We start from the raw sequence: 72089 nt of genomic DNA on the forward strand, positions 1-72089 counted from the left end.
GAAGGGAGGCCGTGAGTACTGAGCCCTGACCCACGGCCCGCCCACCCCATCCTCCCCCATGGGTGTCTGGTCCCTATCCCCCATCCCCCGTTGGTGTGAGCAGTGGCCCTGTGGGTGGCCCCTTCCAGTAGTTTGCCCCCTCCTGCCTCCCACCATGGGCGAGGCACAGCACTGTCCATGGGTGAGGGTGCTGATGGACACTGGTGGCCATGGCACCATCTGTGGGGCGCGGTCTGCCTGGGCCCTGGCAGGCTGGGGTCTCCTAGGGATGTGGGGGTGCCCTGGTCACATGATGCCCCCGCCCCATACCCTGGGAATGTGTGCCCTGTGGGATATGTACCCGACAGTCCACTTCCATGGTCAGGGGAGGCCCATCTGGTGGATGCCCAGATGGAGCTGGAGGAGGTGATGTCCAGCACGAGCTCCCTCTCTTTGCTGGACCACTCCATGGCCAGGGTGGATGGTCCTGGATCTGGCCATGGGTGTGCAGGGCTGGGCTGCGGACCCGATTCTGGCTCCGAGGGCTGCTGGGGCTCCTTGGCCATGGTGTCAAAGGTGGCCAGGGGAGACGAGGTGTCCCGGGGGCCCAAGAGAGCCCTGAGCTCCTGGTAATAGGGGTAAGCAGAGGGGGCAGCCCCAGACTGTCTGGCTGAATCCCGGGCCCGGGTGTAACCCTGCTGCAACTCCCTGACCTTACTCCTGACACAGTGAGGAGTGCAGCAGGGGGATCGTAGACGGCCAGGCCCTCGGCCAGCCAGGTGAAGGCCTCCGTGTTCCACCACTTGCTCCCCATTACATGGAGAACCTCCTCCTCACCCCAGAGCCCCAGCAGGTCACAAAGCTCAGAGTCAGTCCAGGAGAGGCCCCGCTTCCTGCCCCACTGGCTGGAGGCCTGGGAGCCCTGGGATGGCCCCGGGGGGGAGCCCCAGGGGAACCTGGGGGGCTGGCTTTCTGCCATCTGTGCTCTCTAGGCCATGCAGGGGTGCCTTGCAGCACGGCTGATGCCTGCACAGTGTCAGCTTCCTACTACGGGGTTTCCAGGTCCGTGAGGCTTTAAGAACCGCTGGGCGCAGGGATTTGTAGAGCCCCTCGGGGGCTGGACAGCACATCTCTGCCTAACAAAAGACTGCTGCCATGGCGGACCTTGCTATTTTGAAGTAGCAGGACGCAGAACGTCTACATGCATCATATGTCAGTGTTAGATATCGATGTAGGATGCTATTCCCATCTTCTGGCAGGCACAGCAATTTCCATGTCTCGCCGTCTCACTTTGATTTCAACTTTGAAGCAACATGTGCTGTGTGTAGACACAGCGCATGCTATTCCGAAGCAGTGCTTGCTACTTCAATGTTGCACTCTAGTGTAGACACACCTATTGAGTGGATGTTTTACATGAACTATTTATAATAACTCAAGATCTCTTTCTTGGATGACAACAGCTTATTTAGATCCCATAATTCCATACCTAAGGTTTGGATTATGTTTTCCTATTTTCATTACTGTGCATTTATCAACTTTGTTGATCAAACTTGTTTTGGTTTATGGTGTTTTTCCTATTTTCTCCATTATTTTGCAAGTTTACTTTTCAAGTTTGCAGTTGTAATGTATATATCAACATGATTGTTTGAAAGAGAAAGCTCAGCTCCACAAACATTTTGTATTAACCATTCCTAACATTCAATGTTTATTAGGGTGATCACAAATATAAGCATTATTCCAGGGAACAAACTACCAAAATTTAGTGTGTGTTGGGGAAGAAAGTGAGAGCAGGAAATTACAAGGAAACAATCAAGAAAGGAAAAAAATATTAAGAAAGCTATTTCTGAACAGTAATAAAATATCTGTGGGAGCTAGTGGAATAGTAAAATGCTAATTTGTGAATATTTTCATTAAAAGTGCTGAGTTTCATTCTATATTGAAGAGTATTTAGCCAATGACTAGTTGTTTATAAAGCTGGTTTCCAATCATGAAAATAATCATGCATTTCATTGACAATGAGTACTTGTTTGAGGGGGAAAGTACTGGAATAAAGACTTTGTGGTTTGTTATTTCCCTTGTAGCATGTTTCCAGTCAAGGAGCAGTGTCACATGAATCAGAGGACACACACCACAAGAACAGTGAATAACTAACAATGAACAGATGGCTGGTTTAATCTACCCTACATCAAACACGACAGTGTCTATCATGATCACACTACTCAGAGCTCCCTTCTTGACTGAAATGTTTGAGCAGGGGAGGGGAGATAATGTCCACTGTGTCTCTATGCATAGCCACTCTTTCCCTAGGATCAGGGTGGAAAAGGTGTGTGTGTGTATGTGTGTTTGTTTTTAACAGTCTTTTGACTGGTTGTGACTTAGAGAGCCCAAAGACTGGTGAAACGTGGCTTCAGCATACACAAGGCCAGCGTGGGAATGAGGACTAGTGAATTGTGATGGGGTAGGAGCTGACTACTATGAGTTGCTTTTTCATCCTGCTTCTTCATCAAAGTAGATAGAACCTCGCTAGTCTCTATTTTTAAAAGTGCTTTACTGAATAGGGTTGCACTTAGGCACATAAGTGGTTTGCTGAACTTGGACTTCATATCTCATTTTGGTTTATGCTGTTTCTCTGTTATTTTTCATTATTTTGCAGGTTTGCTTTTCATTTTGGTAGCTGGAATGCACATAACAACATGATTTTGTGAAATAGAATGCTCGGCTCCACAAATGTTTTTCATTAATCATGACAACCGTTTGGTCTTTATTGGGGTGACCACAAAAATGGCAACATCAGGCTTCTGCTAGTTTGCTCAGTACTCCTAATAGTAAGTGCTTACTGTGCCATACCAGTGCTTGGAGGAATTCTCAGTTCACTTTTGCCAATGCTTACCACAGAAAAGCTTCTAGATTAAACAAATTCAGTCTGGATGAGCTAAAGAACATGCAGCTGCCTTTGGGATTAGCCTCACAGTAGTTCTGAAAAAGCCTTTTGGAAAAATATACCTTGCACTATTCAGTTCATTTCATATAATGTCATAAGAAGGGCCATACTGGGTCAGGCCAAAGGTCCATCTAGCCCAGTATCCTGTCTTCCAATAGCGGTCAATGCCACGTACTTCAGGAAGAATGAACAGAACTGGCAAACATCAACTGATCCATTCCCTGGTGCACTTTCCCAGCTTCTGGCAAATATAAACTGTACAAAACAAAGGAGCAGAAATGTTCTTCCTATTGGTCTCAGTACAATAATCTTTAAGATAAATGTAAATATTACACAGTGCAAAATTTTTGTTTTCCTATTTTATCACTTCACTTCCTAATAATTCTGAAGATAAGTACTGTCATACCATCAACCAGTATTTTCTTTACTACCTTGTTGCTTCCAGTATCTTTTGTTTATAATCTAATTTACTGAGCTCAGGGGAGAGACAAACATTTGTGCTAAGAATGCCTTTAATAGTTGCTGTATTTTTTTTTCCCTGAACATATTTATACATGAGGAATTTACTAGATGTTTTATGTAACTACAAAAGTATTTTTGTAAGTAAGGATGTTGGCATATATATATATTAGCTATGGGCCTGGGTCTTTTTTATTACACTTTACTATCAAATAGTTTCTGTAATTATACTTGCAGAAATACTGGTATTTTTAAAAATATTTTAAGCCATTTTGACAACAAAGGAAATGGTTATGCAAAGAAGCAACGGGATACATACAAGGCAGAAAAAATGGAATATGTTTTGTAGAGGCTTTATTTATTTATTTACTTATGTTAACAGACAGGAAAGGAGAATGGAGGAAACACAAAACATTGTCAGCAAGCTTGTTATTAGAACCCTGCGAATCCACAAATACCCACTTTATAGCCACATGTATCTCCACCCGTGGATGCAGTTATCTGTGGCTTATTTTTGCAGATGCAGATACCAATTTTGTATCCATGCAGGGCTCTACTTCTTATCTTCCTCTGTATTTGTCACAGGGTACCTGTCACTGCCTGGCTAAATCAGAAGGTCTTGCAGTGACAGACACACAACTGATCGTCTGTCCTCTGACAACATGACCATTTATTTAATTCTTATCTAACAATAATATGCAACACAGTCTTATAGCAAAGGCAGCTTTCACTGGAGCCCTCATGCTCCAGCCTATGCTCAACTTCAGAGGTTTCTTCTGTGCTCCTCTTGAGCTCCCTCATCAGCCCCTTTCGCTTCCTATTTTCCTGTTCCCAATAAACTTGTTAACTCAGTAATTATCCGCTAGGGGCTCACTGTTCCCCACCAGGAAGTGTGTAATTGCCCTAAGATGAGCAGTCATGGGGGTGCTACAGAGAACACTTGTCACAGTGCTTAAAAAAAATAAACAAGTCAAACTTGCACATGGCAGGTGCAAACAACCAATCTGGTCATAGAGTTAGAATCACAGAATCATAGAACACTAGGATGGGAAGGGACCTTGAGAGATCGTAGAGTCCCATCCCCTGCCTCAGAGCAGGAACTATGACTGTTTAGACCCGTGGTTTTTAACCTGAAGGGGAGCTTCAGGCTGTATGATGCCCTTTCTGGGAGTGCGACACGTGCCAGAATTTTTTGGAAGGTAAATTAGCAAAAACACAAATTAAGCACAGTCAAGTTAAGTACAACTACTTTGTTCATCAAACCAATGTATTTATTAACATTATACATTTTAATAACATAAAGCTATTTTGCATGTATTTAGTATGCATTTAAAATTTTATAGGCCACCCGTCTCCATTTCTGATTTTTGATAAGGGCTACGAGAACATATTTTGAGAAACAAGGGGGTGCAGGCTGCAGTAAAGGTTAAGAACCACTGGTCTAGCCCATTTCTGATAGTTCAGAACATCCCTGATAGATGAGTTGCATATAACTATTCCATAGGAAGCCTATTGTGGCCATGAGCTAGCTTTCAATCTCCAAGACTCTCATGCATATGCCCTAACCCAGCAATCTCAGTTTTTGAGTCTATTCATACAATGAGCTCTGCAAACACATGGATATTCACTCTATATGCACATGCATCTGCACCTACAGCTAATCGTTGCAGTTATGAATGTGGATGCAAATACAACATTTGTATGTAGAACCCAGGAAATTTGTGGATATTAGCGGGTATCCCCACCCATGGACGCCAGGGTAGATACCCACTGCTCATTTTTGTGGACAAAGATGAGGACGCAGATTCAAATTTAGTGTCTATGCAGGGCTATATATACAACCCCTGAAGTCCTTTATACTAACAGGAGATTTATAGTACTGCATAAAATATATTAATAACTTTTTCAAGTACAACTGATTTCTTTGATGAAACAAAAAAGCAAACTCATTCAGTTATTTAATTGGAATATGGTGGACTGCATTCATACCTAATACAACTTCATTGGTTTCAGTAAAATAAATGTAGCTCAATCTGTTTTCTCAGGAATGATGGTTTTATTTTTCAGAGTCAAAAATACATATGCAACTCATGCATTTGAAGAAACCAAAAATGCTGGACAGACACAAATCTAACTTTCAGGGACACATAAAATATGGTTAATTGGTTTCTTGGAAAAGATATTGGTGATTTTTTGCAAAAGATATCCTTAAACTGTGAAAATATATAATCACGAAATGGCAGTGCCCCCTCCTATCTTCCATCTCATCCACAAGAAAGATAAAGGAAATATAAGAAATACGACAAACTAAAACAGTGATAAGTAAATAGAATGGCATACGCTGTATATTTAAAAGTGCCTGGCAGATTTAAGTATATAAGGCCCCCTGAAAACAAGTCAGTAGAACTTGTACTCCTAAATCTAGACATTTTTGAAAATCTCACCCACAAACTTAGATCAGAAAGGGAAAAGACAAGCCACAAATTTTAAAGATTGAAACATAAACAACACACAGTCTATAGTGGTCAGGTAATAAAGTGGGAATCAAAGGCAAGCAACCTTTCCCAAATCATCTGAATAGATAAATTACTAATGTGTACTAAAGAACAGGTCAGCATCACTTTTCGGGAAGTTAAAGCCAGACACAGTCAAAATAGAAATCAGACACACATTTTTATCATGGCATGTGATGAGCCATCAAAAATTACCAAGGGACATGATGTATTCTTCATCTCTTTAAGTCTTCACATTAAGACAGTAAACCTTGCTGGAAGATATGCTTTAGTAAATGCAAGTTATTGAACTCAGCATGGGAGTAACTGAATGAAATGTTATGGCCTGCCCTGTGCGAAAGGTCAGATTAGATGATCTAATGATCCCCTCTGGGCTTACACTCTATAAATGCATTAACCATTCTCTGGAAGTTTATATAACAACTATATTCCCTCCCCTCCTTTTTTATGTTACAGGTGGGGAGAAGAATATTTTAGTCAAGGAGTATTTTAAGGATCTGCAATTGGACTCTCACATCTAGGTCACTAATTTAAAATTAAATCATCATTTGTAGCTTTCCAGTTGCAGGATGACCAAATACTTGACCCAACATGAGAAGTACTACTGGCGTGGCATCTCTCTTCAGGCACCCTAGTGATGTGACCAGTGCCAGACGAGAGAATTTACTGGATTACAAGAGGGTTTTCTAGCACATTACCAAGACTTCCACTTCTTACTGTGCTCTTAGAAAACATTTAGGGGTAAATTACAGATAAAGAACAGCACGGGACACTTAGAGCCAGGATTGTTGGATGTATACAAACTTTATGGGACCACGGGAAACTTGGCCACAGCCAAGACAAGTGTTCGACTGGCTAAGAAAAATCATGCTGGATTACAAATGTTGCCAGACAAAAAAGTTCCAGATTAGAGAGGTTCAACCTGTATGACAAAATATGAAATAATGAACCCCTACTTGATTTCTGCTACACATATAAGCTCAGGTTTACACTATAACTGTTACATGCTGATCATGTGTAAAAATAAAAAGAATACAGTTCTATGAATGGCAAAAATAAATATGAGTCCAAAGAGACTGATGACCATTCTAATCAAGTACAATTCTATGCATTGATCAACCTCAATTTTTGTGTCTTCTAATGTTAAGTAATATAATTGGAGCCCATTGAAACATATCTAAATTGATAAGTTTCAACATTTGTTACTAGCTTATTGTTGTTTGATAGCCTATGTGTAATATACCACATACCTGTATTTGAAGGACTGAAGGTTTCACCTTGCATACCGTGAGCATTTCCATTAATGTCAATGGGAGTGGAAGAGGGCAAAAATTCAGTCAAGTAGTACATTCACAAACATGTAATGTAAGGTTTGACAAAAGTGTTTGGATTACATATGACAAAGAGTTTCAGCAAAATCAGTGAGAGAAAAATGTTTCCAAAAAGTCAGAATTAATTGCTTTCGCATTTTGTCAACAAAACATCTTAACTTTTTGTTTCGAAACAAAAAAGCAGCCCAGTAGCACTTTAAAGACCAACAGAATAATTTATTAGTTGTTGAGCTTTTGTGGGGCAGACCCACTTGATCTGACGCAGTGGGTCTGTCCCACGAGAGCTCATCACCTAAGAATTATTCTGTTAGTCTTTAAAGTGCTACTGGACTGCTTTTTTGTTTTGATAAGATATAGGCTAGCATGGCTTTCTCTCTGTTACTATTCAAAATGCTTTTGTTTCAAAGTTAAGTTTGTTTTAAACCATAGCTACTTTTAAAAAAAATTAACCCCCCCGAAAAACCCACAATGAAACAAAAACTATAACAAATTATTTTTGTTTAAATAAAATGTTAGACCAGAAATTATTTCTTCTTTCAGTTTTTTATTTAGTTGAGAAAACAAAAATCAGTTCCAAGTAGCTGAGTACTAGTTCAGAATATATGGTTCAACCACCGAAATGAAAAATGAATTATTTGCTCTGCTCTAGATGGGAGTAGTCAATGTGTTAAATTAAGCCCATGTATAAACCTTTGCAGAAAGAGGGCCCAAGGAATGAGGGGGAAGCTGCATCACAGCAGAACTGGCAGGGATAATGAAAAAAACAAACCAAACAATGCCACAAAGCTTGAGAGGCATTATTTTTGGCACCCTATTTTTTCTAACCAGTTGTATTATTTATTTATTTATTTATTTATTTATTTGGTAAGGATTTGTAACAGTCTTAGTTCCGTAGGGCATACTATTCCTCTGAACTTCACACATCTCTGACAGAATATCATTCTTAGTTCTAGGCCCTTAGCCCACTGTTTACAAGGATGAGCCTTGCTACCCTACAATTGGGGCTTGGTCTACACGAGGCAGTTCAGTGGATTGAAGATTTGAAATTCTAGCTATGGAAATTGCATAGCTAAACTCTACTTATCTACAGTCAACTTACCTGGCCATCTTCACAGAGGGAGGTTGATGGGAGAAACTTTCCTGTTGACCTCCCTTACTCCTCATGATATTGAGGAATACAAGGGTTCACTGCCAACCCAGACTGATTTTGCCTATATCTACTAGGTGCCTGAAATTAAATTTTGGAAGATCCATCCTCATGGGATCAATCTTCTGCATAGTCTAGACATACCCTGGGTCTCCGGTTTCACCGTTTCTGTTTCTTAGCTACTCCAAAGTAATGCAAATCTCTGTCCAAAAACTAATTCTCTTAGAAGGCATTCAAAGAACAGACATTTGCAGTATTACAGGGACAGACTTCTCAAGCCAGCAGCTATGTCTGCACTAGCACAAATCTTCGAAATGGCCATTTGCATGAAAATGGCCATTTTGAAGATTACTAATGAGGCACTGAAATGCATATTCAGCACCTCATTATCATGCCGCTAGCCGTGGCTCTTTGAAACTGCCGCGTTTTGCTGGAGCGCGACTTGTCCAGACAAAGGGGCCTTTTCAAAAGGACCCCAGGAACTTCAAAATCTCCTTATGCCTTTCTGCTGATGCATTTCAGCGCCTCATTAGTAATCTTTGAAATGGCCATTTGCATGGCCATTTTGAAGACTTGTGCTAGTGTAGGCATGGCCAGCATGTATTAGTCAGATGGAACACAGTACACTAGGGTCCTTAGATTAAGACTGGAAATACAAAGGTTACCTGCATGCTTGTCCTGCCAGTCCCATCTCCCCCTCCTACACAAATGTCCTGAGATCTAATTTCTCACAATACCGGGAAGCAGAAATCTTTTTGCTGTCTGCTAACTCACAGACTCATGGACTTTTGTTTCAAGCTTCAGTCACACTGAATTCATCTGAGCTGCCTTCCAGCTCTGGGCTCAGGCAGATGGGAGGCGGAGGAACTCCTCCTGGCCTAAAAGTCATTAAAAGTTTATGCTCTGGTTATTACTTTCCATTGTGTCTGGAAGGCAGCTCCATTCCCTTGCCGCCAATACATTCATACCAACCCAGACATGCCTACTGCATGGAAAACCCATTTCTAATTCCCCTGTCCTAGGAAAGAAACTAACCCTTTGAAACTCAATAGGTAGCAACAGAGGCAGTAGAGAAAACTGAGTCAAATATTTTTCATAAAATTACATAGATTTTCCATGTTCCCCACACAAATTATCCAGACTGTACTCTAAACAATCAAATTAGCATTGTGTCACATACATACATACACACATACACACATACTTAAGTTCTAGAACTATCTAGCAATCATCCAGTGTCAATCACACCACCTCAGGTTCAGTTAATTTCCTAGCAGACATGGACCAAATCCCAAAAGACGCCCCACTTTGTTTGGAGGCACAAGTATCTTCTAACCAAAAGTCCACCTAACAATGAAAACATATTGGCAGGACAAATGCCAGGCTGTTGTCCAAGTTATATCTGTTCTATTCCTTTTATTCATAGAAAATTGTTGTCTCATCCACCAGTAAAGACAACAAGCCAACTAGATATGCAGGGGAATGACAAATAACTGATCATAAAAGCCATAGTTAGCCCAAACAATGACATTTCCAAAATGACCAGTGTAAAGACTCAATAGTAAAATTGCTTTAATCTTTTCTGTCTATACGCACCTGCATGCTGTAGTTTGCTTCTGATGCTGATCTCTTTGTTATGCTTTGTGAAGTGGAACTAATGCATTTGAGCCTTACACACACACACTTTTTTTCCCCTTTAGCCCATTAAAATTATTGTAATGGCTGTAGCCACAGTGTAATGAGCAAAACTCCTCTGCTTTTTATATCTGCCTCCTTCTCAAGAGGTGACATTGGAAGATGATTCTGTTTTACGGGTAACCATTTACACTGAAAGAGCTACCATAAGAGATACAAAGAGGTCAACACAAAGTCTGATTCCGCCTGTAGGTGCAGCAATCTGTGTTGTAAAATAGATATGAGAATGCTGAGTTGAGGAGTGGAGAATAGAAGATAAAGCAAATATCAGTGTTAAAGAGTTTGTTGCCTCCTCCCTTTTTTCTCATTAATAATGCAAGAACACCAAGGTTATGACTACACAGCAAAAGTATTCTGAAATAAAAGCAGTGATTTCAAAAATAGTTTGCTGTCATCTACACTAAAAACACGCTATTTCAAAATAATTTCAGAATAGTGGGAGCATTATGTTGAAATCTGTAAACCTCATTGCAGGAGGAATAGCACCTATTTTGAAATAGTTATTTCAAAATATTTGCTGTTAAGACATGGGATAGCTAATTCACATAAAATATTTCAAAATAAGCGCTATTCTCTGTAGCTATGTTTACACTATAGCACCCCTGCGAAATAAGACATTCTGGAAGATATCCTCTGGAAGACCATCTTTCCAAAGAGCACATTCATACACAACAAGCGGATTGCAAAACAAATCTGCTTTTCCAAAAGATCAATTTTCTCCTTCAAGAGAGAGTGGCCATACAGCCCCAGATGCTCTTTCAAAAGAACAGAGCAGGAAACACTGCAGACAGGGTTGCATAGCCACCAAGTCCTTCCGGGGCATTGGCCAGCCACTCCTTTAAATGGCCCCTCCCACACCCCCGTTCCCTGCACATGTTGCTGAGGCCTACCAAGCTGTTCGCAAGAGACCTGAGCTAGTGCAAGAACCAGAAGGCCATTCCACAAAGACATGGATCCCCAGCTGCTCCCTAACCCCGACATCACCGACGCTGTAGTTGGCCTGCTGGCCCGGGTGGTCATGGCTGCCTCCACCTCCTCCACTTGGTAAGCCCTTCCCCCCCCCCCGATCAAGGTCGTGGAAACCTTCTCCCTGGATCCCCAACAACATCACCCCCAGCTGCCACTTCCAGCCTCTGGAGTCATCCCAGAAGCTAGTACTGCTAGAACCAGCTTGTGATGGGTGAATGGAATGACACCCATGGGCCTCAGAACTTTTGTATGACCAAGCAGACCTTCCTGGAGCTCTGTAACTCGCTCTCCCTCCAACCTCAAGCATCAGGACACTTGCATGCTTCCTGCTCTCCCCATTAAGAAGCAGGTCACCATCATGGTGTGGAAGCTGGCAACCCCAGACAGCTACCAGTCCGTGGGCACCTGTTTGGTGTGAGCTAGGTGACCATCGTTGCCATCCTCATGGAGGTAAGGCAAGTTTAGGTCAGACACCCACCACAGGCAGGAGAGAGGGGCTCCCAGGCAAGGTAGAACTTAGCAGCCAGGGCAGAGGTGTGAGGGAGAAGGGTGGGGGGCAGGAAGGTCCATTTCTGGGGAACTGTGCAGCCCCACTACCACCATGGCCTAGTAGAGGGGCAGAGGGCTCTGGACATGTGGGGTGGGGATCAGGCATATCCCATCATGCACTCTCTAGTGCATGCGCTCTCCATCCCATGCAGATTGTCAGGGCCATCAAAGCCATGCTGCTCCAGAGGGTCATCTGCATGGGGGATCTAGATGTGGCCATCGCAGGATTCACCAAAGTCAGACTTCCAAGCTGCTTCAGTGCCCTGGGTGGGACCCATATCCCCATCCTTTGCTCTGGGCAACAGCATGGGTCACTACATAAACTGCAAGGGCTACCACTTGGTTGTGCTAGTTCTTCAGGCCCTGGTGGATGCTAAAGGATGGTTAATGGACATCTACAATACATGTGTGTTCTGGAACTCTGGCCTCTGCTGGCACATGGAGGAGGGGACCTACATCCCCTAGTGGGAGCTTCCAGTCAGAGATGTCACCATACCTGTGTGCATGGTGACAGACACTGCCTACCCCCTGCAGCCTTGGCTCATGTAACCTTACACTAGCCACTTGGACCCCTCCCAGTAGCTATTTAACACCCAGCTCAACCACGCACACAATGTGCTGGAGCATACATATGGGCACCTGAAGGGCTAGTTTAGGTGCCTCTTAACAGGCCTGGAGGTTGGACTGCATAAAGTCCCCCAGGCGGTGAGGACCTGCTGCACCTTCCACAACCTGGTGGAGAGCCAGGGTGAGACATTCATTCAGGGGTGGGTGGCCGAGTTCAGCCCTGGCTATGAACAGCTGGACGTTGCCCCGAGTCATCAGACCCACTGGGATGGGATACACATCAGGGAGGCCTTCCATGAGACCTTCATTCACAGGCCCCAGTGACTCTGCCCCAGGCACCCCCATGAAGGCCCCCCTGCACATCCACCTCTCACCATCCCTGCACCATAAACATGGGACAGAGGATGGTAAAAAAATCATCTGGTTAACATAATGAAGGAACATGTTGAATACCACAATATGTGCAACCAACTATGTACAGTGGGGAACAGTGAGTACCTATATACATTGTAGGACTTGAGAAGCGGGGACACCTCAGCCTGGAGGGGAGCTTGACATGGGAGGCATTAGTCCAGGGTTGGAGTGGAGGGCCACAAGCCCTATCAGCCACATGATCCCCTCCCACCTCAACTGCGGGCTCCCCAAAGGGGCTGGGATGGGATGGGGAGCACGAGGAGGTAGGGTCATGGCAGGGATTTGATGGGCTGAGGGTCAGTGGATAGAAAAAAGGGCAGCAGCAAGGGTTTCAGGGGGAGAGAAGCAGGGCCAAGTGCTCCCACAGGATGGATGTGATGTCCTATAGATTCCCCATCAGTTTGGCCTATGCCTCCCACTACCAGGCCAGGTCTGCCTCCTTCACCCTGAGCCTCCACTTTGCTGCATCCATCTAGTGGTAGATGGTGACAGTGTAGATGGCATCATCTGTCATGCACCTCTGGGTCCTCTTGACACAGGCCCACCATGTCACTGATGGGAGAGTGCCCTGTCCCTCTCTGCTACCTCAGGTGGAGTGTCCAGCCACAGGGATGGGACAGGGCTCTCTCAGTCCTTGGACAGTGCAGCTGTATGTATGGAACAGAAGGGACATGTCCCCTACTCCCCCATGGGCAGGAGCCCCCTGTTCCCTGTCCAATGGCCCATCAGCCATTGGGGATCCTGGGCACTGAATGGGTCCCTGCATGTGTGGGGCATACACTGGGTACATTCTGGCTCCACTCAGCCCCCTCCCACAGTGCTTTCCATGGGAGTGGGTGCAGAGTGTTACTAGTGGCTGTTACAGTGTACCAGCAGGCACAGCCCTCCCGGGTGTGTCTGAGTTGCGGCTGACAGCCCTGTGGTTGGTCCACTGCCATCTGTGGCAGATGCAGGCACCACCTCCCCATACCCCAGTGTGTGCACCCCACCAAGTACTTACCGAAGGGTCCTTCACCAAGGTCCAGTGATGCCCTGCTGGCTGTTGCCCAGCTGGATGGCCACAATACCTTCAGCTCCTCATTGCTGGAGTACTCTGAGAGTGACTCTGACTTGATGTTGGGTGCAGTGGTTCAGCTGTGGGCTCCTGGCTATGCTTCTGCTTCCGCCTCCACCTCAGGGTACAACTTGTCTGCTACGGTGTCAAGGACCATGGGTTGTGGGGAGGTGTCCCAGGGCCCAAGGAGGCTCTGTAACTCTCGGTGAAAGTGGCAAGTGATGGGTTGTGTCCCTGACTGGCCAGCTGCATCCCAGGCCCAGGGGGACCCCTGTATGAGCTTCTTAACTTTGGAGTGCACTTGTGCTTGGCTCCAGGCAGGGTGTCCCCAGGTAGCCAAGCTGGGGCCTCCTAAACAGTACTCATGGTCTGATTTGGCACTTAAATTTGTTTACTACCTTTGCTGATATCCTTTTGGCTCCTCAGAATGTTGATATCTAATTGTTTAGCAGCCTATGTTAGACTAGCTGCTATGACCTGTTCTTGAATGCTTTAAGGCTTCCCTAAGGGATATGTGATTCATCTGACTCTAGGTACACAGCTCATTTTGTCTCTGATTCAGCAACATCACTTTCATGCATGAATGAGTTCCAAGGATGGGAGTGGACAGTCAGCTCATTGGAGAGCTCCAAGTTAAACATCTGCTTTGCCAAAGCAGGGTGTTTGATACAGCCTTTGTTCCAGAAGCTCTAGAGTCTACAACTATCAAGACAGTGTTTGACCCAACAGAATGGTAGACCTGCTCATCACTGTATCAGAGAATGTATGGAACTTCAGCAAGTAGGTGGTTCTGCTGAATCCAGTAATTAAAGATTTGAGGTGGAAAACACGAATTAATTAATTTATTCTTATCCAGTGTAGGATTATCACGTCTTCCAGTGAATGATCCCGTCTACGTTATCACTGTCATGAGCAGCCAGTCTGGCTTTTTTTTTTTCAAATTGTCTCATTATGCCTACCTCCTTGGACCAAATAAATTCTTCCACTCACTTTCTGGCTGATTATGCCCCTCAAACTTTGGTAGCTTGGCATACCCTCTTTTAGTTTCATAACTGAGCTCCTATATAAAAATTATAAATTGGTAAAGCAATATAGTTTCCTGCAGTAGTGAACTGAGTCAAGTTTGGAAAGAAGTAGAGAGCATAATGTGTAGAATCAGAGGGGAGAAAAACAATGAACTAAAGTCAGTTGATCAAGCCATGTTCACAGAGAAAGGTTGAGGGAGCTAGAAACCTTACAACACCTTATTCTTTATTTTAGGTTCAAATGGTTTGTTGAATAAACGACATATATGAAAAATATTCTAGATTCAATATTTTAGCCATTTGTGCTAAAACAAATATTAATGAACCTTGAAAATCAAGTGACCTTAATTATCATTAGATTTGACAGAATCCTCAAAGTAGGACAAATATCTCCCAAAAGAACAGATTTCAAAAAGTCAGAATTTCCTGGGATGTGGAATGAATTGACTATTGGTGATGAGGCACAGTTGCTGTAGTTAGTCACTATAGTTAGAATGCGTACAATCAAAAAGTATGAGAAAATACTCAGAAGTAGTGGCAAACGGCTGTGAGTGACAGGGCTGAGTTTTATGGAGGAGCAGTAATGGGTGACTCTTTATAAAAACACAAGGGCAAAACTCAAATAGTTTAGAATTTCATTGAGAACATGAGACAGAATTACAGCTCCATAATTCAAAAAGGTTCTAGTTTTGTTTGACCCAGCTTTAAAAATAATCTTTCCTTCACAGTTCTTTCCTGTCTCTCCTCCCTTATTGGTCCTTTATTCTTTCCATGTATTATCTCATCTCTTCTTGCTTCTACTCTGAAGCAGCAAGCAAAGAAGGGGTGACTTCTTTTGGAAACATCGTCTGGCAAAACATGCATTTGAAGAGCCACTCAAGACAATTAGCAGCAAGGAAAGGAGGCAAGAGAAATTATTTGATGCATTTCAATAATTCTCAGGCCTGAATGATCCCTTCTTCCATTACTATACTAAAGTGGGGTCAAATCCTCAGTTGAAGTAGATCCATGTTGCTGCATTTAGATTTTAGCCCTAGATATTCAAATGTAAAATTGACATGGGATTCACCGGGTAAACTATTATAAATGTTTTAAACAATCCTTTCACGCCTCAAGTCAAATTATTTTATTAAAAATGTAGTTTAGCCCAGTTAAACAACCCACTTGTTAATAGCTTACTTGCCCAAAGCAACCAAGGGACTTGGCAGCAGTGGTGGGATGCAAATGCAAGACTTCCTGGCATGCAGCTTTGCTTTATTACCCACCCTTTCAGGGAAAGCATGAAATGAGAGACAGATATTTGCAAGCCAATTCACGTTGCTGCTTCTTGTAGCCTCTTCTTCTGACAAGACCTGGTGTCGTGGTGTTCTGCTTCAGTTTCCCTCAACTCAGGCTCTTGACCAGAGACTTTTCAAGCTCCTCATTTCAGTAACACCATCCATGAGGGCTTACTGATTGAAATAAAAATGTCTTCCATCTCAAAGACAAGCACTACGTCTACACTTACGAAAAACTTTGAAAGGGCCATGCTAATGGCCAAATTGAAGAATACTAATGAGCCTCATTAGCATGTCGCTGGCCACAGAACTTTGAAAGTGCCACTGTTCGTTTGCCCACGGCTCATCTGCGCAGCTGTCCTTTTTGAAAGGACCACCGTGTAGATGAGCCATGGGCAAGTGAACCTCTGCACTTTTGAAGTGCTGTGGCCAGCAGCATGCTAATGAGGCACTGAATATTCCTTTCAGAACCTCATTAGTATTCTTTGATTTGGTCATTAGCATAGCCATTTCGAAGTTTTTTTGTAGGGGTAAACACAGCCAAGAGGCATGGCTATATTTACTGGAAGATCAACGTGCTGATGGTTGATCTTCCAGCATTCAATTTAGGAAGCCCGGTAGGGCAGTACTAAATTGAATGATCAGAGCATCACTCTTGTCCCTGGTACTCCTTGCAGTTGTGAGGAGAAAGGGGAGACTATGGCAGAGCTTCTTCCATGGACTTCGTGCTGTAGGGACAGTGGCAAATAGCAACAACAGGGCAAAACATACCAACACCATCCCTGCCCGGTATTTGCCCTCCCTATTTTTAACAACATCCTTTGATGGGGATTTCATGATTTCCCTTGAAAGCTTGTTCCAGAGCTTTACTACCCTGAAAGTCAAGGAGTTTTTTCTTTAATATCTAACCTTTAATATCTAACCAGTCCAGTTATGTCCATTAGGAAACATGAAGACCTCTAATCTGCAACTCTTTCTTCCAGCAACATCTGTAATCCAGCATGATTTTAGTTAGTCATATGACCACTTATAATTGTTGTGGCCAAGTCTCCTGTGGGCCATAAATTTATTTATAGTCACCAGCCCTGGCTCTCAGTGTTCTGTGCTGTTATTTAGCTGTAATTTACCCATAAAAGTCTTCTCAGAGCCCAATAAGCAGTGGAAGTGTTGGTAATGAGACTAGACAATATTGACCTCCCATAGTCTGGCAATTTCTCTCATTTGGCACCAGTCAGGTCCTGAGGATGCCACCAGTGACAGAACACAGTGGTGTGCAACAGTCAGGAATACCTGCATTGCCTTTGAGGAAGACTGCTGCTGGCATCTACAAGAGGCATGTGAATGACGTCACAGAGCATCAGCAATGCGCAACCCACAGATTGCAAACTTCCCATGCACCATCTGCGGCAAAATGTGCACCTCTAGAATTGGCTTATACAGTCACCAGAGGGCACACCATGAGACCAATAACAGATGATCTGCATGGATATGTCATCATCGGATTGATGGACTACCATTAGTCTGGCAATTTCTCTCATTTGGCACCAGTCAGGTCCTGAGGGTGCTGGATTAGAACTGTTCAACCTGCAGTCTGATTACAGGTGTATCACAAAATCCTTGAAGGTGTTTAGCAACCCAATTTCCATGGCCATCAATTACACTTAGGTGTCAACATACCCATTAAAAATGGGTCTGGGAACCAAGAACTCAATATTCTAAGCCTGGCCACCACTGCTTTGCACCTTGACTTCCGCAAACAACTACTCTTCCTGTTTCAGCTTGATGTGTGTGAAACTGAGATAATACTTCTGGAAATCACAGGGCCATTGAGAATATTAAGCTGTCAGTAACTATGTAGCATTACATGGGCCTGGTGCTGCAAGGTGCTGAGTGTCTCTCTGCAAGGTGCTGCACACTTTCCACTCCCATTATCATTAAGGATGCTCAGCATATCAGAGTAAATGCTCAGTGCCTTGCAAAGGGGGGCAGCTATTAGGGCTAGGCATTATTATTATTATTATTATTATTATTATTATTATTATTTCCAGAATGTAAAGCTTTTGAGGCCTTCATTTCTTTGCAGTGCTTATCTATTTACTGATAGTCATCATCCTGATTTTCTTGCAGAGCACTAAATCAACAGCTCAAAATGCTCTCTGGAGCCTTTGTTGCCAGAGGTGCTTACTGAATGCTGTAGGAGAGACAGACTGATGTCTCAGCAGAGGTAGGTAGGATTAACACAGACATCTGTTTCCCCATCAGTGCTGCATTCATGAATGCCAGCCACACAAATATGTCAGGAGTGCTATGGGGGACAAAGAACATTCACATCCCTGAAGAAGAAGGGATGCATAAGTTATAGGCTGAATAAACTCAGATGAGTGACAGAATAACTCTGAAAGTGTCAGCAATAAAAGGATGCACAGATGCAGTAGACAACTGTTTCGTGAAAACACTCTGCCAACTAAGACACACATTTGTGCACAAAATACATGCATTTCTTTATTAGAGAAATGTGAGACTGGAATTCAAGATTTATGATGAAAGAGGATGGCAAATATACAGGCGTTCTCAATTATTTTCAAAATGGCTTTTTGAGAGAAAAGATATTATTAAAAATCTGCATCACAGTGTCCTATAGAAAGTGTACATAATGCAAAAAGCTCCTGGTTATATTTGTACCTACCCAAATCACAGCTGAAAACTAGCTGCTATGGAGACAAGACTAGTAAGCCATAAACCAATTACTTTTTTTTTTGTTATGGTATAAGTTTGTGAAACTAGTTGAAGTGATGGAATATAGAAGTATTTGGATACTGTTGCTGGAGTTCCAAAAAATAATTGTCTCATTTTATTTAATTTATTCAAAATCTTTCAGCTTATCATTGAAGCAGATTTCCCGTGTTAAGAAAGATGCCTTACTAAAGAGCTATATATTAATACCTAACAGAGTCAGGCAATATTTTACTGTAGATTTCAAAGAAAAGGGCAGAATGTGAGCAGGGTTGAAATGAAACCTACCTACAGTGTTCACAGGGGGATCGCTATTTGGGTCACTGTATAGTCCTCTCTTCTAGGGTATCACTTTTTTCTGGTTAGATGTCCCGATGGACTTCAGCATTCCTATACCACTTCCTTTTGGTTGGTAAGAAAATGGAAGCCCCAATCCACTGAGTTTCAGCCCAGAGACACTATAAACAGCATTCAAGGTCTACAGAATCCCCATTCTTGCTGCAATTTCCCTTGGGTTTCTTGGGTTTTCCTTGAGCTGTCTTCTGGGTTTCACTTTCTCTGCCTAGGACCTCAGTATTTATTCTTCTCTCCCTACTAGGTTCCCTCCTTCTCACCATGACATTTCAAGAGAGTGATTGCAGACACACACATTCTCTCTCTCTGGCTACATCTACACTAGAGAGTTTTGCTGACAAAACTTTTAGAGCATCCACACTAAAAATGCGTTCTGTCAACATACTGTCAACACAAAAAGCAGTCAAGTAGCATGTTAAAGACTAGCAAAATAGTTTGAACTATTTTGCTAGTCTTTAACGTGCTACTTGACTGCTTTTTGTTTTGATGGTGTATAGACTAGCACGGCTTACTCTCTGTTACTATACTGTCAACAGAACTTGGCCCTTTTGTTTACTGCCTTCTCCTTCTCCCCCATGAGGCAAAACACCTTTCTCTCCAGATTCTGTCAACAAAAAAGCCTACGTTGATGCTCCAGTGGGGCTCTCTGTCAACAGACAGGGCTTCCAGGTCTCCAGGCAGCCCCTTCTGCTGCATTTCTGGTTGGCCGTTCTGTCAAGAGAGAAATCAGGCACTCTGGCCACTCTCTGTTGACAGAACAGATTGACAGAGCAATCCACTTTTTTGTGTGAGCAGGATATGTTGACAGAAGTTTTGTTGAAAGATTTCTTCTTACAGTCGCTTCTGTCAACAGTTCACTGTAGTGTAGATGTAGCCTCTGTGTGCAGTCCCTGCTACTAAAAGTTTCCCTTCTTTTACAGCTTTCCCAGCTTGGTCTGCCCTTCTGTCAGATGTATTAAGGAGATTAAGTTCTTTTTTGAGGTCACCTCAGTGCTTTCAGGGCTGGTGTGGGAAGAAAACCCCACCACATTCTCCAGTGTCACAGGAAAAAGCAGTTAGTTGTTAATGCTTCAAATAACAAAATGGAATGGTTTAATACTTATTGCTACAAATATGACATAATGCATTGTTTCACGGTTATCACTAATTACCACTTAAACCTATGTAACAACTAAGTTCATGCTTAATTTTAAGCATGAATATAGTTCCATGGTGTAGTGGTCAACTGCAAAAGAACTTTGTATGTGAAAGTTTAGGGGTGATGAGGCACACAATCTCCCTGCCCACCTGCCCCCATGTCTAATGAGCCAGGAAGAAGCCTTAGGGAAAAAAAATACCAAACAAGATAAGCGGTAACATTGTAGCAGAACAATTTATAGATAGATATAAGAGGAAGGGCACAGACATGCAACAATCTTGTATGATGAGGTGTGGTAAACATGTAAGCAGGGCTAAAGAACAAGAAGTAACAGAACCAATAACAGATCAATAACTGACCGCTAAGGAAATACTGTAAATGGTAATGAGTGAACTAATGGAACTGTATAATGAGGCAGAAAAACTGTATATAACCAACACAGAAACCAATGCAATGTGGACCTCACTGATGGATCATGGTGCTGGTGCCTCGGAAGACGACAGAACTCACACTCATCTGCGGCCTATCCGGGTCCCCAGCTTGCTGAAGGGATGTGAGATGCAGCCTTACTATCAAGCTTTTGCTTTTTAAAGCTGGTCAGAGCAGTAAACTGCTTGTGGTTAACGGATATCTTGTCAGCGTGTTTTGTACTCAGAGAACCCAGTGTCAAACCTGAGATAACTTTTGACTGCAACACATGGGATTCACAATGTGCTTAAAATTGTCTGTTTCTTTGTGGCTTTGAAATCTATAAATCATGGTGGGCCAGGATTTTCAAAAGGGATTAGGGACTTGGGATAGCCCAGTTTTTGATCTCTGAAATTAGACTCTTCAAAGAAATCTGATTTTCAGAAGATGGGTGGATGGAACTTTCTGAAAATCAGGACCATTTAAACTGTTTCAGCTTGAGTGACACAAAATTCAGGAATTCCATATCAGTAGTGACTTTTGAAAGTGTTTAACATTAAGTGTGTGATTAAATTCAATTTTAAGCAGCAAAGCACTTTGGGCATCATTTTAATGGCATTTATCTTTCTAAAGACATATACAGGTATGTAATGCCCATTGATTTGGGAAGAATGTATCTAGGTGTTTTTGAAAATACCACTATTAAACATTTGCTTAAATGTGTTCTTGAATCAAGGCCTAAGGTATGAATCTGTTCCAGTTGAAGTTAATTTGCATTTTGTCCCACATGCTCAAAGATATTTAGGCACTTAACTATCTTGTTCCATTGATTTCAAGAGGAGCAGGAGCATGTTCTGTTGTTAAACCTGTGTTTTAGATACCCTGATGGTTTAATTGGAAAGAACCTGGATGATGTTTTCAAATATTTGGTGAACCCAAACCCTACATATGCATGGCGCCCTAAACTTGAAATAAAGTACTCAATTTGCACTATGCAAATTGCATAGCTTATTTCAAGTTTATTTCAAAATAAGCTATTTCCCCATTTGGCACAGTCTAAATAGCACCAAATATTGAAATAATGCACCATGTCAAACCCTCCCTTACTCCTTCTGCAATGAGGACAACAGAAATGCCAAAATAGCATGTCCGTTATTTAAAAAAATAAATAGTGAGGTATACTGAAATAGCTTTGCCATGTTAATATATCCAAATAGTCCCCAATCCAAAGCCACACACATACGTAACCACACGTGCTAGCTGAACGATTCATTTTGTAACTATTTTTCCTATTAAGTGAAATAGTTTGGATCATTTGGCACAGCCCATCATATATAGATTTAATTGTCTATATTTCTATCTCTAACTCCGCCATCAAGCCTCCACAAGCTCCATGCCAGTCCCAAGCCTGGATGAAGGAGGAGGATTGGTCAGATGAGTGTTGATGCATTGGCCATCAAACAACAATATGGATGAAATCTGTTGCCAGTACGACTAAATGATAAAAGATGCCAACACCAATCAAGCAATCGGTATTGGGTCATTGATTTGGGTACTGAAAGAAAATTACAATGAACACATATGCTATCAATTGGAATATGGAACGTCTGAACACTGTGGGCAACTTGAAAATTAGAGCTGCTTCAGAAGGAAATGGAGAGATACCAATGCAATATACTTGGACTGGCAGAGATGCATTGGATGACACTGGGAGAGATGTGCAGTTGTGAAGTCATCTGATGAGGAAACAAAATGAAGCTTGAAGCAGGAGTCAGATTCCTTCTTAGCAAAACAGCTAGAGGAGCATTATTAGGATACAAACTGTTGAGTGCAAGAATGAGGGAAACAAGATTTGAAGCAAAACTGTTCAACATCTCAGTCATTCAGGTGTATGCACCCATGAGGGACAGTACGGAGAAAGAGATTGGGCTATTCTATAACGACTTGACAAAGACTGTAGAGGAGATACTGAAGAAATATGTATTGATCATCAGAGGAAATTAGAATGCGAAGGTTGGAACACATAGCAAAATTTGGGAAAGAGTCATGGGAAGGTTTGGATATGGAGAAAAACGAATGAGGTGAGAAACTACTAGAGTTTGACACAGAGCACAAGATGGTGATCTGCAACGTGAGATTGCAACAAAAGGACTCTAAGAAGTGGGCATGGCTATCAAATGATGGGAAGTCCAAGAACATGATAGACATGATTTTGATAAGAAGAAGATGGGTAACATCAGTACAGCAGTGCCAAAATTTCCAAGGAGTAGATATAGACTCGGACCACAGTCTAGTGATAGCAAACATCAAGATAAAACTCAATAGAAAGTGTAGGACACAGTATAAGAAAAGAAGAGTCGTGGTGAGGATAGGTGAGGAACAAACAAGTAATGCATGCACAGCAGCGCTCAAAGAGAAGATTAAGAATGTCACCACAGAGAAAGACGCAGATAAGAGAGTAGCAGGGTAGCCACCATGATAGAAGAAGCAAATGAGCAGATTGTTCCAGAACAGAAAATCAATAAGAAGTGGATTACTCAGGGGACACTGAAGTTGTTTCAAGAGAACAGAGCGTTAAAGATCAGAAGAGATGTTTCTGAGATGGCAGAACACCAATACAGGGTGAAATGCACTGACGTAAGGAAAGCAGCCGGAAAGGAAAAGGGAAAATAGTTAGAGGAGCAATGTGAAGATATAGAGAGGTATTATGGTGAATATAAGACCAGGGAGGTGTATAAGAGGATTAGGAAAATTAATAGGAAATGGCAACCGAAAAAGATGGGGATCAAAGATGAGAACAAAGAAGTGCTCATGAACATGGAGAAGAAGAGATGGAAGAAACAGGGGTGATGTTCTAGTTGGTGTCTGTTATAGACGGCCAGATCAGGGAGATGAGATAGATGAGGCTTTCTTCAGGCAGCTAAGTGAAGCTTCCAAAGCACAGGCCCTGGTTCTCATGGGAGACTTTAATCATCCGGGCATTTGGTGGAAGACCAATACATCAGCACACAGATAATCCAGGAAGTTTTTGGAGAATGTTGGGGATAACTTCTTGGTACAAGTGCTGAAGGAACCGAACAGGGGCCATGCACAACTTGACCTGCTGCTCACAAACAGGGAAGAACTAGTAGAAGAAATAGAAGTGGGAGGGAACCTGGGCTGCAGCAACCATGAGATTGTAGATTTCATGATCCGGACAAAAGGAAGAAAGGTGAGCAGTAACATACAGACCTTTGATTTCAGAAGATCAGACTTTGACTCCATGAGAGAACAGATGAGCAGGATCCCTTGGGAAATGAAGATGAAGGGGAAAAGAATTGAAGAGAACTGAAAGTATTTTAAAGAAGTCTTTCTGAAGGCACAGGAACAAACAATCCCGCTGAATAGTAAGAAATGCAAACATGGTAGGCAAACACCTTGGCTTAACAGGGAAATCCCTAGACAGCTTAAATTCAAAAAGGATGCATACAAGAAATGGAAACATGGACAGCTGACTAAGGAGGAGTATAAACATATGGCTGGAGAATGCTGGGCAGTAATCAGGAAAGCAAAAGCCCTATCGGAACTGCAGCTGGCAAGGGATGTGAAGAGTAACAAGAAGGGTTTCTACAGGCATGTTAACAATAAGAGGGTTGTCAGAGAAGGTGTGGGGCTGTTACTGGATGAGAGAGGTAACCTAGTGACAGATGATGTAGGAAAAACTGAAGTACTCAATGCTTTTTTTTCCTCAGTCTTCACGGACAAAGTCAACTTCCACATGATGGTCCTAGCCAGTGCCGTATGGGAAGGTGGAGGGCAGTCATCTGTGGGGAAGTAACAAGATTTGAGCTATCTAGAAAAACTAGATGTGCACAAGTCCATGGGTCCAGATTTAATGCACCCAAGGGGTACTGAGAGAATTGGCAGAGGTCATTGCTGAGCCTTTGGCCATTATCCTTGAAGACTCTTAGAGATCAGGGGAGATACCGGATGGCTGGAAGAAGGCAAACGTAGTGCCCATCTTTAAAAAAGGAAATAAGGACAATCCAGGGAACTATAGACCCGTCAGCCTTACCTCAGTCCTTGAGAAAATAATGGAGGGAATTGTCAAGGAATACATTTTGGAGCACTTGGAAGAGGGGAAAGTGATCAAAAGTAGCCAACATGGATTCACCAGGGGCAAGTCCTGCCTGACCAATCTGATGAGCTTCTATGATGAGGTAACAAGCTCTGTGGACATGCGGAAGTCAGTGGATGTGATATACCTTGACTTCAGCAAGGCTTTTGATACGGTCTCCCACAACATTCTTATCCATAAGTTAAGGAAATACGGATTGGATCCTTGGACTATAAGATGGATAGAAAGCTGGCTTGATGGTCGGGCTCAACGGGTAGTGGTCAATGGCTCAATATCTGGATGATGGTCTGCTTCAAGTGGAGTGCTGTAAGGCTCGGTTCTGGGGCCTGTGTTATTCAACATCTTTATTAATGACCTGGATGAGGGACTAGATTGCACCCTCAGCAAGTTTGCGGATGACACAAAACTAGGGGGAGAGGTAGATTCGTTGGAGGGTGGAGAGAGAATCCAGAGTGACCTGGATAAATTGTAGGACTGGGCCAAAAGAAATCTGATGCGGGTCAATAAGGAGAAGTGTAGAGTCCTGCACCTGGGGCAGAAGAATCTCAAACATTGTTACAGGCTGGGGACCGACTGACTCAGCAGCAGTACGATGGAAAGGGACCTAGGGGTGATGGTGGATGAAAGGCTGGATACGAGTAAACAGTGTGCCTATGTAACCAAGAAGGCTAATGGCATACTAGGGTGCATTAGCAGGCGCATTTTGAGATCTAGCAAAGTAGTTATTCCCCTCTGTTAGGCACTGGTGAGGCCACATCTGGAATATTGTGTCCAGTTTTGGGCCCCCCAGTATAAAAAGAATGTGGATTTGCTGGAGCAGGTTCAGCAGAGGGCAACAAAAATGATTAAGGGGCTGGAGCACAAGATCTATGAGGATGGGCTGAGGGATTTGGGCTTGTTTAGTTTACAGAAGAGAAGACTTAGAGGTGATTTAATAGCAGCCTTCAACTTCCTGAAGGGGAGCTCTAAAGAGGAGGGTGAGAAACTGTTCTCAGTGGTGTCAGATGGCAGAACAAAGAGTAATGGTCTGAAGTTGAAGAGGGAGAGGTGTAGGTTAGATATTAGGAAAAACTACTTCACCAGGTGGGTGGTGAAGCAGTGGAATGCGTTGCCTAGAGAGGTGGTGGATTCTCCATCCCTTGAGGTTTTTAAGTCCTGGCTGGACAAGGTCCTGGCTGGGATGACTTAGTGGGCGTTGATCCTGCTTGAAGCAGGGGGCTAGAGTAGATGACCTCCTGAGGTCCCTTCCAGCCCTGTGATTCTGTGATTCTGTGATTGTGCAGCGATGGACAAGATATTGCACAGATCTGTATAAAGCATAGTTGGACCCGAATGTCTCAGAGAGACTGACTGAACATCTGAAAGAGATATCTCCCCTGAGCATCGAGGGCAAAACCAATATTTCTAAGGAGGAAGTAGAAAAAGCAGTGAAACAACTAAAGATCAACAAGAACCCTGGAAATGATAAGATCCTGGGAGAGATGATCAAATATGGTGGAGAAAGCATGGTTCAGGAACTACGCTGAATATGTAATATATCATGGAAAGAAGAGACGGCACCTAAGGAATGGAGAAGATCCGTGCTAGTGACAATACACAAGAAAGAAAGTACATTGGCATTCAAGAACTACAGAATGATTGCCCTACTGAATCATCCAGGCGAGGTGCTGATGATGATACTAATGGAGAGACTAAGATCATAGATTGAAGAACATATAGCAGATGAGTAAGCGGGATTCAGAAAAGATAAAAGTACCATATAGCAGATATTGATGCTAAGACTGATAGTGGAGAAAGCTCAACGAAAGAACAAGAACATGTACACTTGTTTTGTCGGTTTTCAAAAGTCATTTGACAATATTGATCAGAAAGTGACTTTGGTGGTGTTGGAGTCATATGTAGTGGAGAGCAGACTGATACGGTTGTTGAAGGATATCAGTGACAATGAGGAGGCAGGGGTGAGAACATGTGGAGAGATGGGAAGTTGGTTTAAAAAGAGGTAGAGTTATGAGACAAGGAGATCAGATATCACCAAACATCTTCATCACACTTCTACAGAGAGCAATGGACAAGATCAAGGAAGAGGTAGAAGAGACATCTGTGCATGGGAAAAGAATTAGCAACTTGAGGTTCGTGGATGATATAGTTATCACTGAGGAAGATGAGGAGAAGCTAGCAATAATGGTGCAGGAAGGAAGTGGTATGGACTGGTTATGAACATTGATAAAACAAAAGCAATGGTGTTTGGAGATAAGGAAATTGGAAGGAAGATCAGTGTAGATGGTATTGAACTAGAAAATGTAGAGAAGTTCACATATCTGGGGAGCAACATAAGGTATGATCTAGACTGCAAGAAGGAAATAGTGACTAGAATAGCGAAAGCAAGAGTGAGTTTGAAGGTGATGGATAAGATCTGGAAAAGCAAAGTGATTAGCTTGGGAATGAAGCTGAGCATCTTGAAAACACAAGTATTCAGCAGCATGTTGTACAGATGAGAGACATGGGTGATAATGAAAGATTCTAAAAGAAGAGTATTGGCATTCAAAAGGAGTTATAGAAAGATTCTGAGAATAGGATGGATGGAGAAGGTCACCAATGAGGAATTATATAGAAAGATACAGATGAAAGAGTACCTGCTGCAGAAGATTATAAAATGGAAGCTACAACTATTTGGGCATATTTGCAAAATGAAAGACAAACGAAAATTCAAGACCCTAGTATTCAGCATAATGGACAGTTCAAATAGGAGATGTAGACCCCACAGAGAATGGACAGAGGATACAGTAGATTGGTGCAGAGCTAGTCTACAGGAAATAAGCCACTCTGCACTCGACAGTGAAAGATGGAAAGGAATAGTGAGGGGGCATCAGCCATCAACGGGCAGGGAGCCCATGGTTATTGATAAGGATGCGGATGATGATGATTTCTATCTCTATATATTTAAATAGAGTTATCTCAACAAGTGAATGATATTGAATGAATTATTCTTTATGGGAAAAGCGGTGACCACCTTAATACAAGTAAAAAGTTTACAAAATTTTAAATCAATTCCTTTGAAATATGAAACACAAACTTTATCATTTAGATAACACTGACTTAATTTAATATCTCTGGGACTTTTGTGGTATTGTGCTATGGCCATTTGAGGGAACCTACTCTGTTAAGACAACAGAAATACTTTGAGGCTACGTCTACACGTGCACACTGCATCGAAATAGGCTATTTTGATGAATAACGACATGTCCTCCAGGGCTAGCAACGTCGACGTTCAGCTTCGACGTTGGGCAGCACCACATCGAAATAGGCGCTGTGAGGGAACGTCTACACGCCAAAGTAGCACACATCGAAATAAAGGTGGCAGGAACAGCTGCAGACAGGGTCACAGGGCGGACTCAACAGCAAGCCACTCCCTTAAAGGGCACCTCCCAGACACAGTTGCACTAAACAACACAAGATCCACAGAGCTGACAACTAGTTGCAGACCCTGTGCATGCAGCATGGATCCCCAGCTGCTGCAGCAGCAACCAGAAGCCCTGGGGTAAGGGCTGCTGCCCATGGTGACCATAGAGCCCCGCAGGGGCTGGAGAGAGCGTCTCTCAACCCCTCAGCTGATGGCCGCCATGGCGGACCCCGCTATTTCGATGTTGCAGGACGCGGATCATCTACACGTGCCCTACTTTGACGTTCAACTTCGAAGTAGGGCGCTATTCCCATCCCCTCATGGGGTTAGTGACTTCGACGTCTCGCCGCCTAACATCGATTTCAACTTTGAAATAGTGCCCAACACATGTAGCCACGATGGGCGCTCTTTCGAAGTTGGCGCTGCTACTTCGAAGTAGCGTGCACGTTTAGATGCGGCCTCATGAGAGTGATTACAAATGTCATTTAAAAGATGAAGAGCTGAACTCTATGATTCAAAATGTGTTTCATAGCTCTTACGAAGATCTGCACACCTGGGCTACGTCTACACGTGCAGCCAACATCGAAATAGTTTATTTCGATGTTGCAACATCGAAATAGTCTATTTCGATGAATAACGTCTACACGTCCTCCAGGGCCAGCAACGTCGATGTTCAACTTCGACGTTGCTCAGCCCAACATCGAAATAGGCGCAGCAAGGGAACGTCTACACTTCAAAGTAGCACACATCGAAATAGGGATGCCAGGCACAGCTGCAGACAGGGTCACAGGGCGGACTCAACAGCAAGCCGCTCCCTTAAAGGGCCCCTCCCAGACACAGCTGCACTAAACAACACAAGATACACAGAGCTGACAACTGGTTGCAGACCCTGTGCCTGCAGCATAGATCCCCAGCTGCCGCAGAAGCAGCCAGAAGCCCTGGGCTAAGGGCTGCTGCCCACAGTGACCATAGAGCCCCGCAGGGGCTGGAGAGAGAGCTTCTCTCAACCCCCCAGCTGATGGCCGCCATGGAGGACCCAGCAATTTCGACGTTGCGGGACGCGGATCGTCTACACGGTCCCTACTTCGACGTTCAACGTTGAAGTAGGGCGCTATTCCTATCTCCTCGGCTGCGTCTACACGTGCACGCTACTTCGAAGTAGCGGCAGTAACTTCGAAATAGCGCCCGTCACGTCTACACGTGTTGGGCGCTATTTCGAAGTTGAAATCGACGTTAGGCGGCGAGACGTCGAAGTCGCTAACCCCATGAGCGGATGGGAATAGCGCCCTACTTCGACGTTCAACATCGAAGTAGGGACGTGTAGACGATCCGCGTCCCGCAACATCGAAATAGCGGGGTCCTCCATGGCGGCCATCAGCTGGGGGGTTGAGAGATACTCTCTCTCCAGCCCTTGCGGGGCTCTGTGGTCACCGTGGGCAGCAGCCCTTAGCCCAGGGCTTCTGGCTGCTGCTGCTGCAGCTGGGGGTCCGTGCTGCATATACAGGGTCTGCAACTAGTTGTTGGCTCTGTGTATCTTGCACTGTTTAATGAAAGTGTGTCTGGGAGGGGCCCTTTAAGGGAGCGACTTGCTGTTGAGTCCGCCCCGTGACCCTGTCTGCAGCTGTGCCTGGCTCCCTTATTTCGATGTGTGCTACTTTGACGTGTAGACGTTCCCTCGCTGCGCCTATTTCGATGTCGGGCTGCGCAACGTCGAAGTTGAACATCGACGTTGCCAGCCCTGGAGGACGTGTAGACGTTATTCGTCGAAATAGACTATTTCGATGTCGCAACATCGAAATAAGCTATTTCGATGTTGGGTGCACGTGTAGACGTAGCCCTCATGAGGTTAGCGACTTCGACGTCTCGCCGCCTAACTTCGAAGTTAACTTCGAAATAGCGCCCGACGCGTGTAGACGCGACGGGCGCTATTTTGAAGTTGGTGCCGCTACTTCGAAGTAGCGTGCACGTGTAGACGCAGCTCTGAAGTTTAACGTGTATATGAAAATATCATCTCCACTAAAATTGGTAATATATTTGTCCTGACAGAACCTGCACATGTTGATGTCTGTAAATGATAAAGGGAGTACAGTCTGAACAAAGCAACAAAAAGAATAAAGCTGCACATATTCTTATATATGTGTAGCGAGTTCAGTGGCCTGCCCTTGACTCAGAGGCAGAGAAAGCCTCCCAGAAGCCTTGGTGGGTGAGCCCAGAGCACCTGTGCCCCACCCAACAGTGAGTGGCACCTGCGACAGGCAGTGCTAGAGACAGAGCCTGGACCTCATTAAAAGGACATCCTCTGAGCCAAGCAGAGGCTGTTGGCCATGCTACTGAAAGTAGGAGCTAAAGAGCCCATGCCAGACTGCCAGATGGGCCAAATGCTCTTACCAGCCTCTAGAGGTGCATCTGGGCTTTCCTCCAGCCCACTACTCAGAGTTCCCAGATCTATTGGGGCCCTGTGTCCCACTGTAAGCCCCAGACTCAGGATCAGGACCTGCTTGAGTCTGCAAGCCTACCAGTTGCCAGCTATCCCAACAGCTAGGACCTGCCAGAGCCTGTGGTCCTGCCAGCTGCTGGCTACCCAGAGGCCCAAGACTCTGCCTGAGCCTACAGCCCTGCTTCCAGTCCACTATCCCAATGATGTGGACATACCTGAGTAACCAGCCCTGCCCACAGCTCCATACCTAAAGGACATCAACCTACCCAATCTCTCAGACGATTTGGAGTGGGACCCTGTACCAATAGAAGCAGCCTGGGGAATGCTCTGCCTGAGCCCATGTAGGTGTGGTTTGGCCTGGATGCCCACTGACCAGCTTCTTGCATGCGATGCTGTTAGGGCCCTGGGCTGAGGTGCAAAGGAGTGGGTGGGACTGTGTCCCCCTGTCCCTGGAGAGGTATCCCCTTTTCATTCCCAACCAACAGTGCCTCGATGGTGTGCCTGTCACTCCACCCTGCCTCAGGGAAACCACTGGTGTACTGTTTGTTTGCTCAGCTCTGATAAAAAGGAGTTGAGCCTTCCACAGACTACTGGGATGCCCTACTCCAGGCAAACAACTCATATACCGGTTGTGTGTGCTCATCACTCTCATCCAGCAATGAGCTTTGTTAAATGCTGACCCATCTTGCCTCAGGCTTATATACTGAGTTTCTCAACCCTGATGCAAGGTGATGAGCTTTATTGACTGTTGCCCCACTCTATCCAGTGCCAGGGGTTATATACCATGTTGCTCAGCCCTGACCTAATACACTGGGCCTATTAACTGCTGTTCCACTCTGCCCCAGGGCTTATAAACTATGGTGCTTAGCCATGATGCAAGGCACTGAACTTATGGACTGCTGCCCGTCCCTGCCCCAGGGCCAGGCTTATACACTGTTCTCAGCCCTTCCGAAAGGTACTGAACTTACTGACCACTGAGATTTTAGAGGGGTGACATGACCTTTCCATCCCCTTAGGGAGAAAACCCCAGGGCACCAACCACTCCAATATGTCTTAGATTCACTTCCAATTTTAGAACAAAAAAGCAGTCAAGTAGCACTTTAAAGACTAACAAAATAATTTATTAGATGTGCTTTTGTGGGACAGACCCACTTCTTTAGACCATAGCCATACCAGAACAGACTCAATATTTAAGACAGAGAAAACCAAAACAGTAATCAAAGTTGACAAATCAGAAAAAAAATTATCAAGGTGAGCAAATCAGAGAGCAGAGGGGCGGGGGGGGGGGAGTCAAGAATTAGATTAAGCCAAGTATGCCAAAGAGCCCCTATAACGTCCCAGAAAGTTTGCATCCCACTTCAAACCACATTTTAATGTGTTGAATTTGAATATGAGAGAGAGTCTGCAAACTTTCTGGAACATTATAGGAGCTCTTTGGCATACTTGGCTTAATCTAATGCTTGACTTCCGCCTCCCCGCTCCCCACCCCTCTGCTCTCTGATTTGCTCACCTTGATAATTTTTTTTCTGATTTGTCAACTTTGATTACTGTTTTGTTTCTCTGTGTCTTAAATATTGAGTCTGTTCTGGTCTGGCTATGGTCTGAAGAAGTGGGTCTGTCCCATGGAAGCTCAGCTAATAAATTATTTTGTTAGTCTTTAAAGTGCTACTTGACTGCTTTTTTGTTTTGATAGTATATAGACTAACACAGCTCTTTCTCTGTTACTTTTCAATTTTAGGGTTGGTTAACTATCTTGCTTCCTTCACAAATGTGTCTCTTCATTTAGTATGCCCCCTCGTGGCTGAATGCAACATTAGAAAGCTCTTCCATCGTTCTCCCAGGTGACCACTGCTACTTCTTGTGACTCTGCTCAGTCACTTATATCTCCATCCAGAACTGTTGAATAACCTCTCAACACCTGACTACATAAACCCTCTTCTGGACCACTACCTACCTTGCTCTGTCTGAGGCCTTTCCCTTGTATGTCACAGATGGGGATACAGCCTTGTTATGCTTTAAACGAAGTACATGTGATGTTTTCTAGGGGAAAAGGGAGTACACCGCATTTACTGAGAACAGTAGCATATGCTTTTCACTCTCTGAGTCCCATGGCAAAGCACCCTGCTTTTATAATCCTTTCCTCTGTTGAGGTTTGCTGTGCCAGTCTGTGACTGCTATGCTGTCTTTTGATACGAATCACTCCCAGAACATCTCTGAAAGGCTCATCCTGTAATTAATTGTCTTTAGGGGTGCCTGCTCCATGCTTTAGAGTCATCAATCTGCCAATCCAATCACTTCTTGACCGGGGCTATGCACTGATGGTCCTTTTCTGACACCGTGAAGTCTGTCTTCACCCATGCTTCGTCCCTCCTTCCTTGGCCATCTGGCTCTGGGTATAACCTTCACACCTTTATCTCAACACAGACATACCACTTTCAAACGTAAACAATTCTTACAAGGACTCTCAGAGAAAAGCAGAGCAAAAGGCGTTGTAAATCAAACACTTAGCGCTTCAGCCTTCAATATCATCCTCTAATCTTATTAATATAGACATAATACACAAACTGTCTCTTACTTACTTACTAAATTCACTACACTCTAAAACAGGAGATATAATTAAAGAACTTAATCAATAAAATCAATTAATGTTACATGTGTTAATACGTTACCTTACACTGCTACCTTGTTAAGCTTAAAATTCAAAGTTTGAAAGAGAATAAAAGAAAATAAAACTTTCAGCTCCAACAGCCTTGCATATGCCAGAGATGTGGAAGGAACTCTGTGTCCACCAGACCTTGGGGTTGATCCTCGAGTATGTCAGAGAAGTGGATGGGTATGTCACACATGCATAGATCCTTGTGTGTACAAGATAGAAGGGTAGAGTCTTGCATATGTCAGCAATGGGGTAAAAAGCATTGACCATGCCAGAGACATAAAAACATCAATGTGTAAGTCACAGATCAGAATGGACTCTGTGTAGGCAATACAGGGATGGCATCCTGTGTAAGTTACATAGGGGGTGGATCACTGAATATTCCATAGATGGGGATAGAGTGCTGCATGTGTCAGAATTTGAGCCTTCTGGGGCTCGCAGTTCCTGTTTCTCTCTGTATGGCTCCCTGCAAGGAAAACCACTAAGCTACACTTCTATAGGACGCTTGTTTTGATCACTTCATGGTACATAGTATTTGCTTTGACATTAAGCAGCTTTTTTTAAAAATAGAGTTAGCACGGGACACAACATGGAAGGGCCTTTGGTTTGCATAGAGATGTATAGGGAAGCAAAGATTACAATTATTTGCTATACACTGGTGACTTACAAATGAGGAGTAAGACCTGAGTGTATTGGTTCACCACTGGATGACTATGAGTCAGGAATATAACGAGGCAGTCCTAGGATACTTTAGCTAAGGCATTTCCACTGGAGATTGGGAACTAGGGATCATCAAATAACAGAGATAAATACATGGTTGTGTAGGTGGTGTAGCAGGGAAGGAATTGGTTTCTTTGACGATGGGTTTCTGTTCAGTGAACAGGGATTGCTGGGAAGATATGGGATCCACCACACAAACAGAGTAAACAGCATCTTTGCAGGCAGGCTTGCAAACCTAGTGAGGAGCGTTTTAAACTAGGTTCATCAGAGGAAGGTGAAACAAACCCTGAGGTAAGTGGGGAAGGAGGAGGGAACAATCAAGTGGGTTTCCTGGGTGCACAGCAGAAAGTGGGCCAATTGCCCCCTTCTCTAAGATGCTTGTACACTAATGCCAGAAGCCTAGCGAACAAACAGGAGGAATTAGAGGCCCTGGCACAGTCCAAGTATGAGGTGGTTGGAATGACAGACTTTTTGGTACTATTCGCATAACTAGAGCATGGTCATGGAAGGGTATAGACTGTTCAGGAAGGACAGACAGGGGAGAAAAGGAGGAGGTGTTGCACCCTACATGAGGGAGCAGTATGATTGCTCAGAGCTCCAGTATGAAGAAAGAGAAAATCCAGTTGAGTGTCTTTGGGTTAAGCTTAGAGGAAGAAGTAACAGAGGTGATGTTGTAGCTGGTGTCTGCTATAGACCGCCAGATCAGGGAGAATGGGATAGATGAGGCTTTTTTCAGGCAGCTAAATGAAGCTTCCAAATCACAGGCCCTGGTTCTCATGGGAGATTTAATCATCCGGACATTTGTTGGGAGACCAATACATCAGCATACAGACAATCCAGGAAGTTTTTGGAGAATGTTGGGGAAAACTTCGTGGTGCAAGTGCTGAAGGAACCAAGCAGGGGCTGTGCACAACTTGACCTGCTGCTCACAAACAGGGAAGAACTTGTAGGAGAAATAGAACTGGGAGGAAACCTTGGCTGCAGCGACCATGAGATTGTAGATTTCAGGATCCGAACAAAAGGAAGAAAGGTGAGCAGTGACATACTCCCCCTTGTTTTCAGAACAGCAGACTCTGAGTCCCTGAGAGAAAAGATGAGCAGGATCCCTTGGGAAACGAAGAGGAAGGGGAAAAGAGTTGAAGAGAACTGGCAGTATTTTAAACAAGTCTTACTGAAGGCACAGGAACAAGCCATCCAGCTGCATAGTAAGAAATGCAAACATGGTACCAACCAGCTTGGCTTAATGTGGAAATCCTTAGTCAGCGTAAACTCAAAAAAGATGCATACAAGAAATGGAAACGTGGACATTTGACTAAGGAGTAGTATAAACATACTGCTGGAGAATGCTGGACAGTAATCAGGAAAGCAAAAGCACTATCAGAACTGCAGCTGGCAAGGGATGTGAAGAGTAACAAGAAGGGTTTTTACAGGCGTGTTAACAATAAGAGGGTTATCAGAGGTGTGGGGCTGTTACTGGATGAGAGAGGTAACCTAGTGACAGATGATGTAGGAAAAGCTGAAGTACTCAATGCTTTTTCTGCCTCAGTCTTCACGGACAAAGTCAACTTCCATATGATGGTCCTAGACAATGCAGTATGGGAAGGTGGAGGGCAGCCATATGTGGGGAAGGAACAAGTTCTGAGTGATCTAGAAAACTAGATGTACACTAATCCTTGGGTCTAGATTTAATGCATCCAAGGGTACTGAGGGAATTGGCAGAGGTCATTGCTAAAATTTTGGCCATTATCTTTGAAGACTCTTGGAGATCAGGGGAGATACTGGATGACTGGAAAAAGGCAAAAGTAGTGCCCATCTTTAAAAAAGGAAAGAGGGACAATCCAGGGAACTATAGACCCATCAGCCTTACCTCAATACCTGTGAACATAATGGAGGGAATTGTCAAGGAATCCATTTTGGAGCACTTGGAAGAGGAGAAACTGATCAAAAGTAGCCAGCATGGATTCACCAGGGGCAAGTCCTGCCTGACCGAGATGATTAACTTCTATGACGAGGTAACAAACTCTGTGTACATGGGGAAATCAGTGGATGTGATATACCTTGTACTTCAGCAAAACTTTAAATATGGTCTCCCACAACATTCTTGTTCGTAAGTTAAGGAAATATGGATTGGATGCCTGGACAACAAGATGGACAGAGAGCTGGCTTGATGGTCGGTCCCAAAGGGTAGTGGTCAATGGTTCAATATTTGGATGGCAGTCAGTTTCAAGTGGAGTGCTGAAAGGCTCAGTCCTGGGGCCAGTGTTATTTAACATCTTTATTAATGACCTGGATGAGGGACTGGATTGCACTCTCAGAAAGTTTTTGGATGACACAAGGCTAGGGGTAGAGGTAGATACATAGGAGGGTAGAGGGAGAATCCAGAGTGACCTGGATAAATTGGAGGACTGCGCAAAAAGAAATCTGATGTGGTTCAAGGAGAAGTGTAGAGTCCTGCACGTGGGGAACCAACTGGCTGAGCAGCAGTATGATGGAAAGGGACCTAGGGATTATGGTGGATGAAAGGCTGGATATGAGTAAACAATGTGCCCTTGTAGCCAAGAAGGCTAATGGCATACTAGGGAGCATTAGGAGGAGCATTTTGAGCAGATCTAGAGAAGTAATTTTTCCCCTCTATTCGGCACTGGTGAGGACACATCTGGAATATTGTGTCCAGTTTTGGGCCCCCCAGTATAAAAAGGATGTGGATTTGCTGGAGCAGGTTCAGTGGAGGGCAACAGAAATGATTAAGGGTCTGGAGCACAAGACCTATGAGGATAAGCTGAAGGATTTGGGCTTGTTTAGTTTACAGAAGAGAAGACTTAGGGGTGATTTAATAGCAGCCTTCAACTTCCTGAAGGGGAGCTCTAAAGAGGAGGGTGAGAAACTGTTCTCAGTGGTGTCAGATGACAGATCAAGGAATAATGATCTGAAGTTAAAGAGGGAGAGGTGTAGGTTTGATATTAAGAAAAACTACTTCACCAGGAGTATGGTGAAGCATTGGAATGTGTTGCCTAGAGAGGTGGTGGATTCTCCATCCCTCGAGGTTTTTAAGTCCTGGCTTGATAAGGTCCTGGCTGGGATGACTTGGTGGGGGTTGATCCTGCTTGAAGGAGGGGACTGGATTAGATGACTTCCTGAGGTCCCCTCCAGCCCTGTGATTCTGTGAACTACCAGTACATTATACAAGTACTGGTCAAACTTGATCTGGAACACTATGTGCAGTTATGGTCTCCTATGTTTCAGTTAAAGCGATTCAAAGTGGAAAAGGTGCTCTGAAGGATGAATAGAATGATCTGAGGAATAGAAAAATGATGTTATGGGAGGAGACTCCAAGAGTGTGGCTTATTTAGCCTATTCAAAAGAAGGCTTAGGAAATACATGATTCTTCAGCATCCCCATCAACAGCAACCATAGGCTCAGCACCCATTGGTGCCTGATTCGTCTCTCACTATTTCCTTCCATCTTTTCCTGTCCAGTGGCGAGTGGCTTAGTTTCTGTACACTAGCTCCATACCAATTTACTCTCTGTAGGGTCTACTTTTCCTATTCGAACCACCCATTATGCCGAATACCAGGGTCTTGATTTTTTGTTCATTGTTCAGTCTGCAAATATGCCCAAACAGCTGGAACTTACATTGTATAACCTTCTGCATTATGTTCTCTTCATATATAATTCCTTTCTGGTGAGCTTCTGTATCCATCCTATTCTCAGGATCTTTCTATAACAACTCCTCTCAAATGCTAATATTCTTCTCTTTGAATCTTTTGTTACCACCCATGTCTCACATCCCTAAAACATGCTGCTGAATACACATATTTTCAAGACACTCAGATTCATTCCTAAGCTAATCTTTTTGTTTTTCCAGATCTTATCCATCACCTTCAAACTCGCTTTTGCTTTCTCTTTTCTTATCTCTATTTCTTTCTTACAGTCTAGATCATACCCTATGTTGCTCCCCAGATACGTAAACTTCTCTAAGTTCTCTTTTTCATTCCCATGTACACTGATCTTTCTTCCTATTTCCTTATTTCCAAACACCATTGTTTTTGTTTTATCACTGTGCATAATCAGTCCATACCGCTTCCCTTCCTTGTTTAGACCTGCACCTTTTTCTCTAGCTTTTCCTCATCTTCCTGAATCATAACTATATTATCTGTGAACCTCAAGATGTTAATTCTTATCCTGTACACAGATATCCCTTCTACCTCTTCCTTGACCTTGTCCATTGCTCTCTCTAGATGTGTGATGAAGATGTTTGGCAATATCGGATCTCCTTGTCTCGTACCTCTACTCGTTCTAAATCAACGTCCCATCTCTCCACATGTTCTCACCGGTGCCTTCTCTTCTTTCCATACTATATTACATAGTTGGTGTATTTCCGGAATCATACTTCCTCTGCCATATTTAATCATCTCTCCTGTGATCTTATTATTTCCAGGGCTCTTTTTGTTCTTTAGTTGTTTCACTGCTCTTTCTACTTCCTTCTTCAAAATATTGGTCTCACTCTCAATGCTCGGTGGAGATATCTCATTCAGTTCTTTAATCAGTCTCTCTGAGACTCTTGGATCCAACTGTGTTTTGTACAGGTAGGTGCATTATCTTGTCCATTGCTGCACAATCTTCTCCTTGTTCATGAGTACCTCTTCATTCTTGTCTTTGATCACCATGTGCTTTAGCTGCCCCTTCCTATTAATATTCTTGATCATCTTATAAACCTCCCTGAGCTTACATTTGCTGTAATACCTCTCTATAGCTAACCATTTCACCTTATCCTTTCTGGCCTGTTTCCTGACCTCATTGCATTTCACTCTATATTGCTGTTACACCCTCTCAGAAACATGCCTTCAGATCTTCAATACTCTCTTCTCTTGGACCAACTTCAGGGTCTCCTGTGTAATCCACTTATTATTGATCTCTTCTTCTGGAACAGTCTGCTCAATTGTCTCTTCTGTCATGGTGGCTATCCCTTCAGCTCTCCAGGTGTGAATTAAGCTTGTGCATATGTGGCAGGGGTTGGCTGTCAGAACTGCAAACACAGCTCAGAGGTAAGGATTGTTCCCTGTGTATTTCAGAAATTAGGATTCGGTTTTTATTCAGATAGAGGTAGCGTTCCACAGTTGTGCATGTTTCAAAATAAGGCTGTGACTCTGTTCATCTCACAGTAGGGTTGGCTTTCTACTCATATAAATGATTCCCATAAAACTTGCAGATTCATATTGCTAACCCTGAAAGTGGCTCTGTTAACTTAAAAGCAAAAACCCTTCCAGCTTATCGGACCTATTAGCATAACATAGAGCCTGTGAAAGAGACATTAAGTGGTAATTAAATGAATTTAACAGGCATATGCCAACCACAAATTTACTGACAAAAACAGTTGTGTATTATGTCTAGAGGACCTTAAAATTTGCTTTAAATATTTTATTAGTTTGAGGCTGAAGTTTCTAAAATCACATCTCTAAAAAATCCTTTCACAGATATTTAGGTGCACAGTCTAAATATTCAGCTTGAGCCTTAAATGCTTGGATCTTCAGACAGTTTTTTTAATTAATTCTTCAAAAGACCACCCTGATCTAAAATCAGTGGAAAGTAAGATAAGCCAGTCCCAGGGCCACCCCCTCCTCCCCTGCACACTGTACCCTAACCCCCACTCCCTTTCCCCTGCCCTGCCTCCTATACCTCCCACCCCAACACCCTGCTTCCTGGAGCCCCTCATCAAACCTGATGCCTTGTTCTGAGCCCCTCACATGTCTCAACCCTCTCTCCTGAACCCCTGACATCCCCAACACCCTACCCTAACTTTTGTACCCCACCACATTGTAACACCCTGCCCTGAGCTCCTCATTTCATCCCAACCCTGACTCCTGTACCCCCGCATTCTCGGCCCACTTCCCTGAGCCTCCAACGCTCCATCCCATAATTTTTGGAGTATTTCTAATTGGCTCATAGATTTGTTTAGCATCTTAAAGTTGAGCTGTGTGCGGATAATGTGCATTTTGGATTGGTGCATGCAAGGTAGGAGGAGGCAGCTGGAATGCTGGGCGAGCTGGGCAGGGTCAGGCTGTCTGGATGAGAAGTGGGGGTGGGGCAGAGCCAGATGGAGGGAGTCAAGAGGAAAAGGGCAAGGCCCCCTGTGTATGGGTGGTCCACATTTACAAAAAAGCACCTGCTCCAAGGGATTCCTGCATCCGGGCCTGCTTCTCCAACCAGAGCTCTTCCCCTCACTGTCTTGGAGCTGTCCCTAGGTCAAAGATTACAGATCACTGGCTATATGAATGATTGTCAGAACAAGGACTTGAACCTGAGTGCTGTAATCACTGGGGCATTGACTATTCTCAGGCGAGTCTCTTGCATGTTTCAAGTTTTGATGAAAAATCTATCGCTGGTTGGGAATTTCACAATGTTAAAGGTATGTGAGAGTGTTAGACAAGTTGCCCTGTGCGTATGTCAGACAAGAGGATCCTGTCAAACGTGGACATGGACTTCTGCCTACATCCAGTATGTGGATTATTCTTTTCTTGTATGAATAGTTTTCCTTGAGCTTGGTGACAGATCGGTGGGTGGAACCATAACTGTATTAAATGCAAAAAACAACAACAAAAAACCACCTTATGAAACCATAAAAGTTGCTCCCTCACACAAATACAGAGGTCAGAAAACCAGAAGAAAAACAAAAGTAATGAGAACTTAACCACCTAAGAGTACCTTCCTGCTACACATCTTCCATCACACACACAATTCAATCACCAACAATTCAACCAACCAATGCCCCATAACACAGATAACTATATTGGCACCCTAGGGATATCATCTATCCAGCTTTACATAGGTTATTACACCATGCTCATCACGGAAGTGTCTAAGTACCTTCCAATAGTGCATTAAGCAACATGTCTATGCAGCTGCCATGCATTTTTGTTGTTATTTTTCCTGATCCTGCTCTACCAAAATGCTCCTTTTAAAGAAAGGAAAGAACCCCATAGACTTCACAATGTTGCCCCATTTCAAAACTCAGTTTGTAATATTTGGTGTAGCAGTTTAGTGTATTGAGGAAAGTCAATAAAAATGTCATTATATGGTAAATTCAGCTGTTTTAAATGTTCTGACCCTGACTGACAAAGTCCAACTTCAAAAGAAAGCCTGTTGCTAAGTAGCCATACATACGAAATATGATGATATAGTTGTTTATTTCAACTACAAAATAAGAAAGGGAATCTATAAGTAATTAACAACATTCTTACATACTGAACAAAGTTATCTATCTTACATCAAAGACTGGTCAAAACATGTAGGGAAGAATCCTCTGCTGATTGGACTGCCCGTAGGGGTTTGCTCATTGTTTAGTCTCTGTACAACCTCATCCAGCCTGTTTCCCCAAGTGCCATCCGTGGGCTTCAGGTGGTTTTTTAACAGCCCATTCCAGCGCTCGACTATGCCGTTGGACAGGGGTCGGTACGGGTGGTGGTAAGTCCATTGAATTCCATGCTTAGTAGCACACTCTTGTACTACTTTGTTTTTAAAGTGTGAGCTGTTGTCAGACTGGATTTCTTGGGGTACAGGGACAATTGCTGTTAAGCGGTTTAGTCCCATAATTGTGGACAGTCCTGTTGCCAATGGGGCAGGGTATGCAAAACCAATTCCTGAAACAACTTCCATTCCAGTCAAGAGGTACTTACACCTTTGCCTGGTGGTAGGTAGTGGGCCAATGTAATCAACCTGCCAGGTTGCCCATAGTGTTTTCCCATCTCTTAGTCTGGCAAATCGCTGTCCTTCAGCTATGTGTTTTCAGGTTTTAGCACAGATAGTACAGGCTTACAACAGGTCTCTAGCCTGTCGGTGGGTGATAGGCCACCCCCTGATATGTGCTTGCCGTACCAGCTCATCACTCCCTGTGTGCCCCAGAGTCTCATGCAGCCATAGATACAAATGTTCCCAATCTGCTTGGGTGGCAGAGATCTGGGCTGCTGCATCTGCCAGGTTATTTAGCTGTGCAGCTGGGGTGTTATTCTTTTGGTGTGCTGACACATGTCCTATACTTAGGGGTTGCTCGGTGGCATGGTGGTACTCACTAGGCATTCCCACCTTCCATAGGGATTCCTTAATTAAGGTGGAGTTCTGTGCGATATCAGCTTTCCAGCATGGACATTCCTCTACCCATCCCGAGAACAAACAAACAATAACCAGCACATTTTAAAAGATTTACATTTGGGTAGCTAAATGAAGTTCATTTATAACTGCAGGAACAGTCCTAAAGGCAGAGATCTAGTTGCCAGAACTGTCTTTACAGGTTTGCCCACGTCATGGGCTTGGCAGACAGGGCAAGCCAGACAGTAGTTTGGGCTACTTAGGATAATTTGGAAGCAAACCAATTTGCTTGAACAGCAGTAATCATCCCCCTGCTTCGCTTACATGAGTCAGGCTGTTAATAAGATAGGCACAAACATAAAATACAAAACCACATTCTTCATTTTAAAAGGAGATTCATGATGTTTAGGTTGTTCTTCAGTAACTATCAGCTTTTCTCTGTGTTTCTGAAAGACAAAAGAATACTTTTCTACCCCCTTTGGGGTGGCAGGTTACATATTGGAATACTCCATTTACAAATATGCTTAGTTCTTTCTAAACTCTGCAAGTTACTCACTCTGAATTTTCTCCAGACCCTTTAGAGTTAAGGACTTACTCACTTACTCTTTACCTCAAATCACATGCTTATTTTCCAGAGTGACATTTTATTGGATATTACCATTTTAAGTATTACTAAAGGGATTCAGATCTTTTGTACCTCTATTGAAAGGTGTCCATATCGGAAGGCGTCCCCTCCTTATGGATGCACCAGCAGGACAAACAGACAGACAGAAAGACAGACAACATTGAACAAAACTCCATGACATGACACAAACACGTGTTAGCAAAACAATTAATGTGAACAAAACTCCATGACACATACACATACACCACAACATAAATGTTTACATAACTACACTTTGTACCACAAAGAGTTAAGAACTTGAACTAAAGCTTTCAGAGTTGGGCAGTTTCTTCAAGGTCTTATAACCTGGGCTTTTGTCCAAGGAGCTGTATCTCACAGCCAGATACAAAACTACTCCAATATTCCTTTGTCTCTTTTAGTTTACAAGCAGTTCTCTGCTTACAGAGCTGCAACCGTGATTCCTCTGATTGTCCCCAGTTCTTTTCCAACATTTCCTCGTCCCGCTTAGGGTCACACCATCCTTCCTGGGTGAATTCCTTCTCTATGTTGGGGAAATCCATGTTGTTTATCATGACTGGTTTCATTTTGTCACTGTGGTACAGCCTGTGTCACAACCTTGCTCGCTGCGCCAATTCTGTTAGCCGGTGGCCAGGTAATGTACGGTGAGGTACCAACTATGCCCTTGTTATCATCCAAGTTTAAAACTACAAGAGCAGAGAGCTCGTCGCTGCAAGCAGCCAAGACAGGCTGACAGACTCCCCTGGGTCCTAAGCAACCCAGTTTTTTACTGTTAGAGCAGGCAGCTCCTAGCACTCTTACCTATGGCCAGGCTGTTGTAACCAAATGGTTAAAGTTCTTTTGTTGTGCCGGCTGTGTTGCAGTGACAAAAGGGTTAACAAAATAGTTAGGCTTGGATCTTAACTAGTTACAAGTTTATTAAGCTACAGTTATAAGCGTGTGGTTACAAAAGGTTATTGTTTACTTCTTATATGCTAGCAAAGTACAGGTGTTAACAAGTTACGTTACAATCCAATACAAAGATATCTGTTACCATCTAACACAATGATATCTTGATACTAGTTACAGAGCTCTAATTCTTTAGCTGTGCACAAAAAAAAGTCAGAGACCTAGCATGGGTGTATCTTACCCTCTCTGCGTCTCTCGATACCAGCGTAGCCAAGCCGGATCGGTCACTCAATTCCGACGGAAAGACGAATACGAGGTTGGGCGTCCCCAGCTGTGGACCTCGGGAGGCAATCACCTGACCCGACCAGCAGGAAGTTGGTCGAATGCACTCAAAGTTAGAGTTCTGCTGGACCCATCTTTTATACCCCCTTTTGGGTTATGTATTCTCTTTCTTATCTATGGTGCCAGATCATACTGGTTTGTCTTTGTGACTCCAGTTTGTTACAAGGGCATTTCTACTTAGTTTGCACTTGTAAGACAAGAGATAAACAATTTAGGAGTACAGGACATTCTTTTGTGTGGGCGGGGCACGTCCCCTTCTGAGTGATTGTGTGTGTGCATCATATTGATCAATGCCAGCTGGGGTGATTTCTTGAGGGTTCCCCCCCCCTCTCATGTTGACAGTCTGGCCTGTTAGCCTTCTAGCTGTACTTTGTGCTTCTCAGGGTCACGATAAGCCAGCATATCTGGGCCTCAATGAGGGCATCAAAGACTATGCTGTCAGCAGCCATTTCCGTGCCCTGTGTGCTCCTCAGTGGAGGGGTGGGGGCAACGAGCAAGCTGGCTTGTAAGGGGGAGACTCTGTCTGGCTACAACAGTGAAAGTTCCCAGAGCCTCGTTAAATGCTTGATTAGAAAAATGCACAAACGCAACGGATGAATTCTCAAATTATAAATAAATAAATAAATAAAAGGATTGCAAACTGTGTCAGGTACTGAGAGATTAAAGACATACAAGGTTGTTTTATCTTGCTGGTGTGGAGCTCAATTTAAAGTGTTAGAAAGCATATGATTTAAATGCAGTTATACTGCTATATAATGGACTGATCTTATTTTTTTAAAAAATCACCAGAAAATGTCTAGAATGCATGAAACTTCAAATTGGATATTTTTCCTAACAAAGCTAAGATACTAACTTCAATCTGAAACGGAAGTGTCACTAAATACCGCTGTAAGTCATGAGTGCTAAAAGGAAGGCCAAGGATCAAATTAATGGTAATAGTGGAAGTTATGTCAACACTTAAAGGGGATGGGGATTGGAAGCTGCTTCAGGAAGCAAAGTACTGAACAAAATTTAAGAAGAATTGTTGAAATTCCAAATGCAGAACTGATGTGACAGGATTTTAGTAAGTGGTTAGTTAGGTTCAAATATTTCTTTCATTAATTGGTTGGGGAGTAGATCCAGGAGAAAACAACATGTGCCATATACCCTTAGAACTCTGAATTACATGCAACACAGTAAGGCTTGAGAAGAGTAAGAGGTCAGAATGGGTCCTCATCGGAGAGGTGGTGAACTTCTGGAAGCCATCTAATCAGTCTTCCTAATATCCTTGAAGAAATCTATGTCAGATCCTGTGGTGTTGCAGAATATAGCTCAGGCCCCTTAGAACTGCCAGCTGAGCTGCCTGTGTTGAGAGAGATGGAAGGAGTCTAAGTGCAACTTGTGCATTAGTAAAAAGTGAAAACCGCTGGGGATCTCTTAGGCCAGGCAGCCGGCATTGCATTTTGAAGGTGGTGTGTTACAATTTTCATCCAGCCTATCTAAAACCAAAAATCTTTTCTTAAACATAAAACTTGCACCCTAAATCCAGGTTTTAATCAGCAAAGAAGACATAAAAGAGCTTTGGGTCTGAGATTTATGTCACACCCTGAGAATTGCATTTGCAGCTGGACTTCGATGAATCACGGAAGTCTTCCAATGCTGACCAAGGTAGAAGAGTGCTAATCACTGAACAAAAAAGAAGTCCCATAGCACGTTAAAGACTAACAAAATAATTTATTAGGTGATGAGCTTTTGTAGGACAGACCCACTTCTTCAGATCTAGAGAAGTGGGTCTGTCCCACAAAAGCTCATCACCTAATCAATCACATGGTTAGTCCTTCAAATGCTAATCACTGAATCACACACATCACTTCCTGAAAGAAGTAGGTTTTGCCTGAAGGGCTTCCGTGTGAACACAGACCAGACATAACCCTGTTCAATAGAAGCAAAAACCCTCTACTTCTAGATCACAGACTTGTTAACCACCTACCTTTCTGATGTATCATCCGTACAAATCTACACTGCATAGCTGATGCGCTTGACACAGTGATGTCAGCCAAGTGATTTAATGGAATGTCTCCACAAACAATTCTGTCACTATGTTATACAGCTATAAAAGCTTTAATTAAATATTACTTGAAAGGTGCACCTTAAAAATGTACAAATGCGTTACACTGCTAGCACGGGAACGTATTCACTGCAATATCTAAAATAAAGAAAGTTTCATGTATAAGGCAAAAGTGACCTTTAGTGTAAGGTAGACCATTATATAAATTTTGACTCATTCACATTTTTTCAGAAAAAGAACCCAAAATTGAACTGTAAGGCAAATTAAGAATGGCTCTTTTAATATATGCATATTACTGCACTGATGGCCACCATTCATACAAATATAATCTCCATCTGATTAAATCATATCCATATTAGTCTAAAATCTGAATGAACAGCTATAAATGACAGTTGTGGAAAAGGCCTATTTCTTCTAACACAATTTTCGATTTGAGGCTTGTTAAAGGTGCTATAAAAAGCAGTACTTAAATTAATTTTCATTTATCAGTAATTTATATATGCAACCTGTTAGAAATAAAACTTTCTGATAGCTCCCATAAAAGTTGAATTAGTAACAGATAGCACTACACTAGTGTCGGCAATTTAATATACTTTCTTAATTGGATTCTACTACACCAGTGGACATTTTGAAATATACAGGATTCAAATTAAGCTGGCAAAATTTCAGAAACAGATACATAAGCTCACTGTTCAGTTTTAGCAAACTGCATAACAGACAAAAGTGCTTACACATGTAGGAGAACTTTAAAAATATTTTATTTTACCAACCTCCTTTGTTTTCATCTTAATGCTGATCACACAGAAATTTGAGTGAATTCTGACCCTAATGATTATGTGTTTACTCCCAATTAAATACTAGGACTTGGGGCAAGTCACTTAACCTCTCTGTAGCTCAGTTTTAGAGTCAGTGAAATGAAAATGACAATATTTACTTACCTTTGAAAGCTCAATCAGGATCTCGAAAGAAAGCTTCTTTGTAAGTGCAAGTGTGTTTGTTATTCACTATTAGCAATGGTGCTGAATATTTTTATTGGAACCGATTCATGATCTCACAAGTTGAGGACTGTGACATCACTGAGGCTATATTTATACAATGGAGCTCTGTTGACAGAAGTCACTGTCAGAAGAGATTTCCTGACAAAACTTCCATCGACAGATTGCATCCACACACAAAAGCAGATCATTCTGTCAATAAATTCTTTTGACAGAAAATGGTGAGACTGCCCACCTGCTTTTTTGACAAAATGGGCCCTGGCACCCTAGAAGACAGAGTTGCATGGACAGCAAGCCCTTCCTGGAGCCCCAGGCCAGTGCTCCCTTAAAAGACCCCCGACCCATATTCCCTGCCCATGCTGAGGCTTGACTATCTTGAGGGACATCAAAGCTACCACTGGGTTCCCATGGATGCTGAGAGGGGGTTTTGGGGTTTTGTCTGTCCAGTTAGCCATGGTGCCAGAGCAGCCCCCTTACCTCATGCTGGCTCCACACACAGGTGCTGCAGCTTCTGCCACATTTCATCCTGGCCTTCCTCCTCCTTTTCCACAAGGAGGAGTCTGACACCACCAGCGAGGCATACACCCTCACTGCCACAGGCCAGTGCTGGCCCCTGCCTTCCTGAGGTGAGCAGACATGTCTGGAGATACACTTTCAGTTGCGACTGGTGGGACCAGCTTGTCATGAGCCAGTGGGACGACCAGCAGTGGCTCCAGAACTTCAGCATGCAGATGGACACCTTCCTGGAGCTGTGCACCTGGCTGACCCTTCACAGACAGGACACCCACCTATGGCCTGCCATTCCCCTGGAGAAGAGGGTCACCAACACCTTATGGAAGCTCACCATCCCCAACAGCTACTGCTTCATGGGGAACCAGTTTGGCATAGGAAGGTCCACTGTCAGGGCTGTCTTCATGCAGGTAAGGCACTCCCATGCTGGAGACTCTCCCCAGGAGGGTATGGAGGGGGTCCCGCCTGAGGGGACCAGGCTTGGGGATGCAAGGGATGTAGCGGGGTGAGGGGGGAGCCTCATCCCCCAGGAGACTGTGCTATCCCATCCTCATACAGACTTTCAACTGGGGGTAGGCATCCCGGGGGGGCTCAGAGAGCTCAGAGGGAAGGCAGGAGGGCAAGAGGAAAACCCCTGGCGCTAAGTGTCTACCACCCACAGACCCTCACCTATATGTCCTGCCTCCTGCCTTTGCAGGTCATGAAGGTCATCAACTCTATTCTCATGCAGAGAGTCATCTGCCTGGCAGATATAGACAAGGTCATGGCCAGATTTGATGCCCTGGGTTTCACCAACTGTTTCAGGGCTATTGACAGCACCCTCATTCCCATCTATGCCCTGGACCACCACACAACCCAGTGCATCAACAGAAAGGGGTACTGTTCCACTGTGCTTCAGGCCCTGGTCAACCACCAGAAACAGTTCATCGGTGTGTACTGTGAGTGGGCAGGCCAGGCACACAGTGTCCATGTATTCCACAATTCTGGCCTGTTCCGGAGGATGGAGGGGGACAATTTTGTCCCCCCACTGGGAGGTGGTCATGGGGATATGGACATGCAATTGTTCATGGTGGGGGATGCCACCTACCCCCTCATGCTCTGGCTCATGGGGTCCTACACCGGCCACCTAGATCCCACACAGGAACTCTTCAATGCTTACCTCAATTGGGAATGAAATCAGGTGGAATGTGCCAGTGGGCTTCTAAATGCATGGTTCAGGTTTGTCCTGACATGCCTGAAAATGAGGGGGCAGAATGTCCCTCAAGTTGTAGGGGTGTGATGTGCCCTCTGCAACTTTGTGGAGGGGAAGAAGAAAGCCTTCTTCCCAGGGTGTAGGGAAGATGCTGGCCATGCCTTTGAACAGCTGGGCACAGCACACATATGACAGGTCCCTCAGGATGGATTATGGATCCAGGAAGTCCTGAGGGAGAAATTCTCCCAAGGCCCCAAATAACCCCCCAGGGCACCCCCAGTGGGAGCCTCAGATCTGCAGCCCCACCCCATCCCCACCATGAACTTTCCCTTCAGCATCCTGTCCCCATACCTCTCCCCAGTAAAGAGGGTTGCAGGGGTCATGAACCAAGATCTTTTTTACTGGAACATAGAAAAAGCCATGTAAAATAAATGTTGTCACCAGAAACTATTTAGAATGTGCAATAAAATTTAACTAAATGAAGCAGGAGGGGCTAGGGATGCGGGGAACAAGATGGGTGGGGGGCTGGAGGACAGGGGGAAGCTACTAACATAAGCCACCGGGCAATGTTCAGGACATGCGGGGGGATGTCCAGTGGGGTCAAGGCACTGGGGGTAGGGGGAACAGCAGCAGTGCGGGGAGCAGGGGGTGGTGGACATGGGTGGTGGCTGGGTCAACTGGTCTTGGCGATGCTGGTGACAGTGTCTAGATGGGACATCAGCTGGTCCCATGCCTGCACCTACCACTCCCAGGCTTGTGCCCACCATGCCTTGCCAGCCTGCAGCCACCACTCCAGCAGGCTGGCAACTGGGCCGAGTGCTCCCTGGTCCTCTTTGCCTTGGCAACAGGCCCCCCAGCCACGGGCTCACCCCTGCCACAGTGGGGCGCTGGTGCATCCTGGCACTGGTGGTCCCAGTGGCATGCCCAGCTCCACCTCTGGGTCCAACTCGTCCCTGAGGCTGGCTGGCCCTGGTGTAGAGGTGGGGTTGGCCTGGTCTTCCAACGGTGCAGCTGTAAGGGAGACAAGAAGGAGAGATGATGAGTCCTTCCCACCACAGTTCCCAAGACCCTGCCCCTCATGCACCATAAGATACAGCCACCACCCCTGGGCTGGAGAATGGGGCTCTCCTGGAACCACACATGGGCCCTGCTGCACATGGGGTCCATGATGCCGTGGGGACCAGGCTAGGCCACACGCCCCCCTTGCTTCCCACCCAATGGGCAGCCAGACAAGGGGGAGGTGTCTGTCCATGGGGAAATCGCTGCATGGCAGGCGGGTGGGCTGGTCTTTCCTGGGGCCCCCACATGCATGCGGGCCGAGGTGCTGCCCATGGGGCCAGCTGCTGTCTGTTGCCTGTGGGTGTGCCTGCAAGCTGAGGGCCTCAATCCCTGGTGGTATGTCTGGGGTAGGGCTGTTACCCATGCAGCTGGCCTGCTGCCAGCTATGGCAAGGGCAAACATCTCTCCCTACCCCCAGGTCCTGGGGCTCATAAACCCCTCGTGTGTCTGGCAGTGGGCCAGTGCCTGTGCCCTGAGGCTGTGAGGTCAGAGTATGTGGGACATGCTGTCTTGCCCATGTTTGTACATGCTGGACCCACAGGGTGGGGTCCTGCCTGAACCAGCCTGGCAAGGCTCATGGTACATCCTGTCTGTGCCCCACCCCCATGCCCCAGGAATGGAGGAAGGGCCTGAACCCAGGGTGATGACCAGATTTCCATATCTGGCCACAGAGTTGGTGTCACCCTCTAGTTCTGCCTGAGTCCTGGGCTGCTGTTCCTCTGGCTGTGCCTCCTGAACTGTGGGGTGTATCTCCTTGGACACGTTCAGGAGTGCTGCTGGAGGGGAACTGTCCTTGGCCTGCAGGAGCTGGTGCAGCTCCTTGTAATAAGGGCAACTTGGCCATCTTGCCCTCACCTCATTGCAGAGTCCTGGGTGTAGCCCTGGCACAGCTCCAGGGCAGTGGTGACCTGGCTGTAGCCCAGGACATTCTGTCATTTGGCAGCTGGGTGTAATGGGATGGCCTTCTCAGACCACAGACCCAGGAGGTCCCTGATCTCAGGCTCAGATCAGGAGGGGGCCATCCTCCTTGACCCGTGGGATGGGTCCTGGGAATCCTCTCCTTGCTCCCTGCAGGGGCTGGGGAGGTTGTGTGGTACGTGGCTCACTGCCATGTGATGTCCCTGTCTCAAAAGGGAGTGTCTGTGCATCTGTGAGCAGACAGTTTGGAGCTCTCCTGCTTGCCTGAAGTCTGCTTCCTGCCACAGGGATCCCTGGGGTCCTTGTAGTTTTAAGAGACGCCAGAGACAGAGAGCATAAAGCTTTTACTGCAGTGGACAGGGTCCCTCCTGGCCAGCTGGCTGGTGCTAGGGAGGACAGTTCTGTTAACAAAAGCCTGGCCTGTAGTATCCACACTTCAGTTATGTCATCAGATTCTGTCAAGCGTGGCATTCTGCCTCCTTGGGGGAAAGGCAGAAGTCTGTTGCGAAAAGTCCTTAGTCCTGTCGACAGTATGTCAATGGAATGAATTTTAGGTATAGACACCTCCAGGGGGTTTGTTGACAAAACAAAGGTTCTGTTGAGAAGCGCTGTGGTGTAGACATGACTTGAGTGAATAAGGGGGCTGGAGTAAGCACATCAAACTGGGAAAAACTCACATTTAACCAAAATTATTTTGATATTGTAATTGACAGTGATAGAATGAAAATACAAAGTCCATGACATTCAAATGAAGATTAGTAAATTACATATTTCATTACACTTTAAAATGAGTTTCAGCTTGAATTGTGTAATTGCATCATCTGCTGTGTTTAATTGACTTAGAAATAAGAATCATACCAAGCTAGATTTTACTGAATAACATTTTAAAAGTGGCCATATCTAATATAAAGGCTATCCTGCACTGGCAACAAGATAATCTAATAAATCTATCCAGTCACTAGTTTTTATGATGTGTCCAGCAGAGTCAGTCTTAGTAAGAAACCCCATGCAAGCAACAATCAGGGAAGACAGATAATCAAGATCTAGATTTTACACAAAAACAGGAGTTACAGAATACAAATACCCCCAAAAAATTGCAGAATAATTTCTTACTAGTACAGAATTGAAAAATCCTGAACCTGAAGACAGCTACTTTCTGCCAACTAAAGGAGAAAACTGGACTTCAAGAATTGTGGGAACTACATGTTGTTACCACATCTTTAATCCTGGAACACTGTTTGAGGCAGAATTTTAAGAAGGTGATAATTATTGGCACCTGAAGCTGGGCTGAAACTGAACAAAAAATGAAGTGGGGCTGTTGGCACTGTGAACAAACCAGACCTTGCTGGCTTAAACCGTACTGCTCAGTTACTATATTTTCTTTCTGTTGTACAATTCAGATGACTAACAGATACTGTATGTAAAAAGTATGATTGGCAGATTTGGGAAGACATTTTCCTTTTTTATGGGTTTGTGATAGCATCCAGACTTCTGTTTTCATTGCCCAGAAGAAAGCTGTGCAAATTTTTGAGTTTTGTTAGCAGCTTTAAAAAAGTCAGTTGGGGACAAACCAAATCTGAAAAAGTTCACAGTTTTTGGTGATTTGAGATAACCTGTTAAGAGTCAGCTCTAGAACAGGGATTTGAAGCTGGGAGTCCTATACACTAGATAAGTGTTCTTGGGCTAAGGTCTTTGAGGGGGGGGAGCAGCAGGTGAGAGGGAGAAAGAACAGCAGCATCAATAAAAATGTTTCATTTCACCCAAATCTACAATTTGGCTATGTCTACACTAGCTTTTTGAAAGGGGAATGCTAATAAGATGCTTCGGGCTATGCTAATAAGGTGCTGTAATGAATATGTAGTGCCTCATTAGCGTAGTAGCGACCACATCACTTTTAAAGTGCAACTTTAAATCACACACAGCTCATCTACACAGGGTCCTTTTTGAAAGGACCCTGCACACTTCAAAATCCCCTTAATCCTATTTGGTTATAGGAATAAGGGGATTTCAAAGTGTGCAGGGTCCTTTAGAAAAGGACCCCGTGTAGACGATCCACGTGTGATCGAAAGAGGCACTTTTGAAGTGCCGCAGCTGCCATTATGCTAATGAGGCACTGTATATTCATTGCAGTGCCTCATTAGAATATCCCAAAGTGCCTCATTAGCATGCCCTTTCAAAAGGCGGGGCTAGTGTAGAGATAGCCTCTCTGAATTCAGATTAGAAATATCCACATCAATCACTTCAGCATTTGCTATATGAAATTTGTATTTTGTTGTTCAGACAATATAGAACTTCCCCATTGTCATTTTATTTTTAGAACCATTTAAACTCCTCAAGATAAAATGCTTGGTTCATCATGAAACAATTAATCAGAAATGCATCTGACGAAGCAGGTCTTTTCCCACAAAAACTTATGCTCCAATATATCTGTTAGTCTATAAAGTGCCACAGGATGACTCGTTTCAGTGGATACAGATTAACATGGCTACCCCTCTGTTACATGAAACAATATTTTTCTCTGATGCTCTGTTTTGGTGAAAACTGTGTTCTGACCTGACTGCTTTTTCACATCTGTATTCAAAATGGAATATCCAGTTATCCCCGCACCCCAAGTGACAATACTGCTGCATTCTGGAGCGTTGTTCCATCTAGGGAGAAGGAGTTCTGTCATTGCTTAGCATGTAACCCTGAGCACCCTAAAACTGTGCTACTATAGATCCCCATCTGGATACTCCCAGACAGCTTACACCCATGCAGTGAATGCCTCTGTGTTGAGCATCTGACTCCAGCAGCCAGCTTGTTACCTCAGTCAGATTCTGTTTCCCACCATCCTTGATTATTAGTAATCAAGAACACAACCCCCACCAGTGTTGAATTTCCCCAAGAGCATCTGCCCTAACATGTCCAGTAACAAGGTCCATCAGTCATTTAAAGAGACAAAAGCACCACTCCAGGTCACACACATTCCTTGGTTGATTTAGAATAAAAACAAAACAAGTCTGTTTAATCAGAACTGTATCCTTCCCAAAGTTCAGCGCCTCTACTGTGACAACAGGTGCCATGAATTCTGATGGAGAAGGTTCCATGCTCTTTTTTTTTCCCCTCCATGACTGGGGCTTTCTTCAGTACAAACTCTCATGTCCCTGCAGCCTCCAGCATGCCAACAAATGACCACTGGAATGTGATTGCATCTGGATGGAGAGTTTGGCCTTTCCTCTGTCAGAAAAAAGCCTGTTTACCCCTCTTACAACTTGCCTGTGACAGGAACATTTTAGTCACAAATTTTCTTCACATTTCTACAATCTGTTGGACATTTACTGTACATATACCAAACAGAAATATTAATGATCACTGTCTTATTATTTTTTCTAATACCACTTTGTACAATGACACCTATTGGAGACAGATTATGTCATGAGTGAATCGGGACATAAAATTGGTCCAGCTGGTTGAAACTCACTACATCATACCATTGAGCACCTGGACCTATAGCACTGAGGTTCTCTTTAGCCCTTGATATTTACACAGCTTTTCATCTTAAAAGCAATTTTAAACATTAAGGTTCTATCCTAAACAGCACAGATTTCTGAAACAGGCACATAACAGGTATAATCTCCATTGGACAATGAGAAAACAGGTGCAAAAAGGCTGATTTTATAAAGCCATGGTAGAAATCAATGTAAAAAAATACGATTACCATTCAGGAGAAGCGACCATTGAACTTGTGCTTATGCTTCTGTCTCTCTTGGCTGCACCATCCTATCTTTTCCTGCCTTGGAAATGGAGTTAACAGATGTGGACAGAATTCTCATCTCATTTAATCAGAAATTATGGGCTAGATTTACAGAGAGAACTTCTAGTCCCCAGATATTTTGCAGAAATGCTGGTCTAGATGATCCTAATGATTCCTTCTGTCCTTGAAATCCATGAAATGACAAGCATCTCTCAGAGACATGGTGCCATCAAGAGATGGCACCAAATACAGTGACTTGGACAGAGAGGAGGGCATTCTAACAGCTGAGTACAGACAATAAGGAAAATCTGGTTTTATCCAGACACAGGACAGTGAGATGCAAACTTTGAACTACCACTGAGGTTCAGATAAGGTCAGATGGTCAAGTAGATGGATATGGTACCATGACAGTTCAGAAAATGATAAGGGGGCAGACAGACATGAGTAATAAAACTGTACCTTTCACACAATTTCGACAGATAATGAGAGTGAAATCATGACCCTATTGATATCAATGGGAATTTTACCATTGTCTTCAATGCAGCCAGAATGTAATCTCTGAGGTTACATACAGCATTGACCATCACGCTTAGGATTTAACAGAGGAAGGAAAATTAAACCATGATCCTTTTTATTGCTTTTTCCCCCAAACCTGCAGAATCATGCTGTTAAATGGCTCTTTCGATGAAAGGAGACATCTACAATTTGTTAAATTCTCCCATTGCACAATGTTAACATGAAGAGTAATTCAGAGAAGTATAAAGCAATTGGATTCTTTATCCTTGATGCTGTTTCAGTAGATTAAATAATTAACATATAGAGGCATGGTTCACCCTGAGTGGCTTAGAGGATAAGTACTGCACTTGATTTAGATCCAAGTCTTAACTCAGCTGAGTCCTTCAGGGACTGTCATTTGGATAATAAAAGTACCAGAAAAACCTAAATCCAATTTACCCCACAGCTGAGGAGAAACTGATCAAATAGTGACACTAATATAGATTAGAAATATTACGCTGCTGTTATTACATGTACCATGTGAACAAGGGGACAAAGGCGGCAGTTACCCTAGGCCCCTTTGAAGTGATGCAGCAATGCTGCTCCATATGGGTCTGAGGGGGGACAGCAGCTCAGCACCACATTCTGGATGGCACTAAAGGCTGACTGCGTATGGCCCCGCCCTTCCACCCGTGGCCTGCCCCTTTCAGGGTGTGGGGCTGGGCTCACTCCCACCATGCTCCGGGGCCCACAGTGGCTGTCATTCTTGCTTCTGGCCCATTATGCTAGATGCTGTACAGATATATAACAAAAATACATCAGTCACCATATGGGCCAGAACATACCTGACTGTAGTCTGGAAAAAAATGCCTTGCACATAATACCATCCTTTCTGCCTCAACTTTCAGGCCTTTCCTCCTCCCCTACTTCCCATGTAAGTTTCAATGAACTATAACAAGTAAAAGCTTCCTGCTGCTAATAAACGAATGGTGCTTTCAGATATATATGGTAAATCTATCATCTAGACTCCCATCCATCCATCCATCCATCCTATATATGCCACATAGCATTATTAGTATGCACGCCAGCGTGCTAGGGATGGGATTTAGCAAGTAGGGAACATAGTGGCCATGTTTTGAATGTTCATGCTAAAAGGTCCTCTTATTGTTTAGGAAGAGGTGTTATAGATTCAGATGGTCAGAGGTCCGTTTTCGTGATGGCTGCAAAACTGGTCCAAGAGTACAGGAGCAAGACACGACCAAAGTGAGGTCTTCATTTTGTACTTAGAATGGAGAAGAATAAAAAAAACAACAAAACTGCATTTGCCCCAGAAAGAGTTAACACAATCAGCTGCAGCTGTAAGGCACAGACAGAGAATGCGAAGGAAGGAAGATAACGGCACTAACCACATCCCCACACTGGCCAGAGCAGTAAGAGGTGCCTTATGGAGTGACTGCCATTAAGAACCTGTTCCATTTCCCATTGAAGTCAGACTACCCCTGACTTCACTGGGACCAGAGCTATGCCCCAAGTCAGTAAATGGAAATGTTGGAAAAAAAAATAATAATACTTGGAAATACACGTCTCCTAGAATGGACCTCAGGAGGTCATCTAGTTCAGTTCCCTGTCCTTTTGGCAGGACCAAGCACCATCTCTGACATCTATTTGCTCCAATCCCTAAACAACCTCCTGAAGGATTGAATTCACAAGCATGGGTTTAGCAGGCTAATGCTCAAACCACTGAGCTATCCCTTCCCACAGATCAGGCTGGGTCTCTTGGAAGCTGCAGGAGGCTTTGTGCCAATAAGAGTATAGAACATTTTGCTATGTGGGCAGAGAGCCTCTGACTCACTTCTCCCAATCCTTTCTGAGCACTAAAAATCTGTGGCTTGTGACCAGTTACAACTTTGCAGCTGAAGTCACAGACAGAATCATGCAAGTTAAACCAGCCTTAGGCAAGACAGAGGTTTGTGTTCTGAGTATATAATTTCTCTACCATCCTGAATAGGATTTTTATATTCTGTTTCAAGTCACCTCCACCATGCGCAAAGCACAGGATGAGCATGGACAAAGGCAATCTGTCTGCCTGGAGCACCTTATTCCTTTGAGATGGCAATGCTGATAGAGCGCATACAGCTACGCTGCAATCCGAGGTGTTCCTGAAGCTTGGGCAGACTCACCATGCAAGTTCCACTTACATTAACATGGCTGAAATAGCGCTGTAGATGCGACCGCTTCTGCAACATGAATAAGTATCCAAATATTTCAATACACTAGCTCAGTCCGCAGATGAAGCCGTACAGGCTTCATCAAGATGTCATTTTTACCCCTACTAGCACAATTAATAATGATAAAGTGAAAATATGTATCAGAGCTGAAGTTACCTCTCCGATTGCATTGTAGATATCCTTACTCTTTGTCTTGTTGGGTAAGGGGCATAACAAACATGCATAGTAGGCAAGGGGAAGAGATGGGCCATGTCATTAAACGTAATGCAAACTCTACAGTCAGCCTTATCTTGCAGTCCTCTTGTTAAGGTATCTTTGGAGAGCTCTTTCTTTCTTGCAGCGAGGCAAAGAATTTCAGCATGAGCTGCTTACATCAGTCCCATTCTGAAGAGCATTGAACTCTTTTTAATTCTGTGACATCCATTATCATTCTGAATCCTTGAGTGGATGTTCTATGGCAGGAGAGTTGTTCGTGCTTTACATAGGTGTATGGGCTTACTGACATAATTGCACAGTCTTTAGAGGCCTGTAATTTCATGTTCATTATTGCCTGAATCTTATAGACTTATCCCAGCCTCAGGAATTTAAGTATATAGTTTCAGTTGTTTGAAAAGATCACTTGACCTCTTTTACTTGAAAGATGTCACTTCTCACAAATTCCATCATTACTAATGACTACTGCTGTCATCTCAGCGCTTTCCCTGTTGTCTTTCACATGAAGGTTGTGGAACAGTTCAGGCAGTATGTATTAGCTGAAGTGCTTCATAATTTCCAGTGCTATCCATCAGCTTCTACCCTGATTCCATTTGAATAAGGGAGGAAAAATAGGTTTGTGCTTGGAGTAGGATGAGAAGTTCTGTATTCAATTTGGGGCTTTCTAATGGATCTCCTTTCAGATCTTGGACAGGTTACCTAATCTCTATGCCTTGGCTCTTCATCCGGAAAATGATACAACACTTACATTCTCCCACCTATTTTCTTTCTCTTTTTGGGTGTAAGTTCTTCAGCACAGAGCCTGTCACTGCTAAGACATAATGGGTTTATTTTCAAAAGAGCCCTACCTACTCTTTTTGGAAGAGATTCTTTTGAAAGAAAATAATAAGTCGGGATGCCTTTTTGGTGTCCCAAATACCGGACCATTCTGCCTAATATGGGACATTTGGTTACACTACGTGAGAGGCTCCAGTACATGCTATATTGTCTGCTACAGAAGAGATAGGGGGCTGAAAGAACTCAGTTGCAGATCCTATGCAAGAACAGCAAACTACAAACAAATTGGACAATGGGAGCAGAGGAACATAAAAGGTGGATAAATTTCATGTCAGTAAAGTATTTATTACGCAACCATTTAAAAAGCTCCTCAATAGAATGGCATGGCTTGTTGGTGAACAGAATATTATATTTATATTCTATGCAGATACTATAAGCTGTATCTTCAGAAAGAATGGGTATTTTTCTCAGGAAAAGAGAGTGAGAAAACTCATTTAATCATTTGAAGTCATTATAGATTGTGGCCCACAGACAAGTTGACCGCTTCAGCAGAAAATTGCCCAATTTGTTTATACAGCTCTGTCAGAGACTATACTCCTTGTTTGAATTTGTTCCCTGCTGTTACTGTCTTTTCAAGTATGTCCTGCCTGCAGACTACCTAAAGGATCAGTTGTGTACTTGGGTAAGCTAAACAAATACAATTGAAGTGATGTTCAGTGTCTTCATGCTGGGCTGTTGCACTAAAACCAATATTCAGAAAAGTGGTCTCCAGGACTTGAAAATAATGTTCTCTATTTGTAAACTCTTCCCTTTCTCTGCAAACAAGTTTCTCCTTAGATTCAATGTGCGGACTTTGTTCGATTTCATTCCTTCAGTCTTGTTTTTCAACCATTGCCAGCACCTCATATTCTTCAGACCTGATCTTTAGCTGGTCCTCAGCTTTTAGATTTTTAGCTCCCACCCCCTCTATCCTTGTTGGAGAAATGCCTGAAGAGTTATAGCAGTGTGAATATGGGTGAGACTCCGCCTTTTATCTTCTCCTGCAGAAGTTTTGAGAAACTAACTGTTGTGTCAGAACCTGGATATGGCCTGGCCCTGCTCAAGAGGCAGGTATTGCCACACACTCAGCTTAGGCCCCAGGCTATATTTTTAAGGGCTGTTGGCGCCAAAAATCCAGTAAGTGAAACCAGACATTTGTCACGTGCATCTTAAAAATGGGAACTTAGTAGTGGCAACACAGCAAGTCACCCAAATTATATTACCCTATTGGCTTGCTAATATCACCCCTTTTTCACCAAGGGAGGGGGAGTTCCGTAGAGGTATAAAAGGCCCCACCCAACTGGCTCTCGGAGAGGTAGAGTGCACGCATCTTCCCCGCGCCCATTAACTGACTGATTACCCGCTTGGCCACCTACCCTGGAACCCCAGGTGTGACCAAGGCCTTCGTAACCGCATCCATAACCACGTTCCATATCTTTGCTAGCATTTATAGGAATCGTAAGTATTATGTTGTAAGTATAAGTCATAACTGTAGTATAAGCTATAATTGTAGTCTTAGTCATAATTGTAAAACTGGTCTGTCAGTTAAAATATCGGATTCAATAAATAAACAACCCTGTTCCAATTATCACGGGTATCTAAATCAATTAACAATTCATCAAGGTAGAAGGGTTTGATGAATACCACTTACCCTAATCCCTGGACTATCCCCTCTAATTATTGGGACTTAGAAACCCCCCAGGGAGCATTGGTTTTTATAATAGGTGTAATTTTGTTTATCCTTTTAATAGTTTGTTGGAGGCCTCATTTATAGTGGCCTGTGGGCCCACGTAAGTCATCACAGGATGTCCTTCCTGGGAACCTCTGGGCCACTAGGGGGCGTCACTAACAAAGGTAATAACCAATAGCTTCCTCCCCCTCGTTAAAGATTCCAAGGATTGACTACTCTGCATACCTCCATAAATGACATTTCAAAAGGTGCAGCCAAGATGTGCTTAGTCACATCTAAGCATAAACTTATCAAGGTGTCATGTTATATTCCCCTACTCTTTGGGGTCTGCAAGTTTGGAAGCCTTCTGGGTGAGGGATCACCGCATGCCTATATTTACACCACATTCAGTCCATTGCCATAAAACAAATATTTAATGCTAAAATTCCCATGCAGTGTATTTCCACTGGAAGATGTCTCACCAAAATCAATTCTATCTTTTGAAATATGTCATTTTCAACTAATTTTTTCCACTCATAACAAAGTACCATGAGTTATAGGCAGGCCCACCAATGAGGATACAAAGGTGAAAATTGCCCAGGGACCTGGGCAATCTAATGGGGCCTAGCACACAAGTCATCTTTGTGGTTGGCAAAATGATGGCTCCCATGGAGGAGGTGGCAGCTTATTCCTCTGGTCTGTAGCAGCAGGACCTGGGAGAGGGGGTGTGGTAGATAGAGGGTTTTGGGGACTGGGCCAGGGTGGTTGTTGGGTGTGGGAGGGCTGTAACTTGCAGGGAGGGCTGCAGGGCTGGGGGAGTGTTGGGAGTGGGCTGGGCCAGGCCGGGCCAGGCCAGGCCAGGCCAGGCCAGAGGGTGTGGGGGAACCTGCAGGCCAGGGGAGTGTTGGAAGTGGGCTGGGCTGAAGAGTGTGAGGGAGGGAGCGGGACAGCCGGGTCAGGCCAGAGTGTGTAGAGGGAACTGAGGAGCATGGCTAGATGCACCTGGCCACATGGCTGTGGGTGACCCACCACACGGCAGGAGCCACTTCACAGTGCATGGCCACATCTACCTTGCCAAATGGTGGGAGCTGCTTTTCCATGAGCAGCTGGAGGTACCAGCGGCTCCTCTGGGCTCCACCGGTTGTATGTCCTTAACATATCTGTGGAGGGGTGGGGTGGTGGGTTGGGGGTGTTTGGGGACCAGGCTGAGGTGCATGTGGGGAAAGGGCTGAGATGGGCCAGAGGGTGTGGGGGCAGTTGTGGCCAGGGAGTATGTTGGGAGCAGGTCGGACCAGACCAGAGGGTGCAGGGGAGGCTGCAGAGCATGGCTGGAGGCACTTGACCACATGGCTGCAGGTGTCCCACCACATGGCTGGAGCAGCTTCGCAGCAAGCTGCTGTGGCTGCCCCGCCACATGGGGGGATCCACTTTTCCATATGCAGCTGGAGGTGCTGAAAACTCCGATGGAGGAGGTGGTGGCTCCTCCAGGCTGCACCAGTTATAAGTCCTTGAATTACCAGGGGGGAGGGGAGTTCGGGGACCGGGCTGTGGGGGGTTGGGAATGGGCCAGGCTGGGCACAGGGGGGGCTGCCATCAGGGGTGGGGGGAAGCTCAGCAACAGGGGAGCAGGTGATAGTGTGGAGGATTGAGCTGGCCCGATCCTCCCTCCCATTTGCCATGTATTAGTTCTTCTTGCTCACATGGTCCTCCGTGAGCCCCTAACAGGGGCAGCAGCAGCAGTACCTGCAGCCCATGGATGCTGGGTGGGCAGCACAGACCCCCCCCTCCAAGTGTGATGGGGGGGGGGCTTACTGAATGGCTTCTGCCCCCTCATTCTGCATGAGATGAGGGTCTTGGATACTTGGGTCCCTGGATTATTTTGGCTAATCTAAATGGCGTATGAACCATGATTTCATCAACAGCATCCAAGGGAGCATGACTCCTTATATCACCTCAGGAAATCTGTTTTCTGACAACCCTGTCAGAAAATTCATCACTGTTTTTTGGATGGGTTTGGGAGATCCAAAGGCTATAGGAGTAAACCCAAACAGAAAATCCACAGTGAAGACCCTAAAGCAGTTAGCAGGGAGAATTCACCAAACTTCCTTTCTGGTATCTCCTTGCATTCACCTCAGTTCCAAACCTTCTGTCTTTCCTTTGAATTCAACTGGGGCAATCGAGAGGGGTACAGTGCCACTTGGGCAACACACTTGCTCCATACATAAGCCTAGGAAGTGCAGCGTGTAAGAGGGTGCCAAATGGGGAGGACACTCCATCCTTGCTGATAGCATGGAAACACCACAGGATGTGGCAGTTATGGGTTATAAGACTTCCTCAACTGGTGAAGACGCTGCCACCATGGGTCACTTGTTGGAAGTGCACAGATGTGTAGATGGAGGGTGGAGCTCCCCTTGCGGGAGGCTAGTCTTTGACTCCAGACCTTTCACCCACACCTTCTCTCTGTAGCCAGACTCACAAAACCCCCTGTAACAACAGCACCTGCATAGGGCATATCAAGAACATCTTTGGCTAGAGGCTTTTCCCCAGAGTAGGTTGGATGTGATATACCTAAACTTTAGCAAAGCTGTTGAGAGGGTTAATCACAGTATTCTTGCCAAAAAGTTAAAGTAGTATGGATTGGATAAATGGACTTTAAAATAATAGAAAGCTGGTTACATCATTAGGCTCAATGGGTTGTGATAAATGGCTCAATGTTGGGCTGGCATTCAGTATCAAGAGGAGGTCCCCAAAGCCAGTCCTGGGACCAGTTTTGTTCAACATTTTCATTAATGACCTGGATGAGGGGCTGAATTACACCCTCACCAAGTTCGCAGATGGCACTTAGCTAGGGGGAGAGGGAAATAGGGTGGGGTGTAGGGATATGGTCCAAAGTGACCTAGACAAATTGGAGGACTGGGCCAAGGGAAATCTTGATGTGGTTTAACAAGGACAAGTGCAGATTCCTGTGCTTAGGACATAAGAATCCTAGACACTGTTACAGGTTGGGGACCAACTTGCTAAGCAACAGTTCTGTGAAAAAGAACCTGGTCATTACAAAGGATGTGAAGATGGAAATGAGTCAACACTGTGCCCTTGTAACCAAGAAGGTTAAAAGCATATTAGGTTGCATTAGTAGAAGCATTGCCAGATCTAGGGAGGTGACTATTTGCCTTTATTCAACAGTGATGAGGCCACTTCTGGAATATTGTGTCCATTTCTGGTCCTGTCCCTGCACTACACACATTGGAGAGAGTCCAGCAGAGGTCAACAAAAATGATTAGGGGACTGTAGCACATGACTTATGAGAGACTGAGGGATTTAGGCTCATTAAGTCTACAGAAGTGAAAACTAAGGATGAGGGGGATATGATAGCAGCCTTATACTAGCTGAAGGGGGATTACAAACAGGATGGAGAGAGGCTGTTTTCAGTGGTGACTGATAACAGAATGGTAAGCAATAGACTTATGTTGTAGTGGGAGAGGTCAAGGTTGGATAATAGGAAAAAGTATTTCACCAGAAGGGTCGTGAAGCACTGAAGTGGATTACCAAGAGATGTGGTGGAATCTACATCACCAGAGGTGTTTATGTCCTGGTGTGGCAATGCCCTGGCTGGAACAATTTAGTTTGGGTTGGTCCTGCTTTGAGCAAGGGGTTGCACTTTATGACCTCTTGAGGTCTCTTACCACCCTATGATTCTATAAAAAGGAGGAGAGATGCAGCTGTGACTGGCCTGGGTCTCCTCCAGACACATGAGGGGATAGGGCTGCAATTGGCACAAGTTTGGGGGTCCTGTCACTGGAGGGCCACTCAGAGCTTTTCTGGACAGGGGGGCTTCTAACTCTGGACAGGGGAGCAGGGCTGGAGACCCATTGTTTATTTTTTGTCCTGGGGTTGGATTCACTGTACAAGGGCCTGATTATAGCTGCATACACTGGGAGATTGGGGAACGGGACCCCAAACTCATTCACAAACTAATTCCTTAGCAAGTTGAGGAGTACACAGAGCCTGGGGAGAGTTGTTGTACAGGCACTAAGTGAAAACATTCTTGTCCTGGCCCATTTATGTTTAAACCACTTTTCAGCTCTTGGAATTGGTCAATCTTTTCTAAAACTGCTTACATCGCCTGTGACTAAATCACCATATTTGGGGGGATTCTACAGGCAGGGCTTCTCCACAGTTTCCAAACACACTGATATACTAAGTCTCCTTTAATTACATTCCTCTCCCCGCCCCCAACCAAACAAATAGTTCCTGAGTTCACACTTCTTCTGCTGGAATGAAAGGCCCCAGCACTGCATGCCTGAATACATGGCCCCTTATTCCACAGGCCTCAATACAACAGTTAGTAAAAGAGGTGATGCTATTCTGAGGGGCTGACAGCAGCTGTGAGAGGGTGTGCAAGTTGGGCAGGGAGCCTCATTTTGAATCCTGACCCTGTCGTGCAAAGCAGTTGAAACCCCTCCCGGCTTGGTATCATCTGCAGACTTAGTAAGTGTACTGTCTATGCCAATATCTAAATCATTGATGAAGATATTGAACGGAACTGGTCCCAAAACAGACCCCTGAGGAACCCCACTTGTTTTACAAATCCATGCTGGCTACTACCTTATTTTCTGCCAGATGTTTGCAGATGAATTCCTTAATTACCTGCTCCATTATCTTTCCTGACATAAAAGTTAAACTGACTGGTCTGTAGTTTCCTAGGTTGTTCTTATTTCTCTTTTGATAGATGGGTCACTATATTTGCCCTTTTCTAGTCTTTTGGAATCTCTTCCAACTTCCAGCAGTGTTCAAAAATGATAGCTAGTGGCTTAGATGCCTCCTCTATCAGCTTCCTGAGTATTCTAAGGTGCCTTTCATCGGGCCCTGGCAACTTGCAGACATCTAGCTTTTTCTAAAAAAAATTAACTTGTTCTGTTTTATCTTCTCAACCTACTCCCTTCCCACTAGCATTCACTATTTTATGCATTTCTTCATCAGACTTCTCAGTGAAGACCGAAATACAGAAGTCATTAAGCATCTCTGACATTTCCAAGTTTCCTGACACTGTTTCTGCTGTCTCACTAAGCAGTGGGCCTACCCTGTCCTTGGTCTTCCTCTTGCTTCTACTATTATTGTAGAATGTGTCCTTTTACCATTTATGTCTTCAGCTAGTTTGAGCTTGTTTTGTGCCTTTGCTTTTGGATGAAAAGATTTCTATGAGTGACTGAAGTGTTGATTCACTGACAGACAATTTAGCCCCTGAACTGGTAGTTATTTAGTTCCTTCAACTAGGTAAAGGAGTTCCATCAGCGAATCCAACTCTCATCCACCTACACATATTGGCACCTCATCAAATGAACATTTCTACATCTCTTTTTTACAGTAATTTTGCAATAGTGGGCAAGCACTTAAAATGGAGGGCTGAGATTCATCAAAAATCCCAAAATTTATTCTGAATTTTGATACACACTGACTGTGACTGTAGAGGAGCCAATTCATATATCTCTGCCTTGAGTCAAATATTGACCTATTTACATGTCTTTTAATGTTTTGTTCAATTTCCAATTTAAAGAAAAATGTCACTTTCTTTTACAAATAAAATTTATAAACATTTAATATCTAGAGAGCAGGATGATGGTTTATTCCAAACTGATAAGGTGAATAATCGTGTAACATAAATGGCATTTCATGCTTTTCCATGACTTATATGCTACTTTTAATTTTTTAAATTGTATTTCCAAAGGATTGCCATAAATGATATCAAACCAGCCATTAAATTTACAATAGTCCCTCCCAAAAAAATTCTCATAATTTCAAGTTACAGATATTTTCAAAGGACTCCATCCTTGGCCATTACTGCCTATAAAATGTAGAGGGGAAATCATAACTCAAAACAGAATTACAATTATCATTTCTGTGGGGCTCACAGATCTGTCTGCTAAGCACTTGTGTCCTCTCCAAAAAGGAAGATAAGATTTTCCTTTTGATGGATCTCATTGTGGACTCCTCATAGTCGATTCATTGTTGTGTTGAGGTGGCTTGTGTGTCTCAAGGACAGAGAGAGCTATGCCAGTGGGAGCTACAACTACTGGAAGGGTCACCCAAACTGGACAGATCAAAGAGTAGAGACCAGACAAATTTGGATCACCTTTCCCCAAAGTAAAAGGGGTTGGCTTAGGGTTAACAACCCTATCCGAAAAAAAAAAAACAAGTCCCAGAAACATCTACCAAAAAGCTACAACTACACAACTCTTGGGAGGAGTAGGCAATCCACTCAGACTGAGTATGAACAGAGGTAGGGAAAACCAAAAGGGACCTGCTCCACAGATGAGCCTTCTCTTACCCAGGACAATCACCCAGTTTGGTATGAAGAAATTTTGGACTATGTACCAAGCAGAGAAGACAGCACAGTTTGAAGCAGAGATGAAACAGTACAAGATTGCAGTTTTGGGATTATGTGAGACAAAATGGACACAATCTGGACAGCTATGCCTCGCAACAGACGAAACCTTCGTTTACTCAGGACATTAAGAAGAGGGTGCACCGCATAAAAAAGGTGTGAGTTTGATGTTTTCAAGAGAGGCATCTGGGGTTTTAATGGAGTATACAGCAGTATCATCATGTATCATCACAGCCACATTCTACACCAAAGTGAGGAAGGTTCTAAATGTGCAATGCTGTTCACCAACCAATGAAGCAGCAGAGGAATTTAAAACAGACTTCTATGAGAAACTACAACGTGTTGTGAACAAGAAAGAGAAGAAGGATATGTTGACTTCAATGCAAAAATTGGAAGCATAAATACAGGCAGAGAGCAGACCATGGGAAAAGGTGGCCTAGGCAACATGAATGAAAATGGAGAGTGCTCCAGTGACTTTTGTTCCTTAAGGACTGGTGATAGGTGGTAGTGTTTTTCCTCACAAAAGGATCCATCAGGTCTGTTGGCTTCACCGGACCACCAGTTAAAACACCAGACTGATCACATCTGTATCACTAGTTCTTTCAGAAGATTGATGCAGGACATCTACACTAGAAGAGGAGCAGATGGTGGTTCAGACCACCATTTGGTCATGATAAAACTCAAGTTCAAGCTCAAGAGGTACACCATGAAAGTGACAAAGCTGGGACTGAGATTCAACCATGGAACAATTAAAAGATGTAGACACAAGAGCCAGCTTCCAAGTGGAGATGTCCAACAGATATGCACTTCTGACAAATGTCATCGCCAAAGATGGTACTCTGGAATAAATTTTGGAACACAAAAAAACAGCCTGGAAAGAGAAGTGCAGTAAAACATTGTGTGACAGTTTCCCTTGTCAGCCGTTGTGGGTCCCTGTGCTTTCTGGCAGTTCTCTGTTGTGCCTCAGAGACTCATGGAGACCCCTTATCTGCCCAGACCTTAACAGAGGCAGGTGTTTCTGCTTAGCAAGCCATCCTCATCATAGGCAAGTCCCAAATGGGGAGGATAAAGCCAGTCCCCTTGCAGGACCACACTTGCTCCAGTGGAGTAACCCTCTGGGAAAGGGTGTGGGGAGTCCAGATCCGCCCTCTACCCTGGACTCTGGCCCAGGGTCCCTAAGAGGACAAGAGGCAGCTGGCAGGGCCTTCACCCTTGCCCCAGTGTAGCAACCTCACCCTTGGCCACTTTGCCCACTGCTTCCCCGTGGTACCTTCTAACTCACTCTGCTCCTGCTCCTGTTTCTCCAGTGCACCTTCCAAAACCTTCCCCCTGCAACCAGGCACGGGGAACTTTTTATAGGGAGTGCAGGGCCTCAGCTGACCATGATTGCTGATTAGACTCATCTGTGGCTAATGGTTAATGAGGCCCTCAGCTGTATGCCTTACTTGGGTTTACTCTGGAAACAGGAAAGCATCCCCCCCACCAGACAGTATACCTGAATTCTTGCAGGATTCTGTAGCCCCCAGGCAGCAATCTGCCACAATTAGAAAAGAGGACAAGTTGTCACAAAGAATGGATCACAGCCCAAACTCTGAGAAAAGTGAAGAAATGAAGGACAGAAAAGCAGCAGTCAAAAGCAAAACAAGAGCAACCAAGGTGGAAGCTCAGAAATTGTATTCAGATGCCAACACAGAAGTTGAAAAGGCTGTTAAATAGGATACAAAGAACTTTTTGGAGAACCTTGCACAACAAGTAGAACAAGCTTCAGGACAGAGAAACTTGAACCAGCTGTATAACATCACACAGAAACTAGCTGGGTGATGGTGTTCAGTGGATGAGCCAGTACAGTATAAGGAGGAGCGTGTGCTAACAAACCCAAGTGAACAGCTTAGTAGATGGAAGAAACATTATGAAGAGCTACTGAACTACCCTGTTCACATGGAACCTCCAGAGTTACCACATGCAAATATACTCCTGCAAATTAACAGGAACAGACCTACAAAAATTCTGCCACAAAGCCTCTACGAGCTCCTTGCCAGTCCCAACCCTGGATGCAGGAGGAGGGTTGGTCAGGTGAGTGTCGACGTGTTGACCGTCAAACAACAAACAATACAAATGAAATCTGATGCCAGTACAACTACATAATAAAAGATGCTGGCTTGAACATCGCCCAGATAAACAACGTCCGCAATACCAATTGAGCAATTGGGATTGGGTCCATAAGTTGGCTACCAAAAGAAAATTACAACTAACACATATGCTATCCATTGAAACATGGAACGTCCAAACACTGTGGGCCACTGGAAAATTAGAGCTGCTTCAGAAGAAGATGGAGAGATACCAATCCGATATACTTGGACTGGCAGACATGCGTTGGACGGCATCAGGAGAGATATGCAATTGCAAAGTAATTTGGTGCAGAAACGAAATGAAGCATGAAGCAGGAGTCAGATTCCTTCTTAGCAAAACAGCTACAAGAGCATTATTAGGGTACAAACTGGTGAGTGCAAGAATGATGGTTGTGAGATATGAAGAAAAACCGTTCAACATCTCAATCATTCAGGTGTATGCACCCATGAGGGACAGTACAGAGGAAGAGATTGGGCTATTCTATAAAGACTTGACAAAGATGGTGGAGGAGATACTGAATAAAGATATGTTGATCATCGGAGGAGATTAGAATTTGAAGGTTGGAACAGATAACAAAGGTTGGGAGAGAGTCACGGGAAGGTTTGGATAAGGAGAAAGAAATGAATGAGGTGAGAAACTAATCAAGTTTGCTACAGAGCATGAGATAGTAATCTGCAACATGAGATTCCAACAAAAAGACTGTAGGAAGTGGACATGGTGATTGAACGACAGGAAGTCCAAGAACATGATATGATTTTGATAAGAAGAAGATGGATAACATCAGTACAGCAGTGCCGAACTTTCCAAGGAGCAGATATAGACTCAGACCATAGTCTAGTGATTGCAAACATCAAGATAAAACTCAAATGAGAAAGTAAAACACAATTTTAGAAAAGAAGAGATGTGGTGAAGGTATGTAGGGAAGAAACAGGGAATGCACACAGAGCAGTGCTTGGAGAAGATTAAGAATATCGCCACAGAGAAAGACCTAGATAAGAGAGTCGCAGGTATAGCCATCCCTATACAAGAGACAATTGAGCAGACTGTTCCAGAAGAAGAAAAGATCAGTAAGAAGTGGATTTCTCAGGACACACTGAAGTTGATTCAAGAGAGGAGAGCACTGAAGATCAGAGAAGATGTTTCCAACATGGCAGAACAGCAATATAGGGTGAAATGCAATGAGGTAAGGAAAACAGCCACAAAGGATGAGGAGAAATGGTTAGAGGAGCAATGTGAAGATATAGAGAGATATTACGGCGAATGTAAGACCAGGGAGGTTTATAAAACAATTAGGAATATTAATAGGAAAAGGAAATCGAAGCAGATGGCAAAGATGAGAGCAAAGAAGAGCTCATGAACAAGGAAAAGATTGTGCAGCAATGTGCGAGATATTGCACTGAACTATACAAAGCACAGTTGGACCCAAGTGTCTCTGAGAGACTGATTGAAGAACTGAAAGAGATCTCTCCACCGAGCATCGAGAGTGAGACCAATATTTCGAAGGAGGAAGTAACAAAAACAGTGAAAAGACTAAAGAAGAACAAGAGCCCTGGAAATGATAAGATCGCAGGAGAGATGATCATATATGGCAGAGAAAGCATGATTCAGGAAATACACCAACTATGTAATATAGCATGGAAAGAAGGGAAGGCACCTAAGGAATGGACAAGATATGTGCTAGTGACAATACACAAAAAAGGAAGTACATTGGAGTGTAAGAACTACAGAACGATTGCCCTAACAAGTCATCTAGGCAAGGTGCTGATGATGACACTGACAGAGGGACTAAGATTGCAGATAGAAGGACATATAGCAGATGAGCAAGTGGGGGTTCAGAAAAGATAGAAGTACCATACGGCAGATATTGGCACTAAGGCTGATAGCAGAGAAAGTTCAATGAAAGAACAAGAACGTATATACTTGCTTCATCAGTTTCCAGAAGGCTTTTGACAGTATAGATCACAAAGTACTTGGGCGGTGTTGGAATCATATGGAGTGGGTAGCAGACTGATATGGTTGTTGAAGGATATCAATGACAATGCAGAGGCAGGGTTGAGAACTTGCAGGGAGTTGGGAAGTTGTTTTAAAACCATTAGAGGTACGAGACAAGGAAATCCAGTATCTCCAAGTGTCTTCATCGTACACCTGGAGAGAGCAATGGACAAGACCAATGAAGAGGTAGAAGGAATATCTGTGCATGGGAAAAGAATTAACAACTTGAGATTCGCAGATGATATAGTTATCATTGAGGAAGATGAGGAGAAGCTAGTGCAAACAGTGAAGGTGCTAAACAAAGGGAAGCGGAACAGACTGATTATAAACATTGATAAAACAAACAATTGTATTTGGAGATAAGAAAATAGGAAGGAAGATCAGTGTAGATAGTATTGAACTAAGAAAATGTAGAGAAGTTCACATATCTGAGGAGCAACATAACATATGATCTAGACTGTAAAAAGGAAATAGCGACTAGACTAGCAAAAGCAAGAGTGAGTTTTAAGGCCATGGATAAGATCTGGAAAGGCAAAGCAATTAGCTAAAGAATGAAGCTGAACATCTTGAAAATGTGTGTATTCAGCAGCATGCTATACAGACGTGAGACACCGGTGATAATGAAAGATTCAAAAAGAAGAATACTGGCATTCAAAAGGAGTTGTTATAGAAAGATTCTGAGAATAGGATGGCTGGCGAAGGTCCCAATGAGGAATTTTATAGAAACATACAGCTAAAAGAGAACACGCTGCACAAGGTTATAAAAAGGAAGCTACAACTATTTGGGCATGTTTGCAGAATGAACAACAAATGAAAAATCAAGACCCTGCTATTTGACATAATGGATGGTTTGAATAACAGTGGCAGACCTCACAGAGAATGGATAGATAATATGGTAGATTGGTACAGAGCTAGTCTACAGAAACTAAGTCACTCTGCACTGGACAGGGAAAGATGGAAGGAAATAGCGAGAGAGGCATCACACACCAATGGGCACTAAGCCCATGGTAACTGATGATGATAATGATGATGAGACCTACAAAAGATGAAATCAGAAAAGGAATAGTCCACCTGAGAGCAGAAGAGCACCTGATCCAAACAACATCCCTGTAGAGGCAATCAAGGCAGGTAGTCAGAGATCAGTCAACATGATGTATAATTTATTTGGAAAAAATTTGGGGTACTGAAGAAATCCCACAACACTGGAACCATGTCTGCCTTATCAAGCTTCTAAAGAAAGACAACCTGAAGGAATGGAAGAACTGGAGGGTCATTGTGTTACTGTCTATTTCAGGAAAAGTGTTCAGCAGCATTCTCTTGAAGAGAATGAGGACAGAAATTGATAGCTCAGGGAAGAACAGGCTGGCTTCCAAAGATCTTGCACTGACCAAATAGCAACTGTCAGAGTGATCACAGAACAGTCGCTTGAGTGGAACTCTCCACTGTACATAACCTTCGTAGGCTTTGAGAAAGCCTTTAACAGTATGGATAGAGACACTTTGTGGAACCTGCTGCAACACTGTGGCATCCCATTAAAAGTTATTAACCTGATGAATTCAAAGTACAAACCTTGGACATGCCAAGTTGTTCACAATGGTGTCATGACATCTTCCTTCAGCATACTCTCAGGAGAGTGACAAGGGTCCCTATTATCACCTTTCCTGTTTTTGATCACAATGGACTGGATTATGAACAGGACAACAGATGGCTATCAACAAGACATTCAGTGGATACTTTACAAAGAGCTAGAGGACATTGATTTTGCTGACAATGTTGCCCTCCTTTCACACCAACATGAAAGCATGGGAAAAAAGGTCACAACACTAGACAAAACTGCCTCACTGACCGGACTGAGAATTAATAAGGGAAAGACCA

The sequence above is a fragment of the Carettochelys insculpta genome, chromosome 1 (genome assembly GCF_033958435.1).
Source record: "Carettochelys insculpta isolate YL-2023 chromosome 1, ASM3395843v1, whole genome shotgun sequence".
Taxonomy (NCBI): Eukaryota; Metazoa; Chordata; order Testudines; family Carettochelyidae; genus Carettochelys; species Carettochelys insculpta.